This window comes from Vigna angularis, chromosome 1 (genome assembly GCF_016808095.1).
Source record: "Vigna angularis cultivar LongXiaoDou No.4 chromosome 1, ASM1680809v1, whole genome shotgun sequence".
In the NCBI taxonomy this organism is placed as follows: Eukaryota; Viridiplantae; Streptophyta; class Magnoliopsida; order Fabales; family Fabaceae; genus Vigna; species Vigna angularis.
Window position 1 is genome coordinate 2,603,802 of NC_068970.1, and position 71,261 is coordinate 2,675,062.

Here is a 71,261-nt window from a genome sequence, read left to right on the forward strand (position 1 = left end):
ATTTTAAAGACAATAATTTGGCCAGTAATTTATCTGACTAGTTTATAAATTAAATATAGAAATGTTTGGTGAATGCTTTAAAGCAATTTATTTTATAGGTTTCTTATACATTTTCAACTTATAATTTATTTAGTTGGTATTTTTTTAAAAAATAAATAAATATTATTATTTGATTCGATTTGACAGTGATAATTAATTATTTAACTATTTTTAGTATTCTCAAGGTTATTTCATTGTTTTTTATATTTAAATTTAAAAAATAACATTCAAATTAAAGTAATTAATGTTTCATTTTGATGGATTTATAGTTTAAGATTTAATAATTCAAATCGATAAATATTTTTTAAATAAATCAATACTAAATTTGATTAATACTCATTTATCAACTTATTTAAATAAAGTGACTTATTCTAATTGAAAAATATAACTTAGAAAAATGAAATAAAAATACCAAATGTTTACTAATACGTTTTTAAAGAAAATACGTAATAATATATATTTCTTTAAAATATAAATTTTATTTATACAATAACATTTATGTAATTATATAAGTATGTTATTCTACATTTAGTTATTATTAGTTAGTTTAGGAACATCGTCGTATGAATTTTCGAAAAAAAAAATCTCAAAAAGGTAGATAACATTTAAAAAAAATGTTTACAATAAAATAGTATGGTTAATTTCAAAAGAATAATGCGTTAAAAACAATAAAACAACATATTTTTGGTTTGGTTCTTAAACAAATAGCAAATGATTCACAATAAATAGTCACAAATATTTTTAAAATACAAATATACATCAGATGTCATTAAAACTAAAATTTATTTAATAATAATTTATGCATAATTATGATGGATTTAGTGAACAATTTCTAAGAAAAAGATGTAAAGGAAGAAGGAGTCAAACGTCCTTGTGATTGGCGGCATGAGATTTTCCATGGCCGAAAGGTAGCTTTCTTGGGTGTGGTCAGGTCAAGTATCACCTCATACTTATTATATTTTGTTATACTTTTAATTTTTTTACACTATTTTGGAATTAACTTTTATTATATTTTACTTTTTTCTGTTTATAAATATAAAATTTAATTTTTATGAGTATTTTACTTTAACATGAATATTAAATGATTGTGAAATGGTGTGAAATAATCTTATTCTATTTAGATATGTAGAGTTGGTGTAAACAAAGATGGCAGTTTAAGGTTCAAATGGGTTTCATTCCAAAGTTTCCATTCTCACCACTCTGTGCCACCAAGTAGTGCTTTCGTACAAAACTAAAAAACTGAATTAAACTATTTATTACATTTAAATGTAATGTTTAATGTTGAGTAACAATTAACACGTAATGTGTTTTTTTAAATTATTTTATAGTTTGATGTTACTCAAACAGTATATATTATTCACACCCGTTGTAAGAAAATAATGAATTTATTTATAGTTTTAACTATGTAATTATCCAATTTATTTTCTGTTATGTAGTAAGGATATTTATGTAATAACATAAATACTTTAGATATTTTAGACAGTTAAGATTTTTGTCAAAGCCACTAACCACATTTTTAGGTAAGGTGGTTATTTTTATATTGCATATAAATACAGTAACAGGACCAAAGTCCAGGTACGTTCTCTTTAGGCTCTAGAGATCCTGAATAATATTTCAGAGCAGTATCCAATTACTCTCTTCTGAGCTTCAGCTCCATAATTCATATCTGACTTGAGCGTCGGAGTATCTTTGCAGGTACCTCCCCCTCCTTTGGTGAATACGAAGGACAACAGTTGAAGAAATGCAAGCATCCCAGACATCCAGGAGCAAAAGAGACACACAGGAAAATGTACACCGAAACATTTTGGCGCCCACCGTGGGGCCGAGTGCCAACCCAAAGAAGCCACAAGAGGAGCCTCGGCCTCAATGAATCACTCGTTCGAATAGAGCTACTCCATCTGCATCGCCACCATGATCCCCATCCGCGATCCGTTGACACCACTGTCACTACCAGATCAAATGACGCCTCCATCGGGTTTCTCTCCTTCTCCCCCCGTGAGTCATTGATGCCAGTAGACATCAACGAAATCACACCCCTTCGCGAGTCACACTCAGCGCAGAGAACGCCCCCAAATTAGGTCCATCCATCAGCCTTCGTCACACCACCGGACACCACTGTCATAGGGGAACCATTAATTCATCCCCGTCACCTCCAAAACACGATCACGATGATCCTAAGACAATGATGGAGACCACCAAACTCCAATCCACGGTGCATCTCAACAAGAACAACCCACACCAGCCCCTCCATTGACGCCACTCCTCAGATCCCAAAGCGCGCAATCAAACCAAACCCAGATCGCGAGTTTCACGAGATCGTTCATCATTTTCCTCGGAGACCTTCATTCATATCGGCAAGGAGGGAACGGTGCAAATCAGAACTCATTCATTTCCGCCTTCACCACGGAAAGATCATCCTTGCTCCCTCACCCTTTAATCATCAGCTATTTTTCCATAACTACTTTGAAATCCCAAATCTGTGAACCCCTCATGCGGGTCTCGTAACAGAAGCCACCAAACTCATCTTCCATCAGCAATCATGCACCTATGCCGTCATCACCATCTCCATGCCTTCATCTTCTTCCTCACCAAACAACACCCACGTCTACTAGAACACCCTTCCATCAATCTCCTTAGAATTTAAGGATACAGAGGCACACCAGAAATTCCTCATTTCCCAATTACATCAGAAATCGGAGAAGAACAGGAACCCTAAACCCAAAACTCCATGTCGCCGCCGTCCCTTCCAATCACAGCGTCGCTGTCCTCGCCATCAGAAATCGAGAACCCCAAGATCAGAATCGAGACTGAGAACAGAAAAACCCCAAACCGGGCTCTGTCCAGACCACGCATCACCGTCGTGATTCAAGAGTCACTGTCGCGCTCTTATCCTCTCCGGTATCGCAGCGGTGGCACCTCCGTCATGTCCAAACTCCATCAGGTGCGGCTCAAGCGACAACCACATCAGGGCCGTCGCCATCAGAATGCCACTGCAAAGCCGCCAGTTCATCCCAAGCCTGGGGACTCCATTGTCTTCGATCACCTCGGATCGCGGCAGCCTCAGGATCAGCCGCTCCGCAATAGGCTGATTCTAGGGTTTTTTGGGCAGAAGGGATTCTAGGGAGACCCATTCTCCACGTCTTCCGCAAGACTCGCTCCACCCACGCGTCATTCAGTTTGGCCTCCACGTCATCCAACCCAACTTCTATTCCTCAAATACTCCAGCGTTCGACCTCGACTTTCGACTTCGAGGACGCTCGACAGTCACTATGTACGAGCGTCAAAACAGTCGGCCTTACATCCCACTTGAGCGCTCGAAAAATCACTGTGAACGAGCGTTCAAGCAATCGGTCGTTCGGCCTCGACCATTGGATTCTAACGCTCGACAATCAATGTTGACGAGCGTTCAAACAGTAGATCGCTCGGCCTCGCCTACGTAGACGAACGCTCGACAATCAATATGTGAACGAGCGTTCATCAATCCATTTCAACGAGCGCTCGTCCATCCATTTCAACGAGCGCTCGTCCTACCATTTCAACGAGCGTTCACGAAGCGCTCGCCAACTCATGTCAACGAGCGTCCAAACATCGCTCGACACTCCACTCGGTTTAGGCCGCTCGGCAAGCAATGGGACGAACGTTCAAACAAATCCCGACGTTCGTCCACTCGGTCACCAATGTTCGTCCACTAGGTTCCCAAGCGTTCGTCCCTTCGACGTTCACCAGTTCGCCATGGACCGTACTGCCTTTCTTATTGACGTTCGGCCTTGCCCTTCGAATTCGTCCATCCATTTCAACGAGCGCTCGTCAAGTCCATATTAACGAGTGTTCAGAAAATCGCTCGACAAACAGCGGGACGAACGTTCAAACCATCATCGACGCTCGTCCACTTCGTCCTCAACGTTCGCACACTCGGTCGCCAACGTTCGTCAGCTCGGGTCCTCAGCGTTCGCCCACCCGAATGAATAACGTTCGTCCTCGCCTTCGGATTCGAGCGCTCACGCTCGACACTCAATGTGGACGAGCGTTCAAACAGCATAGCGTTCGTCACATCGTTTATCATTAAGGTTCGGCCTAGAGCGTTCTTCACTTCGCTTATCATCCACGTTCGGCATAGTGCGTTCGTTACTTGGCTTATCATCGAACGCTCGACAGTGCCTGTGTACGAACATCCAAACAGTCGGCCGTTCGGCCCCTCCCTTCGGAATCAAATGCTCGACAATCAGTAGGTGTACGAACGTTCAAACACTGGGCCGTTCGGTATCCCTTCGGTTTCAACCGCTCATCCTCACGTTCGGTCTCTACCGCTCGACCATTCTTCAATACGAGCGCTCCCACATTCGGCCTCATTAGCGTTCGGCATCTTAGCTGCAACCGTTCGGCCAATCACTTCATTAGCGTTCGCCAATTTCCGCAGGAAGCATTCGGTCACTTCATCTCTTTGACGCTCGGCCTCAAGCGTCCAGCCACCAGGTTTGCAACTTGACCAAACGGTCTCACCTATATGCTTAATATTATTTCTTACAGTGCAGATAAACATATCTTGTACATAAAAGCGGACACTTGAAAGCCGATCATCCTGAAGCACTTCTAAACCCAGCAGATGTTCGCCCAAGAACACCCACGTGCATAAAGGGATACACTCCCGCTGGCCGATGCCCTAGAACACCCAGGTGCATCGAACAACACGTGCATAAAGGGATACACTCCCGCTGGCCGATGTTCGCCCTAGAACACCCAGGTGCATCGAACAACACGTGCATAAAGGGATACACTCCCGCTGGCCGATGTTCGCCCTAGAACACCCAGGTGCATCGAACAACACGTGCATAAAGGGATACACTCCCGCTGGCCGATGTTCGCCCTAGAACACCCAGGTGCATCGAACAAAGGGACACACTCCCGCTGGTAGATGTTCGCCCCAGAACCCCCAAACAATCAAACTTAGGGGACCATCCCCATAACCTAGCTTATGTTCGCCCAAGAACATCTACTTCCAAAGAATCTGTCGTTCAACATCGAAGGCGTTCGTCATTTGGTCTCAACGCTCGACATTCAATTGTCAACGAGCGTCCACTCAGTCCGTCGTTCGGCCTCAACGCTCGACAATCAAATGTCAACAAGCGTCCAACTTCGCTGGACATTCCATGTTTTCGAGCGTTCAAGAAGCGCTCACCAATGCATGTCAACGAGCGTTCAAACATCACTCGCAAATTCATATCAACAAGCGTTCAAGAAGCGCCGACCAATGCATGTCAACGAGCGTCCAAATATCGCTCGACATTCATTGCAACGAGCGTTCAAATACCGCTCGTCAATCCACATCAATAAGCGCTCGTCAATCCATGTTTTCGAGCCTTCAAGAAGTAGGCTGCTCGGCAAGCAATGGGACGAACGTACAAACCATCCACGACGTTCGTCGACTCGGTCATTAACGTTCGTCCTCTCGAATAAATAACGTTCGTCCAATCGACGTTTCAGCATTCGTTCTGACGCCCGTTTCGGCATCAAGAGTTCGGCATTCTCTCAACACGAGCACGTCAACGTTCGAACGTCACTGTCGTGCGTGCAAGCAATCCTCACGCTCAAGGGACGAACGTGCAAGCGGTGCACGACGTTCGCCCACTCGATCACCAGCGACGTTCGTCCACTCTGTTCTCAATGATCAGCCATCCGGAGTCAGTTCGTCCTCAAAACGTCACACACAAAACCTCGCTAACGTTCGACCTCGACTTTCATGCTCGAATGCTCGACAATGCCTGTGTACGAGCGTTCAACCAGTCAAGGACGTTCGTCCTGGAACGTCCCTACCTCAGCCTCGCGTACGCCAATGACGTTCGTCCTGGAACGTCCCTAGCTCAGCCTCGCGTACGACATTGACGTTCAGCCTGGAGCGTTCGTCTTTCCCTCAGCATCGACATTCAGTCCCTTGCGCTCGACTCGACCGCTCGACAACTCATATGTACGAGCGTCCAAACAGCCGGACGTTCAACCTCGACTTTTGGAACCGAACGCTCGACAATCAATACGTGGACGAGCGCTCGTCCATCCGTTTCAACGAGCGCTCGTCAATCCATTGCAACGAGCGCTCGTCCATCCATTTCAACGAGCGCTCGTCCATCACCAATGCATGTCAACGAGCATTCAAACATCGCTCGCAAATTCATATCAACAAGCGTTCAAGAGGCGCCGGCCAATGCATGTCAACGAGCGTCCAAATATCGCTCGACATTCATTGCAACGAGCGTTCAAATACCGCTCGTCAATCCACATCAACAAGCGCTCGTCAATCCATGTTTTCGAGCCTTCAAGAAGTTGGCCGTTCGGCCTCACGAACCCAGGTGCACGAACGTTCGACCTTTTGTTTCTTAAGCGCTCGCCAACCCAGGTGCACGAACGTTCGGCCTCACTTGTTCCAGCTTTTTACCATTCGTCTTGGTCTCTTTTTGGCTCATCAAACCCAATTGCTCGGTCATCCTTGATTTAAAACGTTCAATCCACACATGAACGACAACCACAAACACGCTCCCCAACACAACCTCCCTCAAACTCATAAGTCCTATAGTTACCACGTTCATAAAACAGAACGGTTAACTCGGACTTGGGGGGCATGTTATGTAGTAAGGATATTTATGTAATAACATAAATACCTTAGATATTTTAGACAGTTAAGATATTTGTCAAAGCCACTAACCACATTTTTAGGTAAGGTGGTTATTTTTATATTGCATATAAATACAGTAACAGGACCAAAGTCCAGGTACGTTCTCTTTAGGCTCTAGAGATCCTGAATAATATTTCAGAGCAGTATCCAATTACTCTCTTCTGAGCTTCAGCTCCATAATTCATATCTGACTTGAGCGTCGGAGTATCTTTGCAGGTACCTCCCCCTCCTTTGGTGAATACGAAGGACAACAGTTGAAGAAATGCAAGCATCCCAGACATCCAGGAGCAATAGAGACACACAGGAAAATGTACACCGAAACATTTTCTAATCGTATAAAATCAAAATTATAAGAAATGTTTATATCTTATGTTTTTGTTCCGAAAAATAAAATTAGTATATTTTATTTTATCCAAGAGAAAAACAAATTATCAAAACCTCTTTTGATTAAAAGTTTATGATTATTTTTAAGGAAAAATAATTTGTTCCATTATCATATTGATGTTTTATTTATAATTAAAAGAAATACAAATTGTTTTTATTCTTCAAAAATAAAAGAATAACCAAAACAAAAAGATAATAACTTTTTAAAATAAAAACCAATATAAAGATCACAAAAGTAATAATTATTTTTCAATTTTTTTATACAATAGTATTTATCAATAAAATTTAAACCGAAAAGAAGTCCAATCTAGATCCAATTTGAGTTAATAACTTTAGATATCTTTTTGGACGTTTAATATTCATTTATTTATTTTTATGGAGTTAGGTCTCAAACAACTAGAACGATACATAACTTATTAGTTTTGTTTTAGTTGACAAATAATAGTTCTTATTTGTGTTAAGCTTGGTTTAAATTAATTTTTTAAGTTAGTCTCCAATCATGCTAAATTAGTTACTTTAAACGAATATTTTTATTTCCAAAGTCGAGTTTAAAATTTCTTTTGTTTTGTGTTGTTAGATTGGTATACATTTCAACATAAAAAAAAATAGTGAAATCAAATACAAGATACTTTTGAAAAAATTGAAAATAATGCTTAAAAATCATCTTATTGTTTTAACTCATCATAGGTCTCTTAATAATAAAAAAATAAAAAAATAAGAAAAATAATTAAATAAGTTAATACATAATTATATTATACATTTTTTATTAATACGTGAAAACATATGCGTTATTTTTTTTATGATAATAAAAAATAATAAAAATAATAATATTTTTTATTGTTACTATTATAATTATAAAATTAAATATGAATAATTTTTATTATTTTACTGTGAATAAGTTTTACTTGTTTTGTAGATAATTGTTTAATTAAAAAATATTAAGTTAAAAAGAAACAGTTAAATTTTGAAAAAAATAGTTAAAATTTAAATAAACAACCAAAATTGGCAAAACAGTTATTTTAACTGAAAAAACTTTTACTGAAAGATCAAATTGTAAAACAAATATGGACAAAGAGGAATCCTTTTAATACGTATAAATCCACTAGTTTAATTAGAATAATAAGAATAATAATAAAGAATTAATATTACATTAAAATAATACAAAAAAATTTATTATTAAAAAATATTATTCATTTTTTCTCTCGTTTATATATATATATATATATATATATATATATATATATATATATATATATATATATATATATATATTTCAATTCTTTGACCACCTTAAAATTGTAGCTACATATATCTTCAAACCAAGCACGAAATATTTAAGTCCTAAAAATGCATACTTAAATGTTTTAAAAAATATAATTATTTCTCAATGACCACTCTTGAGAATTACGATTTTGGGTATAATTTTGTTATACAGTTCCGTACATACATAAGGAGAACTGATTTTGTGGAAATTTTAGAAATAATAAGGTTAATTTTGTAAAAAAAAATATTTTGGGGGGAAGATGAACTTATCATGAGATAAGATGGATTAAACAACTCATATTCAATCATCATAACAATTATTTGCAAAAATAAAAAATTAAGTATGAAATCTCTGAATGCCTTATTCTCATACGATCTCAGGAAAAAAAAAAAACTCTGGAAACTAGTCAACTTGTAGACAAGCAATGCATTATTAATGTTTTGGTATTTAATGAAAAATATTATGGAAAAATCCAAAAAATAGTTGAAATATGAGAATCTTTTAACAAGTTGTTCAGTTCGTATGAATTGGGGTATATCATTTTGTGGTAATCAACTAAACATTGACCAGTTGATGAGTCACGTTGTTCTATGGTGGTAGAACGAAATTTCTGCTAGCTGTATATAACTGCAGTTTTAATAACACTGCATCAATCAAAACGTCAACACAATTTCTACGACACTACCACACCAAAATTACATCAAACAAACACAACTTCTTCACTCTACTTAACCACACCAAAGGGCACAACCGTCATTTCCCAAAAACCGCGTCAACCGCACCTAGCAGTAGTAATCACAAGTAACACCAAAAATTCAAGATAAATAAACGTTGCCAGTACAACCAACCACCACACTGCATCAATAAAACAAACCTTCTGCTCCGACAGCCATGAACGACAACATGGAAAACGATGAAGCTAAGGAAATCGAAGCGAATGATTTCGCGCTTAGCGGCAAGATAATGCTATTCGCCATCGTCGTTCTCTTCGTCATCATCATCATAATGCTCTGCCTCCACGTCTACGTCCGCTGCACCCTCCTTCGAGCTCGCCGCCGGCAACAACTTCCCCGAAGAAGCAACCGCCCGCAGTTCGTATTCTACATCGACCCCGCCGCCCGCATTGCCCTCACCTCGCGCGGCCTCCACCCCTCCGTCATCTCCACGCTCCCGGTCTTCACCTTCTCCGATTCCACCCAAAAATCGGAATGCGCGGTGTGCTTGTCAGAGTTTGAGAACGGAGAAACGGGTCGGGTCTTACCCAAATGCAACCATAGTTTCCATACTGAGTGCATCGACATGTGGTTCCAGTCCCACTCCACTTGTCCGCTTTGCAGGGCGCCTGTCGAGGCCATTTCGGAGCAAGAAACTCAATCTGAGGTGGCTGTTGTTGTGTGTGAACCTGAAACGGTTGGGGAAGAGGTGGACCGGTCTATACCGGTTGGTTCTTCTTCTTCTGCATTGCGTGACGAGAGCTTGGGGCGTGAGACGGAGTCTTCAATTATTTTTCCGGTTAGTCGGATAGTGTCGTTGAAGAGGATTCTCAGTAGAGAGAAAAAGGGAAGCATCTCGGGGTGTGTGGTGGGAGGTTGCAACTCCACGACCACCGAGTTAGATGCAGAACGCGAAGGGTGTGACTTGGGGAGTTGTTCATGAGGATAAATCGGAGATGACGTGGTGGTGCTGGAATCTGAATTTCAGATTGGGAGGAACAGTCGTGTCATAATTTTTACCATGTACAAACTAAACATAGTATAGTTAAAAAAAGATTTTTTTTTCTTTCTGAGCCCTTTTCATTTTCTTTTAATTCAAATAAAGGAAAATCATTTACTTTTTTCATCTAAATACAATCTATAATCGTGAAAAAATAAATTTGACTAAATTCCAATATTCGTATAATGAAAAGATACAAAGTGTCCATATATTATTCTACATTAACGACTTGAATATAATTTTGATCTTTAATTTTCTTCTTCTTCTTTTTTCAATTTGAAGTGAATTGTATGCGTTAGTTTGTATTTTTTTTTTTCATTTATAAAAATTATTTTGTGTCACGTAATAGTGTTAATATCATGTATTAATTTAACGTGAGTGTGCAAGTCAATATTAATACATTTATCAATGTCTTAAATTATATTGAGTCTCAATTTTTATTAAATTTATTCAATTTAGTCCAATTTTTCATTAATTTTATTCAATTCAATCTTAATTTTGTACATTTCTAAATTGAGACTTAATTTAATTTGATGTCAATGTTATATTGAATTTTTATTAAAATTTATATTTTTATTAAATGTTTTTTTTTATAATTTTTAAACCAATTCTAATTATATTGAAATATAATTATTAAATTCATGTTTAATCGTTGTTATAAAGCTAAAGTTAATTTAAAATAATAAAAATTAAAACTAAATTAAATTAAAATTAATAAATATTATGATTAAATTGAATAAAATTAACAAAAATATAATAAATAGGCGATATTAATATATAAAACAAATAATGATAACTTGACAAGTGATATATATTTTTTAAATTAAAAATAAGTTTAAAAAATAAAAATAAAAACTATAAACTAATATATGTCATGCACGATTCATTTTTTTTAACAATTTCAACATCGTTAGTATAACCAAATTTACAAAAACTATATTTTATTAAACAAAAATAAAGGAAAGAGGAGAAATTGAATAAAATAAATGAAAGTAGAAACCAAAATTATATTTAAGCTTTGATAAATTAGATGATAATTTTTTATTTGTGTATTTTTTTATACTTTAGCAGACTCTATTTATTAACTTTCTATTTATTAACTTGTGACGAAATAGACTTAATTATAATATTAATAATCATATTTATATTAATGTTTTGTTTAATTTTTAAATTTTAACCACCTGATAACATTTTACAATTAACTAATCCTATCATCTCATTTTATAGATAGTAAATTTATTCAATCTATACTGTTAACATTTTATAATTAACTAATCCTATGATCTCATTTTATAGACAGTAAATTGATTCAATCTATAATCTTACACAATATCAATTTTAATTTCTCAGTTTCTAAAATTCTTCTCGAAACTTTTAAAATTTGAAAAAGAAAGTTTTCAGATTAATACAATGCTATTATTTCAATCCATCTCACCTAAAGTTTTTTTATTAGATTGTATGTGATTTTAAGGATGGATTTTGAAAGAGAACGAGTAAATGAATTTACAAAATAAACAGAAAATTGTGTTATAGTTTATTTTAAGGAATAAAAGGAGAAAATGAAGATATTTAAAAATGAAATAGGTGAATAATTAAATTTAAAGTGAATGAAATAAATTCAAATAGTAAAAATATGTGAACTATGTTTCACTTGTTGTAGCTAGAATTTGAATGTAAGAATGATGAGGTGAACCTGAACACACCGAAGAACACGACGGCGATAATAGAAGGTAAAGCGTGTGGGAAGAGCATTGCGTGAGATTGGGTTCAGTATGACGAGTGAGTGATTGGAGTGTGTTTGGCCCTCGTTTTCGAAACTTGAAAAACTTGTTCCCTCATCTTCTCACTAATGGCAAAACTACATTGGTCACAGAATTTCAGACTTGTATGTCGGCTAGGTGTAAAGTTACAACAGTACAAAGCGTGTACAAAAATAGAACAACCGAATCAAACCCTAAAATGTATCTCTTTACAGCTACAACTTGGTGCCACACATCACAATCGGATCAATTCGTCATCTTTCACACGTTCAAATCACCAGCTAATCATAAGTTGTTACCTTTTTATATCCAATCAACCTTTTCTTTTCCTTATTTTCTTCTTAATGACAAAATATGTTTTTTTTCATATATAAAAAGTTTTGATGATTTAGCATAATATAAAAACTGACCTATTTTAAAGACAATAGATTTGTTACTTAACCTTGAGATATATATAAACAAAATTTAATGATAAAGATTTTTTTTTCATATTTATTTTTATCACAATCAATAATCTTACGTCACTTCATCGCTTATAATTTAGTATTTTTTTTCTTTCACTTTTTGAGACATCATAAATAAAACTGTGAGGAATACAAATTCTAAAACTAACAAAATATCCTATGAGAGCTTATTGATCCTAATGATATAATTCAACAAGTTTAAATTCAAAATATCTATTTCTACGGCAAAGTTGTATGGTGATTAGTTGTATTGTGATTGATTCTAATAATATCTTTTGATAAATTTATAATTTAAATATTGATATCACAGTGGACCATCAAATTCCTTAAGTTTTTCATTAAGATAATCAATTAATTTTTTAGATTTCGACTGAAAATTTATATTTTTACCACATTTAATAATTTTACGTGGTTTAAGAGTCAAAATTTAAAACAATTTAAATATTATTTCATCGTTTCACATTTAAGATGTAATAAGACCTATTTTATAACCATACTCATATATTATTACTGTTAACATATTATTTATATTTCTACAGCTCATTTTTTTTCTTATTAATTCGCACTAACAAGTGAGTGGGAAAGCATTATCCCTAATTGAAAAAGTTGAGTGTTGTTTGATGGGGCCTATATCATGTGATGTGGTACAGAATTAAAGTCTTGATACAGTTTTTAGATTCTGTAAAGTGAATCGAAGAATCAGTCAAATATTCAAAAGTTTTAAAGTTATTCGTACAATAACGCAAACAATAGTGTTTCTTTTTACTTACTTTATTTCTTATACGCTACACACCAGTCAAATAAAGGTGAAAATTTTACTGGTTTTCTTCTCTTTTCAGAACTATGAAGGATGATTTTTTTGTTCTGGTTTTTAACTTTTAATGAATATTTCATTCTCACAAAATAAATCCGGAAAATACTGTGCAAAAGAAACTTGGAACCTCTGCAAATCTACCTCAAACATGTTAAAAAGAAAATTCAAACGAGAAAGATTCTTTGAGACAACACATCATCAATGTTTAGACTATATTGACAACTACATTGACAGATTTTTGCTTAAATAGACTGAACCTGTCTCAAATTAAAATCTCAATATATTGTTATTTTTTGTAGACTTAATAGTTAGCCTTGACTTGACTTTTTGAAGGTGTAACTTGACTTATTACCTGGTTTAAAAACCTATAGGTATTTTCCTGTAAAAAATGAAAGACATTTTTCTGATAATTATCTTCATATTACCTTTTCTTTTTCAGACTTTAGTATTATCATGCTTTTGCAATTATCCAATAAATTCGCCACCAACCTTCGTGGTTCGAGGTTCGAGGTTCCAATCAGATAACTATCACCAAATTGAAATTATACGACACACGTTAAACTTGTTCACATGTAATTTAATTTAATATTACACGAAACCTAAGTTTTCGATTAAATATAAAAGACCAACACGTAATCTTGAAAGTAATTTTTGACAAGTTTGAAGCTCTCCCCGCATTCTTAACTATATAATAACATTTCAATATAAATATCTTATTGATTGAAGTTTTATTTTATTCTAAATGAATTCTGTCATATCATATCAGGTTTTCTCTTAATAAATCTTTTATAAGATTTACACAGTTTTAAATTTAAGATTTTTTTTCCAGGATTATAAGATAAAGGTCTTACGATTTTAAATTTAAGATACTGATAGAAACTGAAAACAAAAAGAACATCTTAAACTAACTTGGAAAAAAGTTTATGATTTCCCATTACAATAAGGATACCTAACAAACTGTTTTCACACTAAACCCTTTGTCAGTCTTGTTTTTCCATATGTTTACGATTTTTGTCTTTCCTTTGTTTCCTCGTTATAACATACTTCCAGAAAAACTTATTTAACATTTAAAAAAAAATTACATTGGCATATTAACTTGTATTTCTTAACTAAATGGTTTGCTATTCAAATTAAATTCTAATTATGTGACTTTAGGAATTGTTAACTCTCAAATTGTTTTCATCCACTAATATAAAATTACTCAACTTATTTGGACTCAATATTTGAATAGAGTAAACAAAAATTCAATCCTATTTAAAGGATTTTTTTTAGGTAGAAAGCTATTAAATGTTACGTGACATCGATTATGATATGTTGAAAACTTGTATATTTCATACAACCATCTAATAATCATATATATTATGTATACTATTATTTTATTTCAAAATTTTATTTATATTGTTTGCTTAAATATAATATTATATTATTAAAAAAGAAGATGTTAAATTTGTTTTAAAAAAAATATGACAATTAAATGTTATTTTATTTAAAGAAACATATATTTTAATATAGATTTTTTTGTCAATATTTTAATACAGTATACATTTCATTTTCTCATCATTTCAAACTCAATAAAAAAAATAGTTATAAAAAATTGTATTAATGTATCAATTTCTTTATTTAAAGGCTTGTTTTTATTAAAATAGTAATGAAACCGTTATAAATTTGGCAGTTTATTTTTACACTTTGGATGTAATTAACATTTATTTTAATCACGTAACACTTAATTCCCATCAAAGTTGTACTTGTACGATGAAATAGATTATTATTCGAATAGTCGAGAAACAAAAATAGGAAAATGCACATTTCCTGGAAATTTTAAGAAAGAAAAAACATTTTGAAGAACACATTTGAAAAATAATTACATATTTTACTTTTTTTTATTACAATTTCAGTGAAGTACGAATATAAAGTCCAACTTTGTGGCATCATGCATAGTCTTTTCAACCTAAAAGACCTAAGAAAGCTACAGTCTTTCCAAACCTTCACCCAACAATTGCCATGCATATTCTTTCAACCGTACAAAAACCACATTAATGAGTAAACGTTTTTTTCAACAAGTAATTTTCGTTTTCTGCTGTAAAACTTATTTATTTTCTAACCAAAACCTTTTCCTTAACTTAGAAATCCAGTGCAATGGATACCAACAAGTGATGTTATCAATCTACCAGCTATGTTAATTTATTGCTAAGTGGTCCATGATAAGTTAAAAGAAGTCATTGTTGGGCCAGACCCATAATGGGGTAGAATTGGTTTTTGAAGTTGGGCCTGCTTTTTTTATACAAAGATAGTATTATTTTAAAATTTATATAATAGTAATTGTTTCGGTATAGATATTCGGAACCAGATTTGGACCTTGCTTGTGTGTCTTTGCTGCTTGTAAATGATTGGAATGCTCGTTTCTCCTTAATTGATGTCACCTGCTCACCTTTCTGAAAGTTGCTCCTTCAGCTTGTACAACACGCCTACTTGAATAGAGGGATACCTACGAAAATACTCCGACGCTCAAGTCAGACATGGGTTATGAAATCTCAACTTTCAAGGAAATGATTTTATTATCACAATAAGATATTTTTCAGTATCCAATAGAACGGACCATCCTCCTCTTTCTTGTATTTAATCTTAATAAAATATAAAACTGATTTACCTTAAAATTCGGTCAGTTGTCCATAATTAGTTTTATTAATCTCTTTAATAAGATATTTTTGACTATTTTATTTTCTACTATGACTATTGGTTCAATTACTTAAATGTTGGACCAAGTGACCTAATATCGTTTTACTTGGCTGAATGCTAAACCTACTCAGCAGATAGAATGATCGTTATTGAATGCAGATGGTAGCGTTTCTAACTTAGTGGATAGAGCAATCTAATAATGCAGATGGTAACTGCTTGGCTTAGGTACCTTAATATACAGTAATTAATAAATTTTATCTTATCGCGTTGATTAATTTAATTAAATTAATATCGCGTGAAGAAGGAAGAACAGGGAGTGGTAGTAAGAAAGGAGAAGGTGGGAGTCAGTGAATGAGCAGTATGATTCCTTAAAGACTGCGTTGGAGACAAAACATGATGAAGCGAGCATGCCCGCATGCAGGGAGAGTAGAATAGATTAAAAAAATGTGAAAAATCAATTAAACTGCGGGCTGGGCGGTGGATGCTGGAAGAGGGCCAAGGGCATAGGGTACCCCAGAGTCAAGGATCCAAGCGTCACGGTCAGTGGAGTTAGCCAGCTCAAAGAACTTCCCGGGGTAGTAATCGGCAGCCTCAACAGGGGTAATCACCTTAAACCCTGGCCAGGTGATTCTTCCGGTTGTGTCCGCACCGGGACCCCTGTTGTTGAACTCGTAGTAGGTGCAGGTATCTTTGAAGGCGCTTCCCATCCAGGGCATGTACCCTTCGGGAGCGAAGATGTCGTCGATTTCGGAGTCCATTATCACCACCTTCGAGAAAAGCCTCCAGGGCCTCCCGAGGTACGCGATCTTCGGGGTCACGGCCTTCAGGTCTGGCTCGCCGGTGAAGATGCAGCTCTGGAACACCAGGGCGCTGGGGCTGTCGATCTTGGTCCTTCCGCCGGCGGTCACCATGCACTGCTGGTTCTCCATTGGCTTCCTCGCGATGAACTTGCAGTTCTGGAAAACGGCGACGGCGTCCCCGAAGACAAAGTCGATGGTGCCGGTGACAATGCAGTCGCGGTAAAACTGGCGCTGGGACTGGGTGTAGAGGGTGTCTTGGTAGCCGTCCATGTGACAGTTGTAGAACACTGCCTTGTCAGCTGTTACCCTCAGAGCCACAGCTTGGTGCTTCTCCGCTCCTGCCGTGTTCTCGAACCCAATGTTCTTCGCCATGAAGTTTGCAGCGTTCACACCTGCCAACTCACCATTGTTAGTTCATTCATTCGTTTGAACCCCATGCATGCATATGCATCACAGTTGTTTGACCCTCAAAAAATGGAAAAATTTAATTAGTTGATTTGGCGGGTACTTACCGACGGTTGCGGTGTTGTAGGTTTGGAAGCCATCGACGTAGTTTTTATCGCCGGTGATTCTGGTGAGGGTGGGGCCATCGCCGATCATGGTGACAAAGGACATGTGCTTGTTCAAGTTAACGTACTCCTTGTAGACACCGGCCTTGACGTAAATCACAAAAGGCGTCTTGTTCTTCTTAGGCACCAGTTTGAGAGCCTCGTGGATTGTGGTCACCTGTCCACTCCCATCCTGAGCCACCACTACATTTGGGGTGATATCAGTAGATTCCAGAATTTTTCTCTGCCCTTCACTCACCCACGATGGGAACCCATCAACCAAAGTCTCTTCCGCGAGAAGCTTCCTGTGGCTGCTGGAGCCGCTGCTGGAGCCGAAGGAGGTCAAGTTGAGACCCTTGAAGAGAGACGACACACCGTTCACTATGTCCAACGCGTTTCTGCTCATCTCCAACGACGTGTTCAGAACCTTAGCTATTGTCTTCCCAGCTTCGGTGGTCGTGTTCTCGAACCCGTCCAGGCATGTTTGCTGGTGGGCAAGGGTACCCGAGATCCAAACCTTGAGGTCATAGGCGTAATCGTTCATCTTGCTCAGCTCAAACTTTTCCAAAGTCGCAGCGGATTCGTTTATATCATCCACAGCATAACCTAGTACTTCCTTGCAAATGTCCATGGCCTGTTTGGTCATGTTGTCGGTGGCCAACTCGTGGTACAGCGTTGAGTTTTCAATTTTGCTGTGAATCTCCCGAGAGGTGGCGTTGAAGGCGGTGATGATAAGTTGCTTCAGGTCGGTGTTATCGTGGGAAGCATTGGCGAGACTCTTCTGGCAGGTTTCTTTGTATTCGGCCGACTGACATATCATGTTGGCGCTCCTCTGAGATTTCGCGATGCTGCCGTCGCCTTCTTCCGTGTGGTCGCCATGGACGTCGTCATTTATGCCAACGGCCACCGCGGCAACCATCGCGATCAGGAGGACGGAAGAGACGCTCAAAACTGCGAGCTTCTTCTTCCTCTCATGAGCACTGTCGAATCCAGTCGCCATCCCTAGCAGCTTAAGATTATTGAAGGAACTCTTTTCGTTTTTTTTTTTCTTTTCGTTTTTTTTTTCCCTGCTGGGTTGTGAACCACTCGGAACAGTGGTTTTGTCAAAGCCCTTGGGCGGTGCTGATTGCTGCTTGGTGGTTTGAAGGCAAGAGGCGTATTTATATAGGTACTGTTGATGAAACCAAAGGTCCAGAACGAATCCATTTTTGTGTAATAGACCGTGAATTGCTCCTAATTTGTTAAACTTGGCATGCATGCGACTACGTTATTGGAAATGTGGTCGTTCAGTGATTTTGATCAGTTCAATTGTTTGGCAAAACACGATAAATAGCATACCATTTAGGGCACTTCCTTGAATGATGGACTCTGAAAGGAAGATTCAAGATTGGAGATATATACCTGTCAATAATGTATATTCACATAAACTATTTGTAACTTTTATACAATATATTAAAAGTAAATTTATGTATCTTACACGGACTATAACTTTAACATTAATTTATGCTGAACCTTTAATATTTAATATTGTTTTTATAATATTTAACTCTTAAAAAAGCAAAGAGAATCTAATAAACATTAAAATAATATAATATAATATGAAAAATGTTATAAAAAAAATCATTATCGCGTCAAATTTAGTAACTAAAATATATGTATATAATTTTATGATGATGTTTAATTTAAAAATAAACGCATTTAATAGTAATATTGCACTCAAATAAAATTATAACAATAATTAAACAATTTCTTTTACATATATAATAAGTTGTAATAAAAAATCATATTTATATATTTAATTAGATGTATTTTTCAAAATGTATAAAATGTGAGAGAGTGTTTATATTTATGCATTATATTGTAAAAATATATTAAAATGTTATTTTTAATATAATGATTTCAATCACAATCCATAAATTAAATCATAAGTTTATATATTATAAAAGTAATTTATATAAGTTCATATGACATTGGTGTAAAATAATATATAAATTAAAATAATTAAAAAAAGAAGCAAAATAAATAAGAAAAAAGTACTACTTTTATTTTCTCGATATTTTCTAGATAATGATACTTTGACAACATTTTTTTACAACATTTTAACATCATTTACGTGTCATTCTGTTATTGGTCCAAAATTACTCCACAATCAATAATAATAATCATAAACACTAACACGGGCCAATCACAGAATGACACATAAATGATGTTAAAATATTATAAAAAAAATGTTGTTATCAAAGTATCATTATCCTAGTTTAATTCCTAGTTACTGTTGTAGGATATTGTGTTTATAAGTTTCGTGTGTCACAAGTAAACTGATTCAAATACTTAAAGATAATTAAGTACTATGCATCATAATATTTTGCATGTAATAAATTATTATGAATATCTCCAAAATATAACACAATTTAACAATAAGTTATAATATAAAATATTACCTAAAAATATAAAGATATTTCAAAATATATGACAATAATTACTAAAATAAAAATATTTTTAAAATTTACTGTAAGACAAAATGAAATCGATATAAAGAAACATAAGCCACATAACATATTATAAAAGTTCAATTACAAAAAGATATATTGTTATTAATAATCAAGTGTCTTTTTATAAATAATAAGATGAGTTATATATGTGGTTTTGTAAACCGATTATTGAGTTTATAGATATTTTTACATTAATATCATTTTTAATATATCTAACCGCTGTATTTTAATTTCACAAATTTATGTTAATAGATGTATTTGTATAGAGATAAAAATTTATGGATATTTATATATTTAAATTATATATTTTATATTTCAATAATAACTCACATACAAATAAATAAATAAATATATATTTATAATATTATTTATAATATATATTAATAATATAAAATATTTTAAAATATATTTTTAGTCATTATTATATATATATATATATATATATATATATATATATATATATGTATATATATATGTATATATATATAATGTTCGATAAACTAAGTTGTTGGTCGTTTTCAAAGTAAGTCAATGGACGAGTAATTGATATTTCACCGGTTATCGGAAGATATAAAGAAAATTGTTTTTAATTTAACTTCATACCTTTTCATTTGAATTTACTAATATTTCAATCGAAATATGTAATAATATTATTTGACTATAATTAGGATACTCAATCATTAAACTAACTGCAACCCACCAAACTAACTGTAATTTTCTTTCTTTATTTTCTTGGTTAAAATTTTTTCTCAATTTATTTTGTTATCTATTTCTTTGTCTTATATATTAACTTATTTGATTTGTTAATTTCGTTAGTTCATTTATTTTTCTTGGATAAAACGGACAAATTCTAAACAAACCTTAACTTCACGAAACATTTAATATAACTAATGCCATTAATTGGCATTTTTTATGCAAATAACATTTGTACTTAATTTAGTGCAATAAAATGTATTTTTGAGTACGTCTTCGAGAATCCAAGCCACAGCCGACTTACTTCTCACGCCCTCGTGGGTTACACCACATCTTAGCAGGCAAACTACTTATACAATCTATTTATAATTACCATATCTCCCACATCTTTATAAACATATTTGTACGCACATAAAATAATCAATTTACATAACCACACATTAATTGATATATCAATCAAATACAATTGTAGTCTATCAATTATCTCACTACCTAACATAATTACAATCAATCAAATAAGTCAAATAGCAACCATGTCAATAAAATAAAATAAAATAAATTGATTTAGGAAGAATTGACTATTTTATGCAAGATTCCAAAATATCTTAAAATGAGAATAATTACATAATAAATTAATTTAAAACAATTGATGGATATTACCATACTTGAAAAGTAAGACTATTTAGCTTATAGACGATTTAAAAAAATATTTTTTCCATAGGCCTACTAGTGATGGAAATAATATTTTTACTAACATATATTCGTGTTTTGTAGAAATATATAACATGTATAAACTGGAATTAAATTCAGATGAGAGCATATGACATTTTCTTATGCTCACGGAAGATATACCTTAAATATTTTTGTTATTTCAAAAAGTATTTATTATTGATTTGAATTATATGTATACCACATATTCTGTTTCCATTAAAGAAAGTTAATCAGTCTAACCTAAATTAACCATCAATAAAAATGGTAAATATAGTCTATATTAAAATACGATTATAAAAAATTACTATTTTTATCAACAAGATTGTGTATTCTCAAGATGCCATTGAGTACAAGAATTATTGTAAATTATTCAAATATAATCTTGTTGACTAAAGAACTATACACGCACGTGCCGTAAAGAAAGGAGAAAACTTCCGAAACGAGAACTTGTTTCCCATAAACACAAATATTTTCTTTTTCCAAAACAAGATACCATCATGGTAATTGGAACCAAGAATCTAAATATAAATATATACCTACTTTTTTACAAGAAAATCTAATTATTTCTTGATTGATTTATAATTCAAGAAAGAGCATGATTGCAGGATTCTGTCATGAGGATAAATCAGCAGTAGGTTATAATAATCAATTTATTATAAATTATAAACATATATAATATAATAATAATATAATCTAAGACGAGGTAGTGATAATAAGATTTTATTGCAAGAAAGGATAAATCAAGTATGCATCTTCCATTATAAATATCATGCATGAATCGTCTGAAGCAAAGTATTCTTTAGGCATGGAAAACCCTTCTTTTCCTTTAGGCATGAACAACCAGAATTTTCCTTCAGACATTGATGCGTTTAAGCAGCAGAAGAAAAAGGCAGGGCGGCAGAAGATCGAGATAAAGAAGATCGAGAAGTCTAGCAACAAGCAAGTGACATTCTCAAAAAGAAGAACAGGGCTATTCAAAAAAGCGAGTGAACTCTGCATTTTGTGCAATGTCAATATAGCCATTATTGTGTTTTCTCCTGCTGAAAAATTGTTCTGCTTCGGTCATCCAGACTTCGAGGGCATTGTTGAAAGCTACCTTAAAGGTTCCAAAGTGTTTGATCCACCGGAATCAAGGGAGAGATCAGTGTCGTATGAGGTGTGCAACAAGCAATACGAGGAGGCAATGAAGAAGTTGGAGTTGGAAAAGAAGAATCTCAGAGAAACTGAAACTCTGGTTAATAAGGGGTGTAACAGAAGGTGGTGGGAGGACCCTATTGATCAGATGAGTCAAAGTGAGTTGGAACAGTTTATGGTCTCTGTTTATGAGTTGAGGAGAAAATTAGCTGAAAGGGGTGGTGAATTGTTGATGCAATCAATGATATAAAATACGATCTTTTCATTTTCATCCAGAACAGACTTTTTTGTTTATTTTGTTGCTGTTTGATTTCTTTACACCGCATTCAACAAGTGTTCTTTTTAATATGCAAAGATAACTTTTTCACATCATGTTGGTAGAGTTTGAATTCTTTAAGAAGAGACATCAGAAATATTTAATATCAATCAATCACTTGTACAAGGGATTAAAACATTATCTCTAGTATAAAACGTTAAGATAAAAGAATGAATACTCTTTTTCTTTATAGATATTAGTCTGTTTCTGATATAAAACTTCCCCCTTAGCCAGTTTTCTAACAAATACTAGTGATGCTATTCTTGATTTTTAGAAACGCGAATAGGTAAAGTTAATATCACATATTCGATGTCAGTCAAATTTACGAAGGAGATCAGTTCCTGTGTTTGACCTATTTTTTTGTCGAATCAAACTCTTTGATAGAAGTTAGTTTCCACTGTTCGACAGCAAGCAATGAGAAAAAAACTATAATATGTAAAAGAAATATATAGAAGCACAAAGTGAGCGTTTTCTAGCAGTTAACTAAGATCAGGGAACTGCAACTATTAGAAAGCAGATAATGGATAGATATTCTCAAAATCAAAACGTTGGCAGCAAAGTTGATTTGCCTTATTAGAGGGAAAATGTGACCTTTCCTTTTCTAACTTTTCTGTTGTATAAAGCATATTCAAGTATGCCAGTCACGACTCAGTACGAAATCAGTTTGAAACTTTGAATATAGTAAAAACAGTAAGCATTGAAGAGTTCATCCGAATATGAAAGCAATTGGAGTTAGTAACGACTAACTAGGAAAGATGCATATAAGAAACTCCATCATAAATTCAGAGTGTGGCAACCCCTTAAATGAAAGCATAGTAGGCATAGTAGGCATTGAAGGCGTTTTAACTTTATTTAGTTAATCAATCAAACGTGAACGAAAACCATTCCTCAAAAAAACAAGAACATTTTCCCCCATACAAACATGCTCCTAGCATATGTAAACTCCCGTTATAGCTCGATCTAAAAATCGCAATAAGGCATGACACCTATGCGCAAGCTGGGGGCATTAGCAAACCAGCAAAGAGAGGTTGAGTATTGACACATCTTGAGGTGGTTGGGGCATCTCCAAACTTCAGGTCAATGTCTCTAACTGTAACACCTTGGCATCCAAACAGCTTGCTGCACCTTAAGTCCACTGCAAGTGGTGAAGTTGTTGTTCCTTTCACATTTTGGAAATGAACATTTTGGATCCTTACAAGTGACGGCTGTGTGTATGCAAAATAAGCCAATGCAACAATTAGCATATGCATAACGTTTATCTCAAAGAAAGGAGAGAAAGCAAAAAGAAAAACAAACCAATTGATTACCTTCTTTTTGCAGTCTGGATAACATTCATACTCTTGGTCAATGATGATAGGGTTCCTGACATTTTGCATGTTAATGTTACTGAAGCTTATGTCTGAGGCTGCACCTGCAAATCTATCTGGCCATGCTTTCACTCTGAGGCCATTGGTTGTGTTGATCAATGAGCAATTCTGGATTCGAATGCCTCTCACCTCTTCCTCATTCTGATATTTCCCAAGGCTACCGATACTGCATCATATTTATATATTGTCAAAATTAATTAGGATGAGAAGGAAACGTTTGAGTAAGAACTTATGTGTGTGTGTGTGTGCATCTGGTATTACCTTATACCGTGGCCAGGGCCACACTTGAGTCTGTTGATGAAAACATTTTTCACTCCTTGTATCATAGAGATGCAATCATCCCCAGTTGCAATGGTGTTTCTGGACATAATCACGGTGTCAGAGTGGCTGACATGGATGCCATCAGTGTTGGGGCTGGTTTCCGGGGCAACCAGCTTCAGTTTTCTCAATCTTACGTTTGTACATTTGGTAACGAATATGTGAAAGCCTTTGGGATTAGCAGTCCTGATGCCCTGTACAACCACGTTGCTGCTATCGCTGAAGAAAAGGCTCTGCATTCTCCCATACACAGACATACGAGCTTAATTAGTAAAAAATACATCATTATACTATCAAGATATGTCGATGAAATGTGTTATTGCTTACGCTTGGATTCCTGGCGCAAACACTGTCTGCACCAGATTCGCAATTCTCGGAGTACTCCCACGACTTCTTTCCCTGCCCATCGAAAGTGCCCCCGCCAATAATTTTCAAGCCATTGTGCTTCTCGAACATGAGCCAGTCGCCGTTTTCATACTCCGAAATATCCGTGGTAGCCATCACATACCCTTTAACTTGAATTGTTACTGGAGTTTGACAAGTGCATGGTCCACTGAAATACATAGACGAAACCAAGAATCTGCCTTCAGGAATCAAAAGCCTCGCTGGCCCCGTCGTTTGATGGCACAACTTTTGCCATGCATCCATGAACGCCTGCATTTATATACATCCAACGTATAAGCCCTATTTCCGATCTATCTATAAGAATACGTATAATGGATTGAAATGAAGACCACATTATAAGGTGTAGACAAAGAAATGACTGTGAATCAAACTCATCCACAATCAATATATGAGTTATAATTTCAATGATGATCGACGTAAGAAGTTTGTTTTTTCAAGAATTATTTACCTGGGTGCAATCGAACCTGCCATCAGGTTTGGCTCCAAAATCCATGACGTTAATTATTTGCTCGCCAGGAAGTAGAACATCCTTAGCCACATTTTTATTCTTGAACATGTCAGGACCAGCAATACGTGGTAGTTTTGGTGCTCCGTTCGCGTTGCAGACCAATGCAAAGAGCAAGATAAGAACAGCGCTCTTTGCAATGGCCATTGCACCCCAATGCCTTACACTTTTACTTCTTTATTTATTTCTTGTTTTTATTGTTTTTTAGCCTTCAAAGTTTGAACATATAGGCCTCCTTGGGGAGGCTAGGAAATGAAAGGGGAAATAATCCTTCTTTCTCTGCCACTGTTTTACAACATATTTCTTGGCAGAATAAACGGTCGATCTAAATCAACGGAGGAAAAATTCGCCTTTTAATTTCTGGCTTATTTAGTTTAGCTAAATTTAGTCATCTTTCTGTGTGGACCATTCAGGAGCTGCCACATCCTCACAGCAACTACCGACAAAACAAAAAGGAAAAACAGATTACTACTTAATTCCTCCCTTCATTAATTGGTTCAAAATTATATGCTGTCTCCACAACACCACAAATATATGCCTTCACCACCCAATTCATCTCGCAGCGCATATTTGGATATATTATTATACTACCATTATTTTTATCTATCAATATTTTCAAACCTATAGTCAATCATGTATCTTATACAATATTTTTCTATTGTTAATATGCCTACAAACGGATGTCTTGTTATAAAATAGGAAATAAATTTTCCCACAAATGGAAAAATTAACCGAATATTTATTAACATACATGTTAATAATATGTATATATATTTTTTAAATTACAAGTCGCATGAAAGTACTTGATCCTATATTATAGAGAATTTGCCTGAAAATTATATTTACAAGACAGTAAGACTTTATTTTCGAAGAATATTAATTACTTACCAATAGCATGAAATTTAACATTAGGTGATGCTAATAAGAAAGTAACAACATGTTCTGGTTAATCATTCAACTGTATATCATCAAATATTTTCACTCCAATTCATTTTCTTAACTTCTTTTTGTCTCAGAAAATTCAAAGTGGAAAAGATCTCAAAGGAAGCAGTTGAAGGAATGAGGAGAAAGGTATTGAGGGAAATTCGCTATATCATATATCATATAATATATATCATATGAATATCAAGGTATATTGAATTCGATCCTGTTAGAAAAGCTGATCTAAGCTTTGGAATTGAACTTTAGAAATTGAAAAGATCCTCAAGCTTGCATATCAGAGTTTGCATAAGTACATTAGCTTTGATTTGTACATAGCTGACAGGAAAAGCATAAGCCTAGGGAGTTCAATAATACTTTTTCCTGCATAACACTGAAGACAATGGTATGGATCTTCCAGCTGATTCATACGTACTGATATGGTAGGAGAGAAGTACTGAGGAGTACTAACAGTTTGCAAGAAGAACAGAGATGAAGTGTAAAATTACAATAAGAAGAAAAAGGAAAATACTACCCATTACTCCCTACTGTGAAGATTACCCTCTGTCACAAAGCATAATCATATCACCCAACCAAGCCTCTTTGTTGAAACTCTGTTCTGTTTTCAACCGTGAATCTTGAAGCAGCTTCATTGCATTTGATGTCCTCTACTTTCATCTGGATGGCCTTAGCAGTCAAATAGGTTGGATAAAATTTGTACTGACACAGTTGTTGAGGCTCTGATGAAAGGTTCCATAAACTCTTCTGCTGGCCAAAGCTACCAAGGTCTGCCTGAGTTTTCATTTCTTGCTCAATGAAAAAAGAATCAAGAAAAGTGATAACTATGTCTATGTTTCTGCTTTCTGCAATTTTCTGAGCACAAGTCTTAGGCCAAATCCATACATTATATATATATATATATGTCAGGGTAAGTCACTGTATCTCCCCACCTTGTGGGACCAAACTTAATTAATCGAATTAGCAAAACATCTCTGATCGTTGAAGTCGTTATCCTAAGTAATATAGATACTTTATCTTGTATGCTAAATTAAGGTTTAAATTCTTAATAGGATCAAATTATCAATATTTACTTTTTTGATTGAGGAATCAATTCCTCTGGTATAATTATCATGGATATTGGCATCACCCCATGGTTAACCAAGCTAAGATATATGATGTGTCTATTTGTCTCGTATCCAATTGATAAAGAATGATATTTTGAAACTTTGACTGTTTTGGTGACATGGAACCACTTTTGTTCCTTTTATTCGATTACAAGTAGAAGAATCACATATGATCCAATGGTCGTCCAAGAATTTAAATTGCTTTAATAATGTTCTTCTTCCCTCTCATTTCTTGATCGGATATTCTTTTTCTTAATACAACTCCAATTTGATTAGAACCAAATAAATAATATCCTGTACAAAGACAAGGTTAATTCAACTTAATTACTCATAAGATATATTAGTTTAAATATTATATTTAGTAAAGTAATTGTTTTGGGTATGGAATCAAGATCCGGGATGTGTTGTGTATTTCGAAATTCAAATGCTATTCAAAAAGCGAGTTTCTATTCGTTTAAACTGGTTGAAGGATATTTGTAAAATGTATTTAGATGTTAAAATTAGCTCAATTTTTAACAGATAGCAATTAACATAATAGTAAATGCACATAATTTACCTTCTTATCTCAAATTTTTATTTATAAGTTTTATGGTTGGGCTTTTGATTAATATTGGCCTAATTGAGATTAAATTGTGAGTAATTATACTTTACTATTCATCCCGATCAGTTCAATTCATGATTGATCGATCTATTTGGTCACCGTTCAGGTTTGTTGTCTTGTTCACCAGCTTGATACATGGTTGGGCGGCTTGTTTGGTGATTGGTCAGTCTTGGTTTTGAATTGCGAAATATGAACTCCAAGCTGGTGTATGATCAACCAACCTGTTTGATGTTCGGTTGTGTTTAGTAATTTGTGTTATAGGCTAATGAATGATCTGTCGGTCTGTCTGGTTGCTAACCAAACTTATTTGTTGACCATCCAACCTATATTTGACTGTTCGAAGTGTGACTAATAGTACAATTATCAAATTCAAAATACAATTTTATCAAATTAAAAAAAAAGTTTGGTACACTATTTTTTAACACAATTATGTCAATATAAATATAATATCACGCTATATTTACTTATTAAATAAAAATGTAATATTATTGATGTATAATTATTTTAAAATTATATATATATATATATATATATATATATATATATATATATATATATATATACTTTAAAATATATGTAATACATAACATTGAATCGATTTGTAGCAATAATTACCTGGTTAATGGTGTTATTCTATGCATGTCAAATAAGCATCTTGGTGATTTGATGTTAACAATAAAATTATTCCTTTCAATCTCGTGTGATAGAAGAATAAGGTTATTTTATAGAAAAAATAGAAAGCAGTTATTTGATGGTATATGGCATCAAATTCTATACCAAGATAGAATAAAGTGCATATATTGGATATTTGGAGTGATGGATTGTATCCCCATAATGATGATGAGAACAAGGAATGTAGAACAAAAGAAGAGAGATAGATGTAAGAAGAAAAGGAAGATGAGTAGAAGATGATGATGAAGATGAAAATTAACGTAACAGTATCACGAGTTTGCTTGTGTTCATTCTTTGAAACCAGAAGTATTTGTTCTCTATTTATCACATTTTTTTAAACAACAATTTAAAATAAATAAAGTATCATAGAGATAAAATACAAATAATACATTACAAAAATTCAAAGTTAAGAAAAATAAACAAAGATAAAACTAAATCACGTATTTATTTAAGAAATAAAAGTATATTCAAGTTAAATACATCCACATAAATAAGAATAAAATAGTTTTTTTTCCCGTTAAATCTTGTAAGATGGTAACTTTTCGGATTAATTTGCTACTAAAGTGAAAATTTATAATGTAAGAATCTATGTCAGTTTTTCTTCCGGAGTTAAACCCTGGATAAACAGAGAAGCGGTGAGAGGTGGGAGGGAAATGGCGTACGTGAACGCCCGGCGCTCCTTAGCATCTTCCGTGGCACGAGCACTTTCTTCGTCACCCGCAAGAGATTCTCCCTCTGGCTGTCGTTTCGCATTCGCGTTGCTCCCCACCAAACAAACCGTACCCGTTGCGCAATGGGCGAATTTCCCGGTTCGGAGCAAATCGTCGGGTTCAGGTTACTCGCCCCTGAACGACCCGTCCCCGAACTGGAGCAACCGTCCCCCGAAGGAGACCATTCTTCTGGATGGCTGCGACTACGAGCACTGGCTCATCGTTATGGAGTTTCCCGATAACCCTAAACCCTCCGAAGAGCATATGGTCAACACCTATGTCAAAACCCTAGCCCATGTCCTCGGAAGGTCCCCTTTTCCTCTCCTTTAATTATTATCGATTGCTTCATTCTGTTTTCCTAATTTCACTTCTGTGAATGTTGTTTGCAGCGAGGAAGAGGCCAAAAAGAAGATATACTCTGTTTCCACTTCTACATACACAGGCTTTGGCGCCCTCATTTCCGAAGAACTTTCTTATAAAGTCAAAGGTGCGATATATTCGTTACTTTTCTATCTTTCAATCTTCATTTTCGTTGAAATTTTGTAGTTGCTTGAGTTGTTAGGTTTTCCTGTCAATGATGTTGTGCTATCATCAAATTGCTTGGATATTTAATCTTGTATGGAGGTTGATTTTAAGGATTTTCTTTTTTAACTGTAATTTTTAAATTTGTTCGTCTTTTTGACTTTTGGGAATTATTCCCGGTGCGTAAACAGAGTTACCTGGAGTTCTTTGGGTTCTTCCAGATTCATATCTTGATGTCCCCAACAAGGATTATGGAGGTCAGTGGAGGGTTTGAATTTACGAAGAGCTTAGTTAATTTTTTTTGGTTGTGCTGATCGCTTTTGGGGTATTTCAGGTGATTTATTTGTTGATGGGAAGGTGATTCCTAGGCCACAGTATAGATATTCGGAGAGGCAACCAAGTAGGAGTAGAACTCGGCCGCGGCATGACAGACGACGAGAAACAATGCATGTTGAAAGGAGAGACCAACAGAACTGGAGCCAAGGTCATGGGGGACCTTTGCAGCCATCAACTCCAATGAATAGTCATAACTTAGCTTCTGATAGAGAAAACTAATAAATGGTCTACGAACTCTGCTTTAGGAATTACCACATACGGAAACTGAACTAAGTTATTTTTCTTTTTGAGAGTTTGGATCTAAGTTTCTGAGATCATATTTTACTTGTGTGGAAAATGGCTGTGCCTGCCTTGAATGATTTTTGATAATAGTATTTTACACCTTCATTATGAAGTTGTGGACCAGAACGAGTTTCATTTTAATCCTTTCTCTGTATAATTTAACATGCAATTTGGATCACTGACTGTTAATATTGATAGACTTGAAACAAATTTTGCTTTTACATAGGAACCAGTTCTCCTGTGATGTTTGATTGAATATGTCTGATGTGTATCATAAAACCTCCAATGGTCTCTTGATTGCATTTGTTTGCTGATTTTATTGCATCATTCATCCTACGGCTCATCAGCAGATTGTTGCCATGTTTATCTCCTTGTCTAATTATATATAGGCTGTATCTATTTAAAGTATTGCTATAGCTTCTTTCTCTCAAAATAATACTTGTGAATTGTTTCAAAGATTCATTGCTTGTTTGGATAATGATTTCAAAAACAGTTTTGGTCAAATTCACTGCCTGGCTCTGGTACACAAAATCTGCATCTACTTGGATCAAGAAAGTCTACCTAGTGCAGTACTGGTATTTGTTTTCTGTTTAGGTTGGGATATATATTAAAATATATTTATTTTAGTGTGCTTACGAGGACGAGCTAACAGTGAGTTGTAGCTCTGTTTCTTTAATATTTGAATTTCCGTAGCATAGCAAGTTGGGCATATGCAGCGGGTGTCCAGAACCAGAAGTAATAACGTGGTGCTAATAAATCAATTCCAGAATTACACTCTGAAATAGCTCGCTACGCACATTTCCTAACTTGAGCAGTGAATATCCTCGAAATACCTTCCGGATGCCTCGTACAATTGAAACTTAAAACTTTGTAGCATGTTTTTTTAATGAATAAATAGTTTTTTGTATTACTTCTTCTGCAACAATATTTTAAAGAAAACAATATATCGTCAATGACATTGTGCTGGGGAAGAATAAGTTATACTAATACTCCTTAATTAAAATTATTCCTAATATCTGTTGTTTTGATCTTTCATAAACTTTCTTAATTTATGTTTCACTGGCAGAAATGCATAATTTATTCGTTAATACTGTTATTTGATGTTTATCTTATTACCCAAAAAAATCAATGATTATTTAAAGAGACGATGCTGCAGCATATGTTGAGGAGTGAATAAAAGGTGCAGAGTGGATAAAAGGGGAGAATTAAGTAAAAGAAGGTGTTAAAGAAAAAGTTAGGTAGTCTTATTATTATTATTATTATGGATATAGGTAGTATTTTTTGTTTAGAACACCTGTTAATTTATCATGAAAGATGAATTTAAAAAAAGGCATAGATGCGTGTCTTTTATTAGCGAAATTAGCGATCCAAGCTCCACACCTAACCAACCGTTAATCCAGAACACACAACACCTTCCCTTTCTCTCGATTCCAACATCTGATTGACTTCTTTCCATCAATTCCCTGCGATTCTCCCTCTGTGCATTTCAGAAATGAATTCCAACTACGGCCAATCCAACACGAACAAATCGCCTTCCGTTTCCCTCAACAATTTCAATTTCGATTTCGATCTTGGCATCGGATCCAACCGTCCCAGGTCCCTCAACGACCAGAAAAACCCCAAAGCTTCCTATTCCACCACCACTACCACCACCTCTTCCTATTCCTATCCATATTCCTCCACCCAACCCAACAAGCAACCCTCATGGACACACCAACCCGCTCCCACTCAGACCACCGCCCTGCCCGGTGGCCCCCCCTCCATGGTCGGAGACATCTTCGGTAAAAGCTGGGGCACCACTCAACCTTCTGCCGCTTCCAAAAACATTGGGGTCGTTGATAAGAACCCTAATCTCTTCGGAGATTTGGTTAGTTCTGCTTTGGGTTCCAAGTCTACTGCTACCAATGTTCCTCTCAAAAACGCTACCCCAACCCCCAATAAAACCTCCTTTTCCATGGGAAACATGGCCAATTCTTTGCCCAAAACTGGTACCACGCCACAGAACAGTGCTAGTTGGGCATCGTCTTCTGGGGGGTTTAGCGTGAATGCCAACAAAACCCCCAATCTTGGGGGTGCTTCAATGCGAAACATGAGTAGTGGAATTGGAACCAGTTCTAATAACAAGGATCCTTTTAGTTCTTTGTCTGGTTTTGGATCCAAGCAGTCTGCTACTCTGAATTCAGCTGCCAAAGGGCCGAAGGTTGCCTCCGGGGATGATGGTTTTGGAGATTTCCAAAATGCTTCCAAATCTAGTTCGGATGGTTTTGGAGACTTTCAAAATGCTTCAAAACCAAGCTCACCCGCGTTTCCATCTGCTGCTTCTCCTGGGATTGATTTCAATTTTGCTGGATCTGCCGCTTCCACTCAGAGTCCTGTTCAGGGATCAGGTGGTAGTGCAATGAACATGTTTTTCACGGCGGCTTCCTCGCCCGCGGTTGGAGGTGCTGCTTCGGCCTCTGATGGATTTGGTGGACAGGACGATTGGGGTTTGGATTCGGAGTTTGGTGGGGGAGGCCATGATGTGGGTGGCACCACTACTGAGCTTGAGGGGCTGCCTCCTCCTCCTGCTGGGGTCTCTGGTTCCACTGCAAAAGGCAAGGGGATGGACAACTACAAGCAGGGACAATTTGCTGATGCTATTAAGTGGTTTTCGTGGGCCATTGTTCTTCTAGAGAAAGCTGGGGATGCTACCGCCACAGCTGAGGTTTTGTCATGCAGGTCTTCATGTTACAAAGAAGTCGGGGAGTATAAAAAGGCAGTGGCAGATTGTACCAAGGTATCACATGAATTTTTTAGTTGTTGTTACATCACTAATGCCATGTTTTTAATATTGAATTGTTGGATAATTTAAAAGACCTGTTTATGCCTGGAAAATAGAGGAATAGACAAAAGAAGTTAGCCGCAACTTGTTATACTACTGGTGAATTAATTGGAAAAAGTTGGAGACAAAATGCAAAGAAAACAAGGTTATTATTGCGAGGAAGTATTAGATTCTGCAGGAAATGTAAGGTGTGAATGAATGATAGGACGTATTAGGAGCATGGGGATAAAAAGAAAGTTCTTATTATCTTTTTGGGTCTTGACTTTCAACCCATACATTAAGAAAAGTTTGAGGGTTAACATGAACCATAAATACATAGTGCCTTATTTTGAGAAATAATTCCTCGTTTGAATAATGGCTTTCTTTTAGGCAAACTACTAGGGGCTTGGATTTATGGAATGGAAACATGCATTCTGGCTTTAGAAATCTTTGAATTGATTTCTGTCTGATTAGATTCGTTGAATTTCACTTATGCAAGTGCAACCACAGTCAATCTGTTGGATACAAAGAAAATATGCTACAATTCACCTTCCATGTTTTCTAAACACAAGCTTCATTCTTCTCCTTTATTGGATAGTTTCACCTTGTGATCTTAGTTTTCTTCATTTGGTACTCTGCTAAGATTGGCCCTGGGTGTAAATTGCAATCATAATATTTTTTCTTGCAAATAGAGCACTGAGCAATTGGCCTGTCATTGTTCCTTGACCTTAGAGATGACAATGGGACGGGGTTGGTTGCAACTTTAATTATCTGATCCCCATCTATGAAGTAAAATTTCATCCCATCCTCATACTTAATGGATGTGAAATTTTTGTCCGATTCTTATTCTCATAGGAATTATAAAAAAAGGAAATTGTAATTGCATAAATATCAAATCAAAGTGTCAAATAACAATTAGATAAAGGTCAAATAATTATAGGAAAAAATAAAAATGATAAAGTGTGTTAATTTGATGAAATTGAGGATATTATTTCAGAATTAATTTCTTATGACCTTTTTCACAAATCTCCATGTTTTAGAAATCTTTTTGGCTTTTAATTCCTCCAATAGATAATTGATGTGTGCAACTGTGTTTACTAAGGGCGAACATACCGTATGCAATATTTACAGTGGACCTAAGTCCGGATATCATACCCAAAGGACTAATGATAGTAATTGATTGATCTGTGAAATAAAGTAAAAAACTACTTTATAAAAGGTTTGACCAATTGTCAACAAGAAAACAGTGTTCAAAAAGCAGATAACAACAGAGTGAGGATTTAGCACATAAGAGAGCCTAGTTTTTATTTTCTAATCATGCAATAGAATTCCCCAATTTCTATTATAATTGAATTCCTAATACTCTTTCATTAGTGACTTCTCTTAAATTAGTTAACAGGTCTTCATCAAACGCCATCAACCATCTTTCCCCCGATTCAATTCCCATTTGGTTAGTTACGAATCAAATTTGGGAAAGTATAAACCAGAGAAAAGGATTTATTTGGCCAGAAACCCCTTAAATAAGGTTGGTCATTCGCAGTTTTAGAAGGTTAATCTGTTCTACAGAGGCCCACGAACACAAAAGACTAATAAATAGATTTCACCAATTCTAATGGAAATTAAAAGCAATGAAGCAAACTAATACATAGTGGGTCATGAACAAAAAAAAGATTAATAAATACATTTTATCAATTCTAATATAAATTGGAAGCAACAAAACGGTTTGATATGTCTTACAAGCAGATTGCATCATAACCCTAAAATGGAGGTTTAGCCAGCCAGAGACACAGCCGGTCAGATCGATAAAGTTACCTAAAAGCATGAAAGAAGAGGAAATATTACAATTAAGAAGCCCGTGATAATCTTCAAGCACCTTTCTGCCCATAACACTCTTAGAGTGTTGTCTCTAAGGTTGCCTTCGACAATAAACTCTCCCTTCCTTTTATAACAAAAAAGCGAGTGACTGTCGGGGGACTTAGCACAATTCTGTTAAAATGGCACAGGCTGAGTGTAGTATGATTGTGTTTATTTTATGGTCTTCCTTGCTTCCTTTTGTCTTTTTTTTCCATCGACCCTTTGATTTGTTTTTAACATAATTTGATCTGAAAAGTGAGTTTTGTGAAGGTAATGCATGCAAACGTCATTATTTTCAAGCACAAATTCGTAGTAATTATCATCATAAGCTGGTTTATCAATAATTGCCGGGTCCCATTAATATCTTGGTAAAGACCCAAGTAGCATATGCATACTAATTCAGTAATTGAAGTTTAAAAAGGTTAGGATTATGGCTTGGCCTGTTCATGAGTTCCACTGCATATCTAATGGTCTGAACCATGTCATTTTCTTGATCACCGAGGGAGAAGAGTGTTCTGATCAGCATTTGTTGTGCAGATTCTTCAAAATGATGAAAGCAACGTAGCTGTCCTGGTACAGCGTGCTCTCTTGTACGAGAGTATGGAAAAGTACAAACTTGGAGCTGAAGACCTTAGGACTGTGCTGAAGATTGATCCTAGTAATAGGATTGCTAGAAGCACCGTTCACCGGTTGGCTCAGATGGCTGGTTAGGAATTCATTGGTCCTATTTTTTTTTTCCTTTAATTATTATGCCCTATAGGTTTTTTCATCATCCACAACCCCCATTTCCTTTGCCATGATAGTTAGGGGGTAATACGTATGGATTGCTGTCACCCTAAATATGAAATGTGATGTCTTGAAATTAATATTTTCTCTGCCTTCACCAGATTTGAACTTAATAGAATTTCCATATTCTTTTTCTGTTTATGTTCTTAAGTGTTTGGATTGTTTGCATATAAAGAAAGACATTTGTTATTTTTTAAAATTATGAAGAGAGATCTGCAAAGCAGCTGATTTACAGAATTTTGTTCCCAGTTTCGCTTCATGATTTTGTTTGTTTCTGGATATATGTTCGGCACTCGTTAGTATTTTATGCAAGTCGTTTCCCAGGGTGCCAACTGTCCAGATGTGACAGATTAATTATTAGAAAATTCGTAGTTCAGTCAGGGTTTGTTTGGAAAAATTTTCCATGAAAATTTTCAGAGACAAATAAGAAAAAAAATATTTTTAAAATAAAATTAATTTATGGTTTAATGTCTCAATAGGTTCCTATTTTCGTCTATAATCTCAAATAAGATTTGTTCTTTTTGGCGTCTTAATTGGGTCTTTATTTTTGTAAAATTGGCCTTTCCGTCAAATTGATCAGACTGTGTTAAGTATTGTGTCACCTGGCATGCTGACAGTGTTGTTTTAACTCATGTTTTTAGTATTGACAGGTGTGTTAATAGAATTCATCCACGTTTCTAATGACACGTGTGTTAAAACAACACTGTCAGCATGTCAGGTGACACAATACTTAACGTCTTCTGATCAATGACGGAAAGACTCTATTTGATTCAATTTTACAAAAATAAGGACCTAATTGAGACGTCAAAAAAGAAATGGTCCTATATTTGAGATTCTGAACGAAAATAGGAACCTATTGAGACATTCTGGAAAAAAAAAGTTACATAATTTCTCATATAGAGTCTTTCAAATTTCTTATATTTTAATTTAGAAGTAATTAATTTTAATTTATAGAGAATATGTTTTTTCTCTTTAAGCTTTGTTAAAAAGTTTAACAAGGGTTTAAACGTAGAGTAATGGTGAGGTGGTATATTTATATTCATTTGACATAAAATATCATAAAAATAAATAAAAAAAATGTATTTTTAACAAAAAAATAAGAGTAAAAAGTAAAGAAAAATAATATTAAATGAATGAAAAAAATTGCTGTCAAAATATTATTTTTATTAAACGTGACATGTCTAAATTACAATAAAAAAGTTTCTAATTTTTCTAAGTAACTATTATTTCGATTGATGTCTTAATCTCACAATTATTGCCCCCACACATTTTCATCTCTCATAAGGAAATTGCATCCCACAGATATGGTCGTAACTCATATGCATATCTACGGAAGTCAAAATAGGCAGACTTTAAATGGTGCGTTGAAAAGATAATGTATTGTAGTAATTACATTAAGTGTGTCTAATTATAAAAACTTTTTAGGAGATTGAAATTTAGAGTAAATAAGACTTTGATTTTAAAACTTATTAAATATAGAGTTTTAGTTTTTAAAAATTTAAAAATATAAGTTAATTTATTACTTAACCTCTAAAAATAGTTTTTAAAAAATATTTTAATTTCTCTACTTTTAGTATTTAAGAACTAAAAGTTACTCTTTTTTCAACTTTAAATGATTAATTTTTTATTAAATTTGAGAAAGACCATAACTAGATTCATCTACTGTATTTTAGGGAATAAAAATAGTTGCATCACTAAAAATTACAAAAATTTACTCGTTATCTATAATTAATAATTATCATTTTGAAATTTATTGAGTGAAATGGATCTTCATATGAGTTAAATTCCATGGAGTGGATTATATTTAAATCAAATATACGGCCTATTTACATATGAAATAATGACAAAAAATATAGAAAAGATGAAAGTGGATGAGAAATAAAATAGAGAATGTACTGTTTGGCTAGCTAGACAGGAAAAAACGAGCAAACGAAGTTCCCTTCACTTATTTAAATTAGTTAAAAAAAGGCAAGTAAATAAATTAATTAATTGTAAAAGACTTACTAACTTATACCTAATTCACGATATAAGTGTTTATTTTAACTATATTTTTTTTTTCTTTGCATAAAGCTGTTCTATTTTACATATAATATTTATATTTTAAAATTTTAAAACAAAAAAATCAAAATACTATATACATCACGTCACTTCATCGAAAAATGTTTTTATGTGTGAAACAACATTATGTTAATTGATTTATCCAATCGAAGTTTACTTATAATTGTGATGTAAGTGTAAGTTATATATTGAATAAATATAAATATATATATATATATATATATATATATATAATTATTTTTTAAAAATTTATTATTTTAAGGTTTAAAGTTAAAAATAGTGTGAATATTTTATTTAAGTTATTTTTTTGATGTGAAAGGAAAAATCATGATACATATAAAAAACAACTAGAGGATTATTATCTAAAATAGGAAATCGATCATGGAGGTTTACATATAGCAATGTTTGAATAATATTGGAGATCTGACTCACCTTAAGAATAAGGTGAAATTAGAATGGAGTGCAATTTGTTGTGAAACTTTTTCCGAAGTTAAGTTTGGTACGTAAAAATTACAAAATGAAAGCATATCTAATTTTGAAAAAGAAGTGTTTTAAAACAGTCTCTGGGTAGCGTAAGATGGTGGAAGAAAAACCCGATTTAAACTTTTATGTCCACTTGCCTGTAATGTTACTGTTTTCTTCTTTATCCCACTTCTATAAATTCATGTTCCTTCTCCTCTCATTCTATTCATTTCTCTCAGATCAAAATGTGCGGTGGTTCTATCATCTCTGATTTCATACAAGTCGATATCAAGAATGTTCCAGAATCCACCACCCATCGCCTCTTCTATCAGCTCCACACTTTCAACGCCACCTCTTCTTCCACACTCAACAAAGGTAACACCTTCTTCTTCTCACTAATTATATTTTTTGGCATTATCATGATTGTTGTTGACTTTTATGCAGTGGAGGAGCCATGTGAGAAGCTCAAGAACAGCAGAGTAGTTGCTCAGAAGGCTGGTGCGCGAGTACGGAAGAATGCCTACAGAGGAATCAGGCGAAGGCCGTGGGGCAAGTGGGCTGCCGAAATAAGGGACCCACGCAAGGGCGTTCGCGTGTGGCTCGGCACCTTCGCCACCGCGGAAGAAGCCGCACGCGCCTACGACGCCGCCGCCGTACGCATCCGCGGACACAAGGCCAAGCTCAACTTCCCCGACCATCACCGCCACCCATCCAACATCAACAACAACAACCCATGCCTCAGCCCCGAGTTGACTCAGTCGTGTTATCAACCTAGTCTTAATAACCTCGACCACGACCCTCAACTCGCGCAACAGATTTCCAACCTGGAATCGTTTCTTGGTTTGGAGCACGAACAGCTTCCGATGCAGCCGCTGCCACTTCCTGAGTGGGACCCGCTCCACGACGTCGTTTTGTCCAACCACCACCTCTTCTGAAACCTTGTTGCTGCTGCCATGTTTCAAATTTGCCTCTGTAAAATTTAATCTTACATGCTTTTCTTTGTGTTCCTGAATTCCTGCTTCTGTTTTACTTTTATGTATAAAACTTTTCATATCATCGTATAAGTATTTTATTTTCTTCCCTTCCAAAACAAATTTCATAGAAGAATAATGCTTGATAGACTAACAACTATATTTTCTACATCATTTCATAGAAACAAAAATATAAAAGAAATTTCTCAAATAAAAGTTAGTAAACCATATATATGCATGTCTTTTTAATAATATTTTTTAATATAAAAATGAAATACAGAAATAAGAAGAAAAAGAATTAGGAGAGATAAAAAAAACAGAAATTTACAAAGTGAGTCTCAAGTTTTTTATTTCAAGATTTTAAATCTGTTACTTTCTCTGCTTGAAAAATATTTTCTTTAACCGATCCATACAATTTTTTATTTTGTAAAATATCAGATCATTCCATGCACATAAGGCGGAATAAAAGCTCTTCTGTAATAATTGGTTGTGATAGAAAATGAAAAAATAGTTAACTTATTCAATTTTATAATAATTATATTAAAAAGTTATATAAAAATAACTTTTTTTTAACTAACAATGTTCAATAATAAAAGAAATTTAAATAATAAACTGTTTACTAAGTTATTGTATCAATGATTGAATACAACCACACATGTATCTATTTAAAATATTTTTGTTTTAAAAGAATTAATCAAATATTATGTAAAAGTGTTATTTCTATTAGGTTAGTGTTTACGTTACCTATCTTTTGTAATATTTCATATTAATGGATAAAATACAAAGAAATTATATTTGGCACATGGAAGAGTTTTTTTTTCCCAGATTATTAATCTTCTTTGTATTTCACCTTTATATATATATAAGGAATGCCGAAAGAATGAAGAATGACAAATATACTTTAATAGAAAAGGAAATAATATTGTTGGTATCAGATTTTTTTAATTTTCTTTTTCAAATAAAATAAATTTGCAAAAATATGTGTCTTTTACTCATTCGTGAATACGTTACTTAATAGATAACTTATTAATTAAATGACATTGATAAATAAAAAAGAGCGAGACTAAAACAGAGATAAAAGTTTTATGGAAATAAAAATGAAAAAATACTAAGAATTAAAAGCAAAATATGAAAGTTAATTAGGAAAAGAATGTACAAAGCTAGTCAACCACTATGTTACCCTTAAATAAAAGAGATTAAAATATTTTTTTTACTCAAGTTTTAAATTAAGTCGCCAACATTGTTAGGTTGACCTTTTCATGTTGAAACCTAAGTTGGAGTTGCTTCAACATATTTAGGTTTGCAAGGAAATCTACATTCATATCATGCGAGATTTTAAATATATATATATATATATATATATATATATATATATATATATATATATATAAATAAAGATTTGTTAACTTATATAACCAAGTGTATTAAATTTTAGTTGATAAAAATATTCTTATTAATAAGAAAAGACATACTTTAAACATAGAGATATTTTAATAATTTTTATTTTTAATTTAAAATAAAAAAAATCAGAAACTATTCAAATAACATTACAAAATTATTACAAAATTATTCAAAAATTAATAATTACTAATTATTTAGATTATTTTTGTATATAATGTTATAACATTACAAAAAAAATAAAAAATATCAAATTTTGTCAACTAAAATTTGATAAGAGATTACCCACTATATATATATATATAAAATGTTATATCATTACAAAAAAAAATCTAAATAATTATTAATTTTTGAAACAAAAAATAATTAGTCAATTATCAATCTATAAACTAAAAATTATTGATATCTAAAATAATTTATATTATAAATAAATATATGTAGGTTGTGAGTTGATTACTAAAGTAGTCTCTAAAATTAGTTATCAATAATTTAGACACTAAATTTTCTAGTATTTAAATTAGTTACTATAATCATTAATTACTTTTTATTTCTAAAACTAGTTGTTATATTTAGATTGTTTTTTTATTGTGGTGTATACATTCTTTATGACTTATAATGACATATTGTTTTGTTATTTTAGACAACTCTACTACATTATTTTTTCAAAATACAATAATTTCTATAAAATTTTATGGACTGCACAATTGACTTCATTCTTTTATATTTACTGGTCATGTTAATTTGAATTGATATATTTTGTGTCAATCGTTTAAATAATACATTTATATACGATATGATTAAATTGATTAAATAGATAAATATTAATATATATATTTATTTATTTATTGTGTGTGTGTTATATTTTTAACTAAATCAATTTTTAACACATGAAAAATACTATATATTAGTAACATATACAGCAGCGTAAAATTAAGATTAAGGTGTTTAAGAAACTCTCTCTATATATCCTCACCTAGTATAATAAAAATCTAAAAATCATGCTTTTAATATTTTATAAGTCCCTCGATTTTAAAAAATTATAATTTTTAAATATCAACAATTGTCTTCAAAATGTTAATATTAAATTATAAAATATTATAATAACGAAATTACTTTTTGAGTGTAGACAAGATATCACCATTGAAACCAAACTTGTAAGAATCATTTAAAAATTATATAACACTGTGAGTTCAACTTAAAATAAAATAAAATTTCATTAAAAAGATAAACTTTTTGGGTAAAATTTATTTTGAACTTTTAAAATAATTGTTTTTGGATGGGTGACATAATTTAAGAACCTTTATTTTTTTTAATACTATATTTGATTTGAGTGTTTAACTCAATTTTATGGTCTCTAATATGTTATATTTTTATTTTGTGCCTTTATTTTTTTTATTCAGTTACTTAAAAAAAAATCTGAGAGTTTTTTAGCTTAATTTATCTTTTAATGTACAAACAAATCATCACTAGAATTGGACAGTTAAGGAATTAGACTGATGATCAATGGTTAAGACAATTAATTTTAATGTTAAATAATTTAATAATAATGTGTGATTATTAATCATTAAACCGTAATTAGATTGTTACTAAATTAAAAGTTTACTATTGACCTCGATCCTATAAAACAATTATTTTAACTAAAAAAAATATTTATAAAATAAGTATATCCTAATATTTTAATATGGACTTGATTGGGAAGAATTGGAAGAATAGAAACACTTCATTAACCCTATTATTCTTCAGTTTAGGAAAGCCTAATATATAAACAACCACCCACTTGTTTGCGTTTATATTTTTAACTTTCTCAACGAATCAAACATTCTTATTAGCTATCATTAGAGTCTATATGTACTTCATATTGGAAAAGAAAATGGAAAAAGATGACAACTTTGCACCAGAGTATTTATCTTATAAAAAACTTTATATATTTTTTACTTTCAAAATTTTGTATAGAAAAGTGTAACATCCCAAAATATAGTAATTACCATAATCAGAATCAATTACATTAAGCAAATAAAACAGTGCAGTCTTACAAATCTGAACGAGCGTCAAAAGTCGAACGGCTTAACATACAGAAATAACGAACGCGATACAAACAAGAGTTCAGAGACGAACGGTCTTACAAAACTACGACCGAACGTTCAAAAATAAAATTAATAAAACTAACTATAGAAACCCGCGAGCGCTCTAAGGCTCGGCTTTAACTTCCACATCCACCAGATTCGCGTCTTCCAAATTTTCCTCTTCCAGCACCACTTCAAGTGACGCACCTCCATCTGCTCACACCCACACGGATGATCATTGCAATGACAGGACGAACGTACATAGACAAGACGACAACACAAAGAAAAACGAAAGGGTAAGCTTAAGTAATTTAATTCATACTTCAACATATACATCAACATTTCAATTCAAACAAACACATAAGTTCAATATATAACATCATCCAAAATATATATATATAAATACTAGATCGACCGTCCGGACTGTATGAATCTGTGTAGTTACAAGCGTCCTTGCACCCGAGTGATGTAGTAACTGGGATACACCAAACAGCTGCCACTCGAGGTCAGTCTGTTCTTACGTTGCCCATGTTAACTTATGGACTAAGGACCTCCTGCTGTTCCCACACATGACATACTTCCTCTACATGAAGATAGTATTCACGGAACATCAGGATGGACAGCGAGTCTTAACTTATCCACAGTCATACTTTACCAAATTTAATATTCCAAATGTATAAGAGTCGTTCCTCCATGGAACGCTCGTTCAAATACCACAATCATAGTTTCAATCCTTATAGTGTTCGCACATCTTAATACTTCCTTTTATTTACATTTTCATTCTATGTTCCACTTCCATTAAAAGACGAGCGTTCAATCCTCTACACAACGAGGACGAACGTCCAGAGTGAGACCGAAAGGTATTCTTTTCAAAAGAATAAAGCTGATGCATTTTACATGACGAACGTGACCACTACTAGAATCAGTTGAATGAACCGACTCTTAGCAATATAACATAACTGTTTCAGAATAATTTAAGTTCAAAGACTTTAGACCAATTTCAAAGGAAAAATGATACAGAAAGATGATTACTTAGTTATCCTGAGGAGAATTTGTTTAACTGGGTCGATTGTCAGTTAATGACCGAAAGCGAATATTCATTTACTGATAATTTGAGACGAACGTTATTTACGTACGTTCTGAAATCAAAGATATGGACGAGCGTTCGGTATAAGACCGTACACTTCTTAGGACGAACGCTCAGTGTAAGACCGAGCGCTACTTAAGACGAACACTTGGTATAAGACCGAGCTCTATTTAGAATGAACGCTTGGTGTAAAACCGAGCGCTATTTAGGACGAACGCTCAGTGTAAGACCGAGCGCTACCGTTTTATAAATATAAGGGATAATAACTTAATTTGATTTACAAGATTACCACTAGGTTGAGCCGAACGCTCAACATAGTATTTCATGGGATGCTCGTTCAATTTCAGAACTCTTTTCAAATAAAAGAATTCCATTTTTTAAGCAATTGACTAGAAGCCGAACGGTATAAGACCGTACGATGACGAACGTATTTTATCATAGAAAGGCTTATCAGATTCAGATTTTTCATCTATTCTAACTCAACATTTCTCATACGATTCATGATCTTATAATTTCCGATTCATCATTTAATTCACATACTTTATAGAATTCATATTAACAACTCATACTATACAATAATCATCCATTATCCAATTCATACGTATCAACCAACACATACCATATTCACTCAGGCATAACAGCAATCGTTCAGGCATACTCAAACACAGCATACATCTCATACATTCTATTTCTATCATGCTCGCACACAATCATATACGTATAAACTAAATTATTAAGCTTCCCTTACCTGGATAGCAGTGTACTCCCAAAAAGCAAGATTTAGCGCTTCCTCTAACAACTTCCTACCCTCAGGTTTCGCTCAACAGTTTCCACTTAATCTAAAACACCAGAAATCAGAATAACTCAGACCTAGAACCCATGCATGCAACCAGAACTAGGGTTCGCATGAAACCAAAAAGGACGAACGCTTAGCAACGAGGACTTACCAATTCCGTTCCAGATTCTATTCGGATCAGAATGACGTTCACGTCTCCAGGAACGTTTCTACGGTTCTGAAACGTGATCGGAGAAGGGAATGGTGAGTTACAGAAGAGAGAAGGTGAACTGGTTCTAGAGAGAAGTTAGAGAAAATGAAGAGTTGGGTTCTGAGGAAGAAGAAGAGTGCGTGCAGGTGAAAGAGCGTTTTTCGAAACTCAGTTTTGTTAATTTTCACGCCCAACGAACGAGCGTCTCCTCTGCTGACACCTGCACTCCCACTTCTGACTTCCGAAGCTTCTACGTGACACATGGCGCTCGTGCATGCAGTGCAAAGTGCGTTTTTAATGCACTGGACGTGTGGCGTGGTGCTTTTATGAAAGCAGCCAGGTGACTCAGCAGTGCAATAATGACAGATTTGACAGTATAATTGTAAGACCCAAAATAATTACGATCAATATTATTTTGTTTATATATAATTTAGTTGTAAGAATCTCTTGTTGTGTGACAATATTCATAAAATCGTGTGTTATTATAGGATTATATTAGTTTAATTATTCGGCTATATTACATAGTAATGTTCAAAGTTCACAATGACATCCGAATAATTTATACCACTTGATTGAATATCTAAAAATTTGATTTTTTTTATTGAATAGTCAAATAAGACATAACACAGAGACATCCAAACTTATAAACTTTCATTATTGATGCAAAACAATTTCTCCTTTCCCCACACACAGTAGGTAGTCTACTTTCCATCGTAGGAATTGAAATGTCTTTTGGCTTCATTATCAAATTTTCTTCGAGGCTATAAAGAAGCTACTTCAATAGGTTCCCTCTTTTGAAACCATCCGACATCGTAGGCTGCTGAGGACAAGCATAAAAACCTATCCTCCTCTTCACTGAAATCATAACAAAAGTACTAAGTAAATCAGAGAGAATCGTGAGGGTGAGTAGGGTTTCTTGGTTGAAGAAGAAAGGAGAATAGTTGGGGACTTAGAACACTCTGAAATTTCAAGATCTTTGCTGGAAAAGAGGTAGGGGCAGCTAAACCATCTCTTAGATATTACAATTTCATATTTCATGATCATGAATCTAAGCATATTGGAATTTATTAACAATAGCTAGCTGTCTACTTTTGTGAATCTTAGTTTCCTATTGTTTTCTATTTTTCGAGTTACCTCAGTAAACTGTCCAATTCTACTTCATTTACCGTTAGATGTAGCTAAATATTTGATATATGGGACATAAGACATATTAAATTGCTTTGACCGTTCGGATTATTATTTTATCATCTGTAGTTAGAGAATTAAATTTCCGCATGTTGGATCAATTTGATGACTGCTTTATTTCTGCTACTAAGTCTCCACGGTAAAACATACATTCCCACCTAGTGAACCGTTAGATCGACCTTAAATTTTGATATATGGACCATAAGATATATTATTTTGCCTTGACCGTTCGGATTGTTATTTTGAGGCCTTTATTTAAAGGAATAAGTCTCGCATGATGGAATAAGTTAATAATCACCTTATTTTCTGTTACTAAGTTCCCTCAGGAAAACATAAATTCTTGTCAATTTAACCGTCGGATGGATCTGAAATTTTGATATGAGGTTCCTAAGACATAGATTTTGAATTTGACCGTTTAGATTATCAATTAAAGTTATAAAATAATAGATATAGATTTCGCATTTTGGAGTAGCCAATTTTTCCAGCATGGTTTTATGCCTGGACCAACTAAGGAGAAATTAAGAGTTTCATCCCATCAACCGTGAGATTGATTTGAAATTTTTACTATAGGTTTTAGACATGTACAGGTAGGGAAGCTAAACCATTTTCTTTACTTCAACATGCATGATAGTGTAATTTCTTCACATGTAATTATAGTTTACCTCATGAACTTGGTTGAAATACACATCTTGACTTTGAAAGTGTGAACTAGATTATATTGAATGAATGATATAGCTTGATAGAAGTGTTGTTGACTTCAAAATGTGAAAGAAGAAAGAGATCTTGATTCTCAATATGTTGTATGCTGCAAATTCCTTTTTCTCTCTGTAATTGAGGTGTTGTTGGATACTCACGGCAAGCTAAAAAAAAAAATAAAAAAAAAAAAATAAGTGAAGGAAATTGTTTTCCTTTGAATTATTGATCCTCTCCTTTTCAATGAGTCATATCTTAATTTTAAATTATTTCCTTATAAAACTTGATTGTGTTTTTCTTTAAAATTTGACCTTTCTAACTTTGGATGACCAAACATTACGTAAATGTTCAGAAGAAGATAGGCATGGGAATGAATTTTTAATTCTCTTTTTAATCAAACATGTCCAACCTTATCTCTCAATGTAGAAAATTTTGTAAGTTATCAAAAGATGTGGGTCCTTAAGTGTAGAGTATAATACTCATTCAATTAGTAAAAAATAGAATTGAGTTGCTAACTCATTCTGTAACGTAAACCATATGTTCAATCTTAATTAGAAACTTGAACTAAAGAGAGATTGAAAGTAAACTCACCTGAGAAGATTAGAGAAACATCAATTTTGAAAATTTCACTGCAGTTAGTACAATGGTCCAAAAATTATGAATTTGGTGTCCAATGAAAGTTCTTTCAATCTAGATTCCAAACTGAAAAGAATCATCTCATTTGGAGTTATGTAAATAGAGTTATTACCAAAATAGTCAGCCAAGGTCATTGCTGAAATTACAGAAAAACGTAATTAAAATGTTGATGTTAAATATTTTACTGCAGCTAACCTTAAAATCCAAAAATTTCGATTTTTGTGTCCTATGAAAGATATTTGAATATAGAATCCAACAAAACAAGAATCAACTCATTTAGAGTTCTGTAGAAAGAGTTATGAGTAAAACACTGAGCAAAGGTCAGAATTTACAGCAAACAGTCTTGAACAAGATTTTTGGGATTTATTTTGAATTGTCATTTTGGATAGTTTCTTAAGGTATTTAAAATAGTCTTGGATGATTATTTAGTTTCATATGGGGAAGATTTATGCTTATTCTCGGTAATTAAAAGAAAGGAAATTTCCTTTTTGCCTGAGTAAGGCAATAGGAGGATTCGAGTCCTGTTATTTTCCTCTTACGAGGGAATATGGATGTCTTACCTTAAGTTTCTCTCTCGTGCTGAGTATTGTGCTTGGTGAATAGATGTTAATCACCAAAGTTTTTATTCGTAAGACCTTGAAGAACAAGGAAAATATGTCCGAAGTTGCGGATGAAGGACAACTCTTATCCGCGGTTCATATGAGGAACCGGTGTTGATATATGAAGGATAGAGCCGAGATAGGTTCAATAGCTGCGTGTGAAGGGCCAGTGTCCATTAACTTTGTGTGAAGGATAATAAGTCTATTATTCATGTGTAAGGAATGGAAAAAGAAGTGAGACTTGTGTACATTTATTTGTATACGATATAATATCAGGAGTTAACATTTAATGTTACTATTGATATTTAAGCTATGAAAATAAGTTTATTTATAATGTATATCTATTTGTAATTGGTTAGCTCACCCTATTTATGTGTCTACGATGATCGTATAACTCGTAACGTTATACGAGAGTAGATGATGTTTCAGGTAAAGTTGAAGAAGTTTAGTGCGAGGATGCGATGGGAAAACCTCTATGGGATTTTAGAACATGTATTTTAAATTGTGAAATGTGTGGTTTGTAATTTTCAAGAGTTTTAATATTTAGTTTGTACTTCAATAAATACTCTTGAAACTTTGACGATATTATTGTGTAATAATATTAAGTGTTGTGATTTCAAATGCGAATCAATGCTTTGTTTTAAAAAAAAAAAAAAATTACTGTAATACTCTAAAAAGGGGTGTTACAATAATCATGGTTTAAATTTCCGAGATCTCACAAAAAGTTTCTCCAAATATATATGTAACCTTTTTTTTTTATAAACTAAAATTAACTTATGTACAAAAAAATGTTATAAGATATAAGTTTTTTTCCCTAAAACTATTTATGAAAATTTTATCTAAATCTATCTTTTTAACTTAAAAGTTTACAAATAATTCATTAACAACTCTAATGTATATATAAATGAAGGAGTAATTCAGCTTTGAGGAGCAGCTAATAGCTCTTAACTTCCAAACAACAGCAGCATCCATGGAAACATGACATTTTCAATAGAAAAATGATAGGTAGGTTAAAAAAATTTAAGACTGTCAATTTTATAAAAGTTTCTGACTCAAATACTGCTGATACATCAAAAAATGAAATTTAAAATTTTATATTTTAATGTTTTTAAAAGATAATTGTTTTTATCATTTTAAAAGTATATGTTTTATAATATTATATTAAAGCAACAATTACAACAAGCTTTTCAAAATAATATTGTAGCACAGTAAAATTTATAAAAACTTCATATTATGTTATTACTTTACAATGTACTCCGCTTCTGCTAATTTTATTTATGCAAGGCTCTTCTTAATAATTATATTCACATTTATCTTCAATTTAATTAATTTGCTATTCAATTTCTCTTTATACTTTAAATTCATGGAGTTCAAATAAGATTAAAAAATTTAAATTTTATTATCCCCTTATTTATGCGCATTAAAAAATATTTGTTAAATTAAAAATTTTCAATCAGTATATTTGTTAATATTTATTTCCATTAACCGTCTAAATAAATAAAAAAATTTCTTTCACTATATCTCCAAATGATATATATATATATATATATATATATATATATATATATTTGCTTACCGTATTGAAAATATAGTTAATTTTGAAATTATTGGACTCATATTAACATTTGTTTCTATTATGTTGTCACACAAAAATTTCTCCATATTAATATTTGTTTCTATTGTGTTGTCATAAAAAATCTTTCTTAATCGGTAGAAAAAGCTTTTTCCTGCACTAATGTTTCATATTAGTATTTGTTTTCATATGTTGTTATAAACAAACTTATTGCAGATGAAAGAAATATTCTCATTTAACCATTTTAATAAATAATCCTTCAAACTTTTATCACTGAAATATTTTTTCTATTTTTACCACAAAGATGTCTCGAATATATGCATAACATTAATTATGCAAAAAAAAAAACTAGAATGAGATCTAAAATGTTAATACAAAATAGTAAAAAGGCATGAAAAAAATAACAATAGAATTTTTTAAACAAATTAAAAGATAACATGGACATTCTAGAACTCTTTTATACTTGTGAAGAATATCATTAGATAACTCCTTACAAATTTTTAAACAAATTATAGGCTAAACATATTGTTTGATAAAGAGAATAGAAAATAACCTCCTAAAGTCTAATGTTGTTAACGACGTGCTTCTTTAGTTAAATATTAAAAATGTATATCAACAATCCATATTGGAGCAAGTAAGTGAAAAGTCATAGTAAATTCTTAGGGATCCATATATCAAAATGGTATGGATTCTTCATATGCACAAATTATTTCATTGACTGCAATTTATATGAATTATTTATTACTATAATATAACTCAATGGTGAGTTAAAATTTGTTTTTCTTTTACAATTCGTTCTCTCTCTCTCTCTCTATTATAAAATAAAGGAGAGTAAGAATTGCACATTAGGTTTATTCATGTTCTCATTTTTTTTGTTATCTGTTGATTCCCATTTTTATTGTTAGTGCTATATATATTAATTAGAAAGATAATTACAATATATATCATTTATAGAACACATTACACAAAATATTGTTTTTTTCATGAGAGAAAAATAAAATACATCCAATTAATCTTGATTGTTACTTTAAAATAAATAAAATGTTCAAGTGGAGTGGAGTGCCATCACCGTATTTTCAAATAATTTATCTTAAGTTATTATATCTGATAATATATGTATATATACAAACACGTACCTAAATGAAATGATAATATATATATATATATATATATATATATATATATATATATATATTTTGTATGGTAGGTTACCTGAACCAATCGATTAATAACCCAGACGACCACTGAAGATAGACAGTTTACGGTCGTCCCTAAACGATCGTCCACTTATTAAGAGGAACGATCATTTAGAGAGATCCTAAGTTGGTCTTCACCGCCCTTGACATCAACCATCATAAGCGATCGTTGTCTAACGATCGTCCATTGATTGAACTAAAGGGCGATCAGTCAATTTACGATCGTCTATTGATTGAACTAAAGGGCGATCGGTCAATTTTAGTCAAAATTGACATCTTAATCCTAAGAAGTTAAGAAGTAAGCGGTTGGATGTAGCCGGTTATTACGCTGCGAATCACGGAGTCAACTGACCCAGTATCAAACACGACTTAACGGTTGTATTTTCCAGAGAGTCAGATTCTCAACCAACTGGATTTTAAGGTAAACGGTTCATTTTAATTACTAGGATAAATATGAAAAGAGAGGAGGAGAAAAAGGTACGTTTTTCTCCTGGAGAGAAATTAAGAAAGAGAATATTGTTTTTCTTCTTCGTTTTAAACTGAAAAAGGTTCGATCCATCCTTTTTCTGACTTGAGCGTCGGAGTGCCTTTGCAGGTACCCAGTCCATTTTCCCTCAAAGAGCTTTACACAGGAAGGAAACGTGACAATAACAGTATCACTGGAAGGAGCAGAGGTGATTCATTACGCACGTATCTCGACCTCCACAATTCTACCGAAACATATATATATATATATATATATATATATATATATATAATCTGAGAGTAAAACTATCTTGGTAATAAGAACAATTAATATTCGAGTATAAGAATAACTCAGTTGACAAATCTTTTTGATATTTCAATACTCGAATAAATGAAAAACTAAGTGTTTTGGTGTCCAAATAAAAGAACAACTCGACTTTATATTGTTTGAGATTAAAAAGCAATTATGTATTTCGATTATCAAATATATTCTTATTACATATAATAGTTTAACATTGTTTAGTTAAAAGTCAATGTTTATTATAGTTTAAACACTTTATCTTCCTTTCATCTTTGATGTTCCCTTTAAGGATAAAGTCGTGATAGAATTCTCATCTCCAAAGTAGATAATACCTCTGATAATAAATAATTAAATTTGACAATGTTACTTGACGAACTTGAAATAAATAAAAAATTGTAATTTTAAAATTTTTTATTTTTAAAAAATATGTTAAATTTTTGTAATTCAATTCATAATACTTTATTTTTAAATTCTTGACATGCTAACTATATTTTTATACATAAATAATTTTCGAAATTTAAATCTTAATTTATTATTAGTCTCATCCTATACATTCAACTTGCTTTTATGGTGACACACTAACTCGTACAAATGAATTATTAAATTCGAACAAAGAAAGGTATATTAGAAGGTGCGTGAACCAACCCTCACTTTGCTAAAGTGGGACCCAAATATCTAGTACGCTATCTTAATTAAAGTGACACCAGACCATGTTTATATTATTTTATTTCCTATTATTCGATCAAATTCAAACAAAGTGAACATTCTCATTTTAGTATAAAACAAAAATAGTTAGTATGATAATTGATTAATGCTAAATGAATTACACGTAAAATGATAAAGGATTAATGTTAAGTATTTCCTTTAAAAGAATTCAACATAAAGTTTCTTGTACCTGTTATGTGATATTCACTCTAATTTTATCATTTATGTGGTTAAATAGCAAATATTAACGGGTTGTAAACTTTCTTTATAATATTCTCTATTTTTCAGTTACATATTCCACCAATATATTACGCTACTATAAAGGCAACATTCAATAGACTAAGATTAATTGATAAGAATTTTTGTTAAAATATTTTTTTTCTCTATAATTAGTTTTGTTTATTTTCTTTGAGATGGTGAGTTGTATATTTGAATTGTCGTAATCAACCAAGAAAAAGGAATGCACTGCTAGCCTAAGTAAGAAAAGGTGCTAAGTGTATAGATTGAAGTGTTAGAAGTTCTATTAGCCTATTTGGAAGGTTTTGTACTCTACAACTTTATTTTCTTGCATGACATGCTATCTTTATGTAAGGGAGCTAATAACTTACATCTACTCATTTAATTTGATTTAAATACGTTGAAACAAAATTAATGACGTGAATTAAAGGTTAGTTTTTAAATCATTTAAAGTTATGGTTTAAATAAAATAAACCTATTGGAAAGTTTGAATATGAATTATGTCTATTAAGATGGCCAAGTATGTTGAAAAAAGGATATGTTTGATATAGGATAATTTTTTGTGTTTCTAAATAAATTATTGATTTGTTACTTTTTTTTACTCATCTTGCTAGTTTCATATTATTATTAAAATAATACTTATATTGTTCTTTAAAACAAGCATTGTTACTCAAGCACACAGTCACTCAAGTGACAATGTTTTTTGGTTAAAATTATTACTTGAGATTTAAGTAAATAATTGTCAAATCAATTTGTTTTTAAAATTATTATCACTTAAGAAATAAATGGTTGCTTAAGTAACAAAGAGTCATAGTGTTAGGAAGTATTCTACAACTTAGTAGTTTGATTGACATCACACTACTCAAACGAAAAAAGTGACAATTGAGCGAGGGAGGGTTGGTTAATTCTTTCTTTTTTAAAGTTTATTGCTTAATTGAAAATGGAACTAAATTTTTCATACTACTTCTAAAGCTATAGTATCACTTAAGTAATCGTAGTTCGCTTAATTGATGTAGTTATTAAAACTTGAACAATAAGTTTTTTTTTTTTATTTAACGAATATGAGTTGCTTTAGTAAATAGTTTTCTTAAACAATATACATATGATTATATATATATATATATATATATATATATATATATATATATATATATATATATATATATATATTTTGTGAAATGTGTATGTATATAGGTAATAGTTAAATAAAATGAAAATATGTTATGTGATACTTCAGGATTTGAGAACAGAGTTGGTATCAAACGTGACACACAATTATCATGAAAGTTGGCATTATACACACAATTACCATGAAAGTTAACATTATACACCGTTAATTACCTCAGAAAAAAAAATTTAACGTGATTGTTTTTCGAGGACTAAAAGTTATAGTTTCGTAAGGAAGAGAATGAAAGTGAAGTAAACTTTGAAAGATAGACGAAATCCAAAAACGCATAATATTGAAGGAAAAAAAAACATATTTAACCCTTATAAAAATATAAAATATAAAAAATTACTCTAATATAATATAATTAACAATTCAGGTAGCTTATAAGTATACAATTAAAAAAATTAAAATATGTATTTTAAAAATATATATTATACTTTGATGTATAATAGTTAAATATTAAATAATTATTAATAGAAGATATTTCAAATATGACTGGAAAATTTATATTCTATATATTTTGAGACAAAATTATTTATTTATTTTTTAAAAAGGAAATAGCTTTGAACTTGAGTAACTTATAGCAATGAATATATATGTATATTTAAAAGAATATATTATTTATTAAAATAATGTAAGCGACAAAATGTGAATTGATATTTTACTTACACAAATTTATAAATTTAATATATTCAATAAAAACTTCCAATTTAATATTTAGATTTCTTTTTCACATTATAGAAACAATTTATTTAATAGTGTTAGTGTAGATGTATAATATATGATGTGCATTGATGCTGTTCACACGCTACAACCAAATGGAAAGAATTATTCTTTAATTATGAAAGTATAATCAAGAAAAATAAAATGTCTATAGAAGGTATAATATATTAATTTAATAGTTAGGTTCATTTATTTCAAAAACAAATATATTCAGGTTCATTTAACTTGGGTTAATTTAGGCGACGACTATATTTTTTTAGAAAACGACAAATCTTTGGCATTTAGCAGTTAACCTAGTCATATTCAGTTAAATTGTGGGTCCTTTTAGTGGACATAATAATGCCAACTGGGAATATAATATATTTTATATTTTATCTGTACATATTAAATCAAGAATAAAGAATCCACTTGCAGAATGTACTCTTCAATTTGTCGTATTCAATTACCAACTCCAAAAATGTAAAACATAATTTACTGTGATATTTTTGTCGTATATCACATTAACTGAGATATGAAATTGAAAAAAAAAAGAGTAACTGTAACTGGTGTTATGATATTACAGTTTTCTTCCTTCACGTTTTCTGTTTTTCCATTTCATTTTATTAACCGTTTTATTCAATAAATAATATATATATATATATATAACTTTTCTTTTCATTTTATTTGTACATAAAAAATATTATAAATTTATCTATTTAAGACTCTAATATTAAAAATAAGTGATACAAAAATTATCACTATGAAAAACTTATTTGTTCACGGTTGTTTTTGAATCATGCTTGAATTGATATATATTTTTATTTTAAATTGTCTTTGGAATTTAAAAATATTATATTTTTTTATTTAAAAAGAAATTATAATTAAATGAGTTAGTGAGCCAACTCGTTTAACCCACCAACCCATGGTGGATTGGGTCAGGTTCGAATTTTTTCAGTTTGCTAATAATTGAGTCGGGTTTGATTCACTCACTAAGTGATCAATCTATAATCGGACCGAGTCAGGTTATCCATTTTGACACCTCTAAAATTTTTCATTTGATAGAAATTAAAAAAGATAAAATAAATAAAACTATATATCATATCAATTTTAAATTTAATTGACAGATTAATGTCTTATTTTAATGGTTATAACTTTACTTTTAAAATACAGATGAAAGAGACTTATTATTTTAATTTTAGATTATAATAGATACTTTGATTAAAAAATATTGATTTTGTTTTATTATTTTGAAAGTTCTATTGATTTCATTTTTTTGATAGATGTGCCAACATAATTTCTTCTATCAAATTCATAGTGAGATGTTATTATAATATCACGTGACAGTTGTTGTGTTATATTTCATTTTGTCTAGAAAGTCAACCTCAAATGATAATGAATCATTCTCTGTTTGTATTATTATTGTAATATCGTTATTATTAATTTAACCAAATACACTACATTGATTCTAGACTTAAGCACACACATATTTATATGAAAAGTTAAGATGTTTACTGTACACTAACTAAAATACTCCTTAGGACTCCCATGGATGTTGTGCTCTATCATCAAACAATCTCATAATGATTGCAACAGAACCATTCACACCCGAAAAACATTTTAAAACATTACAAATAGATAAAACCAACGAATAAAATCTATAACGGATAATTAATATATAATATATGTGAATATTTATTAACAATGTGTTAGTAAGTATTTTAATACTTATTTATAAATTGGTTAAATATGAATATTATATTATTTATATCTAAAGATATTATATTATTTGTAAAAAATAAAAACTAAAATTTAATTTATATTTTGTTAAATTAAATTTAATTAGAATTAAGATTAATTTATATTTTATTAGATTAAATTTAATTTAAATTAAATGTTTAATTTAATTTATATTATATATTTTTCATAATTTTATTTTAAATAATTATATATTTTTAAAATATTTACGGATATATATATATATATATATATATATATATATATATATATATATATATATGTAGTTTTTTAAATAGAAATCTAACGGATAAAAAGAAAAAGGAGATAATAAGTGAATTTTTTTATGCAAATCAAATATTATTTACATATGATTATTATCTTTATTTATTATCTTGATCTTAGTTTACTTTTTTTCTCATTTTCTAAGTTGTTTTAAATTTTAAGACATGTGGCTGTGATTATAATTGATGATTTAAAAGCATGCATATAACACATGAGAAATATGATAGAAACAAGTATATATATATATATATATATATATATATATATATATATATATATATATATATATATATATATATATATATATATATATATGTGATAAAAAGAAAACTTATGTTGAGTGAATGGTTATCTTGGTTAATGAATTGTAAATAAATTTATATAAGAGACCCTGGTTGCTAACTCAAAATCTTATAAGATTATCTATTTGTAGGTTTTTGTCTTTATATATTATCAATATCATTTAGATGGGACACTCAACTCACATAAATTTTTCACATTTTTTTTTTGAATTTAATATCATGATGGGGAGATGTTATATATGGAATCTCATGCTTGGTCGGGGGCAATTAAAATATGCAATGTAAATTTAAGTGTTGTAAACAATGTTGTATATGTGTAAAATTGTAGCCTCTCGACTTTTACATACATATGAAGCTTATGGTGAATTCTAAAAATGTAATCTAAAATTTCACCCATAATAGAAACTTTAGCATCTATCTTCCTCTAAAAAACAAGTGTCAATGATACCATGCTTTTTTAGTTTCTTAAAAAAGATTGTAGGAACATGTGAGTAAAGAGTTACATGGTCCATCAACTTCCCATAAAAATACATTTTTTTTTCTTATTACTCTCATTTGTTTGTTGTTAGCCATAATCCACTTTTGCTTATATTAATTACTTCTTAGTTTCCTGTCAGAAATCAAATATATTAGTTCAATTACAATTAGATTACAATTTTAGTTTTCTTTGTATATTTTTTTTTCTTTTAGTTGATTATGTAGATATTTGATATTCGTCTCATCTCTCTTCAAGAATAAATGTTATAATATATTTACGAAAAATTAATATTATTTCTTTCATTTAAATAAATAACCATGTTAGAATTGTACAGTTAAAAAGAATTTATGTATAGTTGAACATATTAAACTTTTAGTAAAGTATATAATGGTTTATGTACTACATTATTAATATTTTATTTAGAAATATACGTCCAAAAATTGTGTTTGTTAGATAGATATTATTTATTCAAATAGGATAATTATTAAATAATTTTAAAAAATATTATTAAAATTTTAAGTTGGAGATAATTAATGTCTCAACTTATTAATGTGGAAATCTCTTTAACTGAAAAACCTTCTCCTTTCTAATAACTAAATGTATCTATTATGTGGACCCTTATTCATATCATTTGTCATCTTAATATCTAAAGTTAACAAAAAAACATATTTGATGGAAAAACAACAAAACAATATTCGAAAAAACACCAAAATATGTATTAAAAACAATTTCTTCAAACTTGAATATATAAAGAGTAAGAACAGCAACAAAAAAAATAACAATAATAATCACACAAAAAAACACTAATATTTTTAATGTAAAACTCTCTCAATATGGAAACTAACGGTTACAAACAAATTCTACTAATATCAAATATGGATATAAGAGTCAAAACACAAACAAATGTCTAGAACCAATCAATAATACTTTCAAATATAAAAAATACTATGTTGTGGATTTGTAATTAAAATTTCAACCTAATTTAAGTGTGAGAAAAAATTTCGACTAGATCCAATAGCGAACAGTAAGAATTGTAATTTTATTCAAACATGTTGTCAAAGTAACCTAATGTATCTCTTGTCCTTGACGTAGAAATCTTATTAAATTTTCCCCAGCACCTTAGCCACCTCTGCTAACAATTTTTGTTCCAGTGAAAGATAGATATATTTCCCCTTCCATCTAACCATTTCTTTACTTATCTTTGCATACGTAAAAGCTATCTTCACTTTATTACATTTTAATACCTCTTCCATTATTACATATTTGATGAAAATATTGACCTTCACTTTGTAATTCATATGGATTATTATGTAATTAAACTCCTGCCAAATTAACTTTCTACTGGATACATTAAATTAAACTCAATTTTGTTCAGGATCTCATCTTAACACCACGAATTCATGAATTAGGTAAATACAAACAATAGGTTAACATCCTTAATTTTGTTCAGGATGTTATTGTTTTGTTTCTTATCATTCTATTCAAGAAAGTACTTCTAATATTATAATACATGATAATTCACACTGAACTAAATTATTTTTTAATTTATTTTAGCATAAATAGCTTTTTGACATAAAAATAGTTCATTACTAGTAAATTCTAATTCTTGATTTTGACTTCAGATTTTTTTTTACAATTGATATAATCATGAAACCTACTAATCACAACTTTGTGTCCAATAACACATGGTCAATTTCAATAAACAAACTTCTCAACTTATATTTGTTGATATAAAATAGAAGATTTGATGTACAAATTAATTTTTCAAATTATGTAAGTAAACTTTTCATTTTCTTCTATAAATAGAGTACTTACGGAAGTGATCCAAAATAGTCCTGCATGTAATTTCCACAGCTTCTTCAACCCAACTTCACCATTTTCGAATGCAACGGGATTATAAAGAATCTAATTACACCTCTTTCTAATACACAAGTCACATCATAAAACATGAATTCAAAATTCTGGGTAAAAATTGAGGCAAGAGAATCTAGTTACACCTCTTACTATTACACAAGCCACATTATAAAACATGAATTCGAAATTCTGGGTAAACACTGAACCAAACAAGAACCACCGCCAATCACATAAAAGTCCCATATTCCATTCACTACGAATCATTAACAACAGAACAACCATAAAATACAATCAAAACCAATAGCACTAAATGGTAAATTGTTGGCACCAACCCGAATAGACACATTATAAATAGACTAATGTGACCTGGATTTTGGTCTCGATTTAGACTATTGAGGTTATAACTATGAGCAAGGGCACCCGAAAATGTTTGTCTCTCTACATGACTAATATCCAAAACATGAAACAGGGACAATGCATTCCTTGGATGCAGTTCTACCCAAAATGATGATAACGCAACCTGGAAACTTATTACTTCAACTAAACATTACACAATTAAATGTAAATGCAGAAAAATAATTACTTTGAAATTAGTCAATTAAATATTAAATGACAAATTATTATATACAATGTATTTACAGCAAATGCACAATTAAACATAGATGCAATGCGTAATCACCAATGATGATTTGTTCTACGATATCTACGGGGTTCGTTTGAAGATACCAAATCAGCAAATTGGCACCAATCTGGCGGGAACCTTTTCCCTACCGGAATCCACAATCGATCCCGCCGCAACAATTCGAATGATCTTCTTAACCGCGAAATGCAAACAATTCGAAAGCATAATCCACGACAGCACCTGATACACAAAATCAAAAGCAGGATCCGGAACTGAAGACGAGGGTTCATCCCAATTGTGACCACCCCCAAATCTATTGAAATTCCAACCACTGCCGCCGCCACCACCGAATCCGCCGCCACCGCCACCAAAATAACCGTCTCCACTGTCACCGAAGAGGAACCCGTCGTTCCCGGCGTCCCCGGAGAGGCCATCGGGTGATATCCGTTTGGTTCGTTGTTTTCTCCGGAGAAGTGTTCGGCGTCGTAGCCCGTAAGCAGCGGGCTTTACGGGCGGCGGTGCGACGGCGTCGTAAGGCTGGATCATGGCAGAGATCTGATCGGCAGCCGAATCGGTGAGGGGAAGGTTACAGGTGGATTGACAGGCGCGGAGGACACCAAGTCCTTTGGCTGCGGTTACGACTACGGTATCGGCGACCATCATGATATTAATCATGGTGAATTGAAACGAGTGGGTATGAGGAGAAGAACACGGATCTGAGAATAAATTTTGCTCCTTTCCTTGAGATTGGAAGAAACCTAATAGAAATCGAAATGGATTTCTTGTGTCGTGCATTGGATATTATGAAGGCTGCACGAAACGTTAGCGTGTCAGTTTGATTTGACCACTAGATTCATATTTGCCACGTGTCCTTCCTCGGGAACACATGCGTGGTGGTGTGGCCATTTCCAGTGTTGAGGTTGGGCTTTTGGGTTATTTTCTGTGATCCGCAATCTTGGGCCAATGTGTGTGAGTGAACTTGGCCCATGCTAAGAAAGAGGGTGTGTGAGTTATTACAAAAATGACGAATTCTACTATTTCAAATTTTTTTCTTAATTAAATTTTAATTTCATCATAAATTTAAGTATGCTTAACTGAGTTTATAATAAATTTTTATAATATATTGATTATTAAAAATTATTATATTTTTTAATTGACTTTCTAAAATTTTCATTAACTAACTATCATGATTATTATTTTGCATTGTCATTATATTATATTTATTTGTCATATGTTATTTTATAATTTTATACTCATCATTAATTTCAACTATTACAATTTTAAACTTTTCATAAAGAAGCTCTTGAAACTGAATGATCGAGCTGTCAAGACTAAAAAGTTGATAATTTGAGATCAAAAAAGGCCAAGATGCAAATAAGACCAAATGACCAAACTGTTGAAGCAAAAAGAGACTGAGATAATAAAGTTGAATGAGGTATGCTAAGGTCGAACTGGCACGTGATTGAGACTAAACGATCACCAAACATACAATACATTAAAGCTAAAAAAGGATAAAACATTGAAGCTGAATGAGGTTATGTTGAGGACAAAACGACCAAACTGTCAAGACTAAAAAGTCAATAGGTTGAGGCTAAAAGAGGCCAAGACCCACTGGAGCTAAATGAATGTGTGGTTGGTCTTTTCCACAATACTACTCATTTGATTTCTTGTGGTTACAGTGGAAGTAACAAAGATGCTTGCTCGACTACACGATGGACGCAAAAATGTTTCGGGTATGAAGTCAAGGTCAGTTGTTCGGTTTTCGACATGTTGTCTAAAGTCTAAGTTTTGTTTTGTGAGAGTCTTTTGTATGTTCAAACTACACAGATGATACCTGTAGAAGGTACTCTAATACTAAAATCAATATAGTATTAATGTAGTAATGCATGTGTTTGAAAGTTATACCTTATAGATTTATTTATAGTAGTTATTAATTTTACCTTTTTGTCGATCTAGATACAATCCAATCTTATCTTAATCAACGTTAATAAATTAATTGATGATTACCATTTCATTAATTTGACCATTTTACAACTCATCAATGATTGACTAAAAACAATCGACCAAATGTAATCGACCAACAATACTAGACTAAATGTGATCGATATTAAATAAAGTACACGATCAAATATAATCGATTAGACAGTTTGAGATTAACCTGACAAAATATATTAATATATTTTTTCACAATGGAGTTGTAAAAGGTCTCGGGAACATGGATATATGCTGCTTAATCAGAGACCATTATGTCTTTGACCATGTCCTTCCGGAATCATCTGAAAATAAGAGCATAGAAACATAAAAAAAATTAAATTAGAGAACAGCACAATTTTATTATTACTTGCATAGTTCCATTATGCAGCTGAGTGGCAAGAGAGGATCTAGTCAACATAGTCTTATAAAGCGTGTTTGTGCATATGTGAATGGTTGTATAAATTTCCTATTTATCATAAATGAAAATTAAAATTCAATTATATCATGCTTTCCAACCCCACCAATCCAGTATCTACTCCTCCCACTATGGTGGGCGGCATATTATTGTCTAAATTGTCATACGTGGTTTAAGATAGTGCATAAGTCCTCCAATCAAACCAACCTTGGTCATCAATGCTTGCTTCGTAGCTTACTAAATCCTTGGTAGGCCCTCACCATAACATCCTATAATGTCACAAATCTCAACTTTTTCTATTCTAGATCCTCGTGGAGTCGTGCTCAAAAAGCCTACAACACAATTCACAAAAAAGAACAAAAACTAGGTAATATAGATAAATGTGATCGAAAGTAGAAGAAAAAAATGAATAGTAAAAATATAACAAATTTGAGTATGATTACAACCACTTTGTAGAAAGACACGTTTACATTATTGACCTTAGCATTGTGGAGCCCTCCAAAGACAACTGGGCAAGCCATAGCCTTGTGTTTGGTACACTCAGTGGAATGTGCTTATTAAAATATCTCTAAATTCTATATTTTAAAGTGTTCAACCTGTTTGAATTTTTTGTTTAATCAAAGATTGAAGATATTTACCTAATAGAGCACAAAGAAAAGTTGAAGATCGATTTGTTCAAAGCCAACCACTAGCTATAGACGAATTGCAACCACAGAATTAAGTTATTTAATGTCAATTTGCTATTACATAGTTTTTAAACACCGACCTCGTATGACAATAATTGCTCTTTTATTGTTCTTTTTTCGGTCAATTCTTTTGTCATTTATTGTTTATAATGTCTTCAAATTATTAATCTAATTGGTACAATATGTTTTAATCACCTTTCACTGTCCAAAATACCCCTTGCTCAGTATCTTATGGTGGCCAAATAAAGGGTACGAAAGGTAAAGCCACCACACATTACAAATATGTCACGTGGATCCAAATACAGAGATTGCGGTTGTAACTTGCTATCATGGTATGGGAGCATTGCTTGGAAGGAATCGTCCCTCAGTTCCTCAGGCTCTAACAGGCTTTAGGATTTTCTGTTGGTGATTACAAATCACAGGTATGTTCATAACTTGTTTTTTTCTTCCTTTTCTATTTCATGTGTTATCATGAAAGAACTAGAACTTGTATATCAGTGCACGTACACGTCTTTTGTTAGTTGTGAGGAACTGTGAGTGTGTATAACCTGCAACAATGATTGGAATGCAGTTATCATGGTTCTTTTTCCATCTTTTGTGAATGGATTGGCAAGAACTGTGTCAATCAAGAAGGAGAAGAATTGTAAAAGGGAAGATGGAAGGACAGCTGCAGAAGAATTGGCAAAGGAAGCGAGGAAAAGTGAACTGTTACTGAGTTCATCTGGAGTTGTTAGGTCGACAAAGGCCAACAATTTTGCTTCTGTGTTCACTAATAGGGGACGGAAAGGAGTGAATCAGGATCGTCTTCTTGTTTGGGAGGTAAGACAACCACTTTTTTCAAGCCATTACAAGTTAGCTTATTGTACAAATTATCAAATGTTGTACTTTGTTGGCTGTTGGTGATGCTAGGAATTTGGATGCCAACAAGACATCATGTTCTGTGGAGTTTTTGATGGGCATGGCCCTTGGGGACACTTTGTAGCAAAAAGGGTCAAGAAACTAGTGCCAACAATTTTGCTGTGCAATTGGCAAGAAAATCTGGCTGCAACATCACTTGACCTGGATTTTAAGATGGAAGCAGACAGACATATCCATGGATTGAACGTGTGGAAGCAGTCCTACATCAAGACTTATGCTGCGGTTGATCAGGATCTGAAGCAGCAAACCGGGTTCGATTCATTTCTTAGTGGCACAACAGCATTGACAATTATCAAACAGGTTATATGTATTCTCTATTTTGAAGTTTTTATATATTTTATTTACTTGTCTGAAATCTCTTGGTTTTCCATCCTAGTCTTTAATTAATAATTAAGACATACCATGTCGGGTTGATGGAAATAATTGCTTTTAGTGGCTAGGTTTGGCACCTGTGTAATAATGAGAAGCGTGCTGAAAATGTTTGTCAGTGATGTTTCAGGGTGAATATCTTATTACAGCAAACATAGGTGATTCTAGGGCTGTCTTGGCAACCATTTCAGAGGATGGCACATTAACTCCACATCAGCTTACCACTGACTTCAAGCCAAATTTACCACGTCAGATTCATTTCTCTTACCCACTCACTACAATTTATTGTTTGTAAAATCCGTTTTGATTAAAGCCTAAAAATAAATTCATATTAAAATTCAATATAATTTTTTATTTAGCTCCGGAATTAAACATATGAACATTTATCAAAATCAGACTAGTTAGTATTTTAATTCATCTAACATGGATCAAACACTGAGTGTGGTATTTGTTGAATTCAGAGGAAGCTGAACGCATAACACAATGCAGAGGGCAGGTATTTAGTTTGGAAGATGAACCAGGAGTGTACAGGGTGTGGATGCCAAATGGTAAACCACCAGGACTAGCAATATCAAGAGCTTTAGGAGATCACTGCATGAAGGACTTTGGACTAATCTCTGTGCCTGATGTCACACAAACAAAAATTACAACCAGGGATCAATTTGTCATATTGGCAACAGATGGGGTATTCGTCTTTTTGTGTGTGTGTTTGATGCAATCACTGCTTTCAGAGAAAAACATTGAGTAAATGAGCATATTTGGTTCCGTAAGGTATCAGTATCATTTTTTAAGTTTTTAGAAATTGATGACTTCTTTTTGTTGCCTCTCAGGTATGGGATGTTATATCCAATCAGGAAGCAGTGGAGATTGTTTCTGCATCACCACATAAAGAAAAAGCAGCTCAAAAGCTTGTTAAATGCGCCATACGTGAATGGAAGCGGAAGAGAAGTGGCATTGCTATGGATGACATGTCAGCTATTTGCCTCTTCTTTCACTCCTTCCCTTCTCAAAAACTCCCAGCCATTAAAACTGTTGATTAAGAAGAATGCTTAGACAGTTCATTGCAGTTTATAACACAGAAATCCATGTAAACTTGTATATAAACTTGTCAACTATAATGACATTCGCGGTTGTCTTACGACAGAGGTAATAATAATTTATCTATATCCATCATCATACTCCGTGATAATGCCGAAAAACATAAGCAGGGAGGAACTTCTTCAAGAACAGGCTGTGTCCCAGAATCTTACCATTTCAATTTCGAGTCACACACTTGGAGGCTTTATAAGATACTACTACATGCATATATGTAATATATAGAGCTAAAGTTATACTTACAACAAAGTTTGACAAAGTCCCACATCGATGGTTTTAAGTGGAACGCGGAACCAATGTCAGAGTCCCATAACACTGTTGTTTCCACTTCAAAATAGACAAATGAAAATTGGAATTTTAAAAAGGTGAAAAAAGACATCCACCATCTTGATTATATATTTTTTAGGGTGTGATAATATTCCATCCTTTTAACTCATATTAGTTGCGTTAAATCACCTTGTCACCTAGGCATATGTTTGTCAGCTAGGCTTATGCAGGGAATATTGTAAACTATTAGGCAACTTCACCTAATTTATTTTGAAATGAAATTTAACCAAAATTCTCTTAAATGATTAATGAAATATAACATAAAATGGATATTGAAAAAAAAACTTAATACTAGTAATATCATAAAAGTGATTTCATTTTTCCTTTTGTTTGGATTTTGACCAAACTTATTGATGATTGAGCTTCCAATGAACTTAGTGACAAATAATGATTATTACTCAAGAGATGTGTGTTGAATCAAGGTGGAGATTTGTGAGAATGGACTCAATCAACCTTGCTAATTTTGTTGCTTGATTGTTCCAAATAGTTTGGTGGTTTAAGAAAGCCTAATAGTTCAAGTGCATTTGTCTTGATTAATATATTTGTTTTCATTTATGTATTTGTGATTTTATAAGAGCATTTAATGATACCATACTATCTCTATTTATAACACATTTTAACTTTCTTTTAGATTTGTATCATATGAAGAGTCCACACCTTTGAGATATTTCAAGTTTAATAGTGAAAATATTATTCATATGTCTTATTGGTTATCCTAGGTATCATATACATATATTAATTACATTAGTTATGTTATATAAATAAAAACATACATTAACAATTCTATCAACTAAAAGTTTATGTTTAATTATATAAAAAAATGAAGAATTTTTTCTAAAAGAAAACTTCAAATTGTAAATTATCTTTTGAGTTAATTATATTATGTTAATTGCATAATAATAAAAGTTGACAATTAAAATTTGTTTATTTTTTATAAATAAATAATTTAGGAAAGAATAATAAAAAAGGATAAAGTGTAGGGTACAAACACACAGTGAAAGAGGTATGGGTGCAGCAATGAAATGGACACACTTGTGTGGAATATAAGGACTTTGCCAGATCTCTTATTTATTTCCCCCAAACCCCAACCCAACTAGTGTTACTGCTGCAAGAGAAACTTCTTCCATTCTTCAATTCTCCCTCTTCCGTTCCGATGGCCATGGCTAAAACCTTGCCCTGTCATGATCTCACTCACCTCTCCGATTTCGATGCCTTACTCTCCGCAGACGATTACATCTCCATTTGCGGTTATGGTTCCCTTCTCTCCGGTAATTAACACATGCATTCTTTCATGTATAATATTTATTTCTCCAATAAAATCTTCTTTATTAATTTACTCTCTCTTATTGACGCAGAGAGAAGTGCCAGAAGCACTTTTCCCAACCTCGTTAACTTCCGAATCGCCCGCTTAACCGGATTCCGCCGTCTCTTTAATTCCGTTGGAGCCATCTTTTTCACTCATGGTGTTGCCAATATCAAAACTGAGGTCCTTTTCTTTTTTTCCCCATTTTCTTAATTTTTTTTGTCCTTTTCATCGCCAATAACTAAAATCGGTTACTTACTCCATGCTTTTTTTTGTTTATCTTGCAAATTATATTATATTTTCAAGTTTCATGACAAATTTTAATTCTCACATTCAGAAATTATAAATATGTTTATGTTTAATCTAGTAACGTATTATAATATGTAATATATGTATTGATTTTTATAATAATAATTATCTCATAAATTATTTCTAGAAAAGAAAATACACTATCTCCCTTAATATAAAGTTAAACGACACCTATACTAACCTCTAATTTTAAAATAAACATACACATTTTTTAAATATTATTCATAAAAATAACGTTCACATGTCTTTTAACTTTTAAATGAACATTAATTCCATTAATAACACTATTGCAAATTACGAAAATTAAAATTTCATAAATTATCATTGTATAAGACTATTTATTAGAAATATAAGAAAAGCTTATAAATGAGAAAGAACGTATGTTATTTATTAAAAATAATAAAAAATGAAATTAAAGAAAAAATATGAACATTATTTTATTGAAAATGTAATGAAAGTAGATGACTATTTTAAAACTAGATGGATTAAAGTTAAAGAAACATGTGTTTTTTTTAGTTATTTAATTTGACTAATCAGAAATAGAAATTTGAAAGGAAAAAACATAGAAAACAGAGGTACTGTCTTTGCAAAGCAGAGGTACGTGATAGTTGGCAGTAATTGGTTGTTGGATGTGCGTTTGTTTGGTTGCGTTGCATGCAGGAAATTGCCGGGCTATCTGTTGAGCCATGTGAAGGTGAAACCATTATTTTAGTTGTTTTCGAGATAAAGAAAACAGAGGTACTATCTTTGCAAAACTTTCAATTATTTGAGGAAGATTTAGCATGCTAAGACAAAAGGAAAAGGCAATTATATCTGAACAATTGTTCTTTATTTTCTTGTAACGGATTTAGATTCCAGCATTCATCGAAAGGGAACGCGCATATCGGTTTTTAGCTGTGAGTTATTGTTCATTGCTTTGTTCCGGTGATAATGGAATATTCAATACCTGCTTCAAGAGTTCCAATTTATTTTGTTTCCTACAGGTTGTTCCTGAATCACTGGATGGAAAGCCCTTTACCAATCCTGCAGTATGTTGTTATTCAGATTGTTACATTTTAGCAATTATCTTAATTTTAATTTTACTAACTTTTTTTTCATAGGTTTATTTGTAACGCGTATATAGTGTTTAACTCTGTTGGTCGTTTTGTGTGTCATCAACGCAGGTTCTCTGCGCTTCTTACAGTGATGAGGAGTTCTTTAAATTTAAATGCACTGGTAATGTTACAAAATCCAAGTTTATACTCAGTCAGAAGTATTTGATTACAAAATTCATTTTTTTTAAGTTTTACTTGGTAATTTGTGCAACATATATACTTCTTTTCTACTATTTTCTGTCATTTTAAACTTTTGTAACATTTCTCATGAATCTAAAAATATAGTTTGAAGACTAAATTCAATTTTCTTACATGCTTGATTATTTAAAAAATAACACGTTCATAATCATTTACTAAATTTTCTTTAAAATTACTTTTGTTGAGGTATTTTTTTAGAGTTAAATATGACTATCCTCCTTTAACTTTTTCATGACAATTGTAATTAGTTCTTTTTTGGAATTTTGATTCAATTTAGTTATTTAATTTTATAAATATATAGATTTAGTTAGTTTAATTAAATTTTATTAAATTTATTTGATTTTTCAAAACTTAAGGAACACAAATTATTTAATCTTTTTTAATTACTTCAAAGTTAAAAAATAATTTTTGTTCTTGTTAAAGTTGAACGAAAAAGAAAATTAGATATTCATATTTATCAATTTAAAACTGAACGATGAAGAAAATTATAGGGGTATGTAAATTGTGTATATGTTTACGTAAGAGTGGAAATTTGGAATTATGGAAGAGTGGGGGTTAAGGTTTTAACGTTAGTTGGAGGAATAAAAAGGCAACATTGCATTGAGTTAGCATGATATGAAAGTAGATTAAGGGTCTCTTTGTTTTTAAAGATGGATTTGTAAGAGTAAATTTAAAGAAAAAAAATTACGAATATGTAATTATTTGGATTAAGAAATAGATGATAAGAAATTAAGATAATTAAAATGAAAGCTTATAAAGAAAGTGATATGATATATTTAATAGATTAAAAATAGATGATTTCCTGAAGTGAGTTATATGTTTGTGACATTTTTTGTAACAGAGGGCAGGGAAAAATATTTTGAACGGTATGGAAAGTATAAGATCCATAAGATCTGGCGGGATGATGTTTTGCCATGCCGTGTTTATCTTCGTCACTGGTAACGTTCATTCATTCAAACAATGAAATTTTTAATTCATTTAAGTTCATTTGGTTTGGAGTGTTTTGTTTTACTAATGTATTTTAAATTTATTAAATTTTAACTTTTGCTCGAGATAAAATATTTTAATTATGATTATACATAAAATAGTTATTTAATTATTTAAAATTAGTATTGACAATTTTTTTTTTGTTGAAGTTAGTTAATGTTAATTTTTAATCGAAAATCATACGTTAATTTTTTTCTTCTATTGCGTCATTGATAAAAAAAATTAAGTCAATGTTAATAGATTTTTTTTTAATAATTATTCTGAAATGTGAAATTATGTAATTTTTAAACTCATGAAAGCATTTCCATTAAAATTTCGTACTCATATTTTATTGTAAAATATTTCAAATATTTATTCCATTATAACATTAATTTAAAATGTTCTCTACAATTGTGTTTAACTATCAATCAAGAATTACAAATTATCACTTCAGATAATTTAGAGATTTGCAATTGTGTTTTAACTATGAGTGAAGAAATGCAATCCATTTCTTATCTTTTACGTCCAATTTTTTTTTCTGGGCTATATATTTCAATTCGTACCACTTAATTCTGTGTTTTTTTATCTCGTACATTTTTTATTTCTTTCTTTTAATGAAAATTTCTCCGCCATAATGGCTCTTTTCTCTTAATCATGGTTCTACTCCCTATGGTCAGGATAGATTGATTCATGGATGCTTGGATATAGTTGTCTATGTGTCATATTTGTGAGAGGCATGTATGTGATTATTTGATGTTATTTGTTGATAAAATGAAGGCGTGGTAATGAATTGTTGCAGTGCCCTTGGTGCGAAAAGCCTTGGTGAAGAAGTGTACAATAACTTTCTGGATCATACCTTCCTTGGTGATCGTAAAACAACCATACGTCAGTACTTTGAAAAGGCGGGTTCAAAGATAATGGAAGAAGAGCCACCTGAGTCTTTGAAAACCCGTTATGGTGGTTGATGTTTTTAGATCAAACCAATTTCACTGCTGTTCCAAAATCTAGGATGAAGATATATTAATAAATTCATATGGGAGCAGATGTTTATTAGAATAATATTTGTCTACTGTGAATTTAAGCTACTGTTTCACTGCATTAGTTTTACAATACCTCCTGTTATATCTCTTGTAATACCAAACTTTGTATATAATAAACAGTAGACTTTACTTCTAAAACAGGTTATGATAAAAAAAATATAAAGATGAAGGACGAGAAAAAGTATATTTAAGGATTGTTTGATAGAGATGAAGAGAAAATAAATAAGTAGAAAATTAATAAGAAAATAAAGGTAGTTTAATTAAAAAGAAATAAAAAAAAAATTTCAAAATTATTCTTTGTAAAAATTATTATACTTATTATATAAAAAACAGGGATAGCCCCTTTTTTTCCGGATTTCATCTATTTTATTTTTGAATATTTTCTTTATAATTCTTTTTCAGATTTACCAGATGATGTATTTATTTTATAATGAGAATTCACGTGATAAAGAAAAATTGAAACATTAACACTATAAAAAAAATTACTTATTTAAACTGAGCGTCTGGTAAAAGAATTGTCTGGAGTTTTACCACACCGTAGACGTAATAAACCAAATAGGACCACCTAATTAAAGATTAAATAAAATAATTACAATTGCATTAAATTAAATAGTTCCGGTGAAATATTACTTGATGACTTGCAAGTCCCATATCGGAGATTTTATAAAGTTGAGAGTGGGACGGCCTATAAACTGGTGGAAGAAAACCTTTGAAACCTAACCTGTCCTGTCAGGGGGTGAAAGGCGACTGGTCAATGATCGTATAGAGACGACTGGTCGTGCCAACACCTAAATTTCGAACACCGACTATACGGCGGGTGAGTCCTGCCCTACTTTGGTTGGGAATTGCCCGTCAATTTTTGGAAGCTTCCCTTACTAGGGGAGCTCTAAATCATCTAAATTTAGTTCATTTTTGGAAGCTTTAAATAATTTAAAATTAGCCTCTCTGATATGCTCTAAGTAGCTCTAAATCATCTAAATTTAGTTCATTTTTGGAAGCTTTAAATAATTTAAAATTAGCCTCTCTGATATGCTCTAAGTAAATGAATGATTTAATTATTCTTGAATGTTAGGAGTTTTTTATACACACGGATTCATAAACTTTCAACCATGAAAGGGATTTTATTCACTTCTCC

General features: G+C 32.2%; 11 protein-coding genes and 1 long non-coding RNA gene across 14 annotated transcripts in view; 8 read left to right on the plus strand and 4 right to left on the minus strand.

The window, feature by feature from the left end:
- Positions 1-9,046: 9,046 nt before the first annotated feature.
- LOC108338887 (RING-H2 finger protein ATL2) lies at positions 9,047-10,320 on the plus strand. The gene has a single exon (XM_017575955.2). The coding sequence runs from the start codon at positions 9,243-9,245 to the stop codon at positions 10,005-10,007; it is 765 nt and encodes a 254-aa protein (XP_017431444.1). The 5' UTR covers positions 9,047-9,242; the 3' UTR covers positions 10,008-10,320.
- Positions 10,321-16,122: 5,802 nt separating this feature from the next.
- LOC108330033 (pectinesterase/pectinesterase inhibitor) lies at positions 16,123-18,245 on the minus strand. The gene is made up of 2 exons (XM_017564482.2): positions 17,091-18,245; positions 16,123-16,970 (listed from the first exon to the last, which is right to left on the minus strand). The coding sequence occupies exons 1-2, from the start codon at positions 18,124-18,126 to the stop codon at positions 16,237-16,239; spliced, it is 1,770 nt and encodes a 589-aa protein (XP_017419971.2). The 5' UTR covers positions 18,127-18,245; the 3' UTR covers positions 16,123-16,236.
- Positions 18,246-21,827: 3,582 nt separating this feature from the next.
- Positions 21,828-22,406, plus strand: LOC128193928 (agamous-like MADS-box protein AGL62). Its single transcript, XM_052868125.1, has one exon. The coding sequence runs from the start codon at positions 21,828-21,830 to the stop codon at positions 22,404-22,406; it is 579 nt and encodes a 192-aa protein (XP_052724085.1).
- An 888-nt stretch (positions 22,407-23,294) lies between these two features.
- Positions 23,295-25,244, minus strand: LOC108318675 (polygalacturonase). Its single transcript, XM_017556254.2, has 5 exons — positions 25,011-25,244; positions 24,485-24,811; positions 24,101-24,390; positions 23,780-24,005; positions 23,295-23,677 (listed from the first exon to the last, which is right to left on the minus strand). The coding sequence occupies exons 1-5, from the start codon at positions 25,212-25,214 to the stop codon at positions 23,459-23,461; spliced, it is 1,266 nt and encodes a 421-aa protein (XP_017411743.1). The 5' UTR covers positions 25,215-25,244; the 3' UTR covers positions 23,295-23,458.
- A 3,717-nt stretch (positions 25,245-28,961) lies between these two features.
- Positions 28,962-30,367, plus strand: LOC108323649 (multiple organellar RNA editing factor 3, mitochondrial). Its single transcript, XM_017556134.2, has 4 exons — positions 28,962-29,400; positions 29,482-29,579; positions 29,806-29,871; positions 29,949-30,367. Exons 1-4 carry the CDS (start codon positions 29,036-29,038, stop codon positions 30,167-30,169), a joined length of 750 nt encoding a protein of 249 aa, XP_017411623.2. The 5' UTR covers positions 28,962-29,035; the 3' UTR covers positions 30,170-30,367.
- Positions 30,368-31,491: 1,124 nt separating this feature from the next.
- LOC108323375 (nuclear pore complex protein NUP98A) lies at positions 31,492-35,752 on the plus strand. Its single transcript, XM_017555818.2, has 2 exons — positions 31,492-33,008; positions 35,424-35,752. The coding sequence occupies exons 1-2, from the start codon at positions 31,725-31,727 to the stop codon at positions 35,595-35,597; spliced, it is 1,458 nt and encodes a 485-aa protein (XP_017411307.1). The 5' UTR covers positions 31,492-31,724; the 3' UTR covers positions 35,598-35,752.
- A 2,637-nt stretch (positions 35,753-38,389) lies between these two features.
- Positions 38,390-39,256, plus strand: LOC108338036 (ethylene-responsive transcription factor ERF071). The gene is made up of 2 exons (XM_017574693.2): positions 38,390-38,567; positions 38,637-39,256. The coding sequence occupies exons 1-2, from the start codon at positions 38,438-38,440 to the stop codon at positions 39,125-39,127; spliced, it is 621 nt and encodes a 206-aa protein (XP_017430182.1). The 5' UTR covers positions 38,390-38,437; the 3' UTR covers positions 39,128-39,256.
- A 6,290-nt stretch (positions 39,257-45,546) lies between these two features.
- On the plus strand, positions 45,547-48,395 carry LOC128194997 (uncharacterized). The gene is made up of 2 exons (XR_008246513.1): positions 45,547-45,687; positions 48,228-48,395. It is a non-coding gene; the product is annotated as an uncharacterized LOC128194997 (long non-coding RNA).
- Positions 48,396-59,321: 10,926 nt separating this feature from the next.
- On the minus strand, positions 59,322-60,247 carry LOC108336556 (uncharacterized). Its single transcript, XM_017573033.2, has one exon. The coding sequence runs from the start codon at positions 60,225-60,227 to the stop codon at positions 59,541-59,543; it is 687 nt and encodes a 228-aa protein (XP_017428522.1). The 5' UTR covers positions 60,228-60,247; the 3' UTR covers positions 59,322-59,540.
- Positions 60,248-62,777: 2,530 nt separating this feature from the next.
- On the plus strand, positions 62,778-64,932 carry LOC108339313 (probable protein phosphatase 2C 34). The gene is made up of 6 exons (XM_017576468.2): positions 62,778-62,929; positions 63,079-63,326; positions 63,417-63,725; positions 63,925-64,042; positions 64,256-64,479; positions 64,625-64,932. The coding sequence occupies exons 2-6, from the start codon at positions 63,084-63,086 to the stop codon at positions 64,832-64,834; spliced, it is 1,104 nt and encodes a 367-aa protein (XP_017431957.1). The 5' UTR covers positions 62,778-62,929; positions 63,079-63,083; the 3' UTR covers positions 64,835-64,932.
- A 1,317-nt stretch (positions 64,933-66,249) lies between these two features.
- Positions 66,250-70,264, plus strand: LOC108339370 (uncharacterized). Its single transcript, XM_052871728.1, has 8 exons — positions 66,250-66,484; positions 66,572-66,702; positions 67,489-67,566; positions 67,680-67,724; positions 67,812-67,856; positions 67,992-68,043; positions 68,962-69,058; positions 69,886-70,264. The coding sequence occupies exons 1-8, from the start codon at positions 66,370-66,372 to the stop codon at positions 70,049-70,051; spliced, it is 729 nt and encodes a 242-aa protein (XP_052727688.1). The 5' UTR covers positions 66,250-66,369; the 3' UTR covers positions 70,052-70,264.
- Positions 70,265-70,645: 381 nt separating this feature from the next.
- Positions 70,646-71,261, minus strand: part of LOC108330024 (uncharacterized) — an 11,214-nt gene continuing 10,598 nt past the window's right edge. For 2 of the 3 annotated variants that reach the window (XM_052871729.1, XM_017564472.2), the window contains exon 7: positions 70,648-71,261. This exon is cut by the window's right edge and continues 679 nt beyond it. The gene's annotated coding sequence lies outside the window, so the exon portion shown is untranslated. The other variant, XM_052871730.1, reaches the window with a different exon arrangement.

Coding starts and splice junctions, on each gene's coding strand:
- LOC108338887 (XM_017575955.2), top strand. CDS start 9,243: ATGAACGACAACATGGAAAACGATGAAGCTAAGGAAATCGAAGCGAAT.
- LOC108330033 (XM_017564482.2), bottom strand. CDS start 18,126: ATGGCGACTGGATTCGACAGTGCTCATGAGAGGAAGAAGAAGCTCGCA. Junction 16,971..17,090: donor CTACAACACCGCAACCGTCG/GTAAGTACCCGC, acceptor GTGAGTTGGCAG/GTGTGAACGCTGCAAACTTC.
- LOC128193928 (XM_052868125.1), top strand. CDS start 21,828: ATGGAAAACCCTTCTTTTCCTTTAGGCATGAACAACCAGAATTTTCCT.
- LOC108318675 (XM_017556254.2), bottom strand. CDS start 25,214: ATGGCCATTGCAAAGAGCGCTGTTCTTATCTTGCTCTTTGCATTGGTC. Junction 24,391..24,484: donor TTTGCGCCAGGAATCCAAGC/GTAAGCAATAAC, acceptor GGGAGAATGCAG/AGCCTTTTCTTCAGCGATAG. Junction 24,006..24,100: donor GGCCCTGGCCACGGTATAAG/GTAATACCAGAT, acceptor AATATGATGCAG/TATCGGTAGCCTTGGGAAAT.
- LOC108323649 (XM_017556134.2), top strand. CDS start 29,036: ATGGCGTACGTGAACGCCCGGCGCTCCTTAGCATCTTCCGTGGCACGA. Junction 29,580..29,805: donor ACTTTCTTATAAAGTCAAAG/GTGCGATATATT, acceptor GTGCGTAAACAG/AGTTACCTGGAGTTCTTTGG. Junction 29,872..29,948: donor CCCCAACAAGGATTATGGAG/GTCAGTGGAGGG, acceptor GGGGTATTTCAG/GTGATTTATTTGTTGATGGG.
- LOC108323375 (XM_017555818.2), top strand. CDS start 31,725: ATGAATTCCAACTACGGCCAATCCAACACGAACAAATCGCCTTCCGTT. Junction 33,009..35,423: donor CAGTGGCAGATTGTACCAAG/GTATCACATGAA, acceptor TTTGTTGTGCAG/ATTCTTCAAAATGATGAAAG.
- LOC108338036 (XM_017574693.2), top strand. CDS start 38,438: ATGTGCGGTGGTTCTATCATCTCTGATTTCATACAAGTCGATATCAAG. Junction 38,568..38,636: donor TTCTTCCACACTCAACAAAG/GTAACACCTTCT, acceptor ACTTTTATGCAG/TGGAGGAGCCATGTGAGAAG.
- LOC108336556 (XM_017573033.2), bottom strand. CDS start 60,227: ATGCACGACACAAGAAATCCATTTCGATTTCTATTAGGTTTCTTCCAA.
- LOC108339313 (XM_017576468.2), top strand. CDS start 63,084: ATGGTTCTTTTTCCATCTTTTGTGAATGGATTGGCAAGAACTGTGTCA. Junction 64,043..64,255: donor CTTCAAGCCAAATTTACCAC/GTCAGATTCATT, acceptor TGTTGAATTCAG/AGGAAGCTGAACGCATAACA. Junction 64,480..64,624: donor TCATATTGGCAACAGATGGG/GTATTCGTCTTT, acceptor GTTGCCTCTCAG/GTATGGGATGTTATATCCAA.
- LOC108339370 (XM_052871728.1), top strand. CDS start 66,370: ATGGCCATGGCTAAAACCTTGCCCTGTCATGATCTCACTCACCTCTCC. Junction 67,725..67,811: donor GCGCATATCGGTTTTTAGCT/GTGAGTTATTGT, acceptor TGTTTCCTACAG/GTTGTTCCTGAATCACTGGA. Junction 69,059..69,885: donor CGTGTTTATCTTCGTCACTG/GTAACGTTCATT, acceptor GAATTGTTGCAG/TGCCCTTGGTGCGAAAAGCC.